At 41.7% G+C, this 72,089-nt stretch overlaps 1 long non-coding RNA gene across 1 annotated transcript; it reads right to left on the reverse strand.

The window, feature by feature from the left end:
• Positions 1-35,898: 35,898 nt before the first annotated feature.
• LOC144378422 (uncharacterized) lies at positions 35,899-59,988 on the reverse strand. Its single transcript, XR_013440074.1, has 3 exons — positions 59,813-59,988; positions 40,799-40,880; positions 35,899-39,188 (listed from the first exon to the last, which is right to left on the reverse strand). It is a non-coding gene; the product is annotated as an uncharacterized LOC144378422 (long non-coding RNA).
• Positions 59,989-72,089: the final 12,101 nt, after the last annotated feature.

The following is a 72,089-nucleotide window of genomic DNA, read 5'->3' on the forward strand; positions in this document are numbered from 1 at the left end:
GTCCATTACTAATGTGTGAACTTGAGAAAGCCCTTGATTTCTTCTTCAATAAAACCCTTCCTCATAACACCCCCTGCCCCATCCGGCCTCTTTGCCAAAGGCTTTTACTGATTCTCGTGCCTTGCAGGCTGTGGTGGTCAGCAGCTGAGCTCAGAATTGAGGGCAGGATAAGGAGCTGCCTGCCTGCACTTAGAGACCCTGGAGCTCAGGAGCACAGTATGGGATTCAGCCAGGAGGACCGGAGCCCCTGGACCCAGAACTTGCAATGCAAAGTGCAGCATGATTCCAAATTGCATCCATTGCTGGTGATGGAAAATGTTTAAATCAAGGTAACATTTACTATTTGTTGGACAAGACTTTGAGAAAAAAAGTAAGACCATATATTGCAAGGGTGAGAAAAGTTGAGAGAAAAAAAATCACATTGTCAGTGACAGCGTATACTGGAATAACTTTTGTGGGGTAGACTGGAAATACATATCAAATCCTTAAAACTGTGCTCTTGCTTTGATCCAGCTATTTTACTTCTAGTTACCTAGCCTAAAAAAAATAATTATGGATATGCACAAATATTTGCTCATAAATTTCCTACAGAGAATGAGCCAAAGAAATAATGCTTGTATGATGGAACACAGCACAGTTATGAAAAGGGATGCCCTAGAATAGCAGATAATAATACAAAAAGATGTTCACATTGTAACAAGCAAAAAATGTCCAACGTAAAACAGTGTAGAGGATGTACTCCCATTTGTGGGTGTACAATAAATATTTCATGAACTGTTTTGGTTGTACATGCAAATGTGCTATTTTTAGGTCAGAAAAAGAATATTTAAATACTATAAGAAATATTTATAGTCTATTAAGAGAAAAGAGAAAGAAAATATATGAAATGGTACATACAATATAGTACAAATGTTGAAAACATGTATTTACATATATGAAGAATATATATCAGAAATATGTACATGACCAAAAAAAGAAGGCATTTAAGCTAAGAAAAAAAATTTGATTGTCCTCATCTTGTTATAAAGTGCTATCTTGGCTATTTGAATTTTGATTCCTGCCCACTACAAATAGGTTTGACTGATACACAGCCCTGGAGGTTCATCAATTCCTCCCAAATAATCTGTGAACCATCTTGCTTCCTGACCACTCTTAAAATTGTATATAAATCCTCAAGATCTTGTGGATCTTTATTTTGATCATGTTTTTCTGTCTAATTATAATCTCAAAACAATTTACCAAAAAAAAAAAAAAAAAACCTGTTAGTCTCTCCTCACCAATCCTGTAGTTCACCATCATCAACTGCAGTCAACCAAAAGAAGGGGGCATTTATAACAAACACACAGGGGAGAAAAGAGATGTATGGATAGCAATAGGAAGAAGGTTTGGGTCTTGATCTTGATCTGTTTAGCTCACTGCTGAATCTCCTTGGTTAATCAGTTTTCTTTGATAATTCTCCAAAGAGCAGCCTGGCTCTTCATCATCTCCCAGGACTCAGACTGTTCCAAGCTTAATCTTGACAAATACACCCAGATGGGGGAAAGAGACATGATGGTCCTTCATCATTCCTGATGCAAGTTTCAGGCTTCACTTCTGCTCATACTTCATTGACCAAAGCAAGTCACACAACCTCTTCTGACTTCAAGGGGAGAAGTACACCTCACGCTCATGCCTGCAGGAGATGTGAAATGTCCATGAACGGCCCTAATCCATTCTATGCATTGCCTTGGTTTAATGGGTTCATTTTCCTTTTTAGTTCATTGTGAGCTCATACGAAACAGGAATAAACTCCTTCTACCTAATTAAATCTTTTTCCATCACCTAACCCCATACCTGGTACATAGCAAGTACTTGATATTTATTGAATGAATAAACAATTCGTCTCACATAATGAGGTGGTAACCCCAGGAGTTTCAGAGGTTTGGGGTTGTGTGGTGTTGTCTACTGTCGGCTGGCACCACCGCCCACTTCTAGATCTCCCTTGACTAGACTCCCCTCCCCACCTGGTTGGGCTCCAGCTCAGTTAGTTTTCCAAAAAGAGGAACTTGCCTGAGCTTTGAAAGAGAAAGTGAGGAGAAGCAATTTTCTTCCGGAAGTCACAATAGACACCCATTCCCAGTGGATTCCGGGGCTCTTGGCAAACACCAGGATTGGTGGAGATTTTCCAGGGTTTCCTAAGAATTGCAACAGTTTGCTGCTAAACATTAGAGAACCATCCAGATGTTCCATCTGACCTTCTAGCTATTTCCATATCCTTTCAGCTATTTTTCACTCCTCTAGACCTTGTCATCCAGGTGAGCCCTAATACCTATAACAAACTTCTTTGTCCCCTAATAGAGTGGTTTAAATTGAGGGCCTTCCTTTATTTTTTTTCCCCAGGGGTTAAATGGGATTTTTCCTTTTGATCATCCTCCAAAAAATCTCACTATACTGAATCTGTAGAAATCCATCTACATGAGATTTATTATTTTTTTTCTCAAGTTTTGCCTGGATCAGAGGCCCAAAGATTGTCTCAGAGCTCTGAGGGCACCTGCTAGCATCTCACCTCATCTCTCCAGTTAGCCACAGTCTGTCTCCTGGGCAAAGGTGCCAGTCTTAGTTTCGACAAGTAAATTAGGAACAGGTGTAGCCAGAGGCAGTCAATCTTTCAGGATTTGCAAGAAGATTGGCAAAGAGGCCAGAGACCTCTGGATCTTGATCTGCAATTGCAACATCTTCCTGCTGAATTCTCAGCCCCCAGCTTGCCCCTGCAAGCAACGCTTGGTATTTTCTTCTTTTTGAAAGGAATCTTAGTGAAACTGCTACTGCACATCGAATATTGATGCCTGGTTGAATCGAGGTTTCTGGGGCATGGACTGCACTTGTCAGGAATGCATAAACCTTTTTACTCCTTTTGAAATGGAAAATGGCTGGCCATTTCAATGCTATAACTCAAAAAGCTGATGGAGAAAATCCTCCTACTTCTTTAACGTTGTCAGTAGATTAAGTGATTACTGGAAGTGAATATTAAAAAAAAAATACCAAGACTCAGCAGGATTTCCAGTGTTTATGCAGAATTGCTCAGGTCGCTTCATTTGTCTGAATGGAGCCCCACCCCCAGCATCTCTGAGTCGACATCATTACAGCCCCTGGGCTTATCTTCCTAATCAACAGATATTTACTGGAGGCCACTTTCTGCTCATCATTCTCCTGGGTCCTATGGGTGTTTCCTTGTGGATGTTCCTCCTCCTTCTTCTTCACGGTTTCTTCTTCATCTGTTCCCTGCTAAATAAATATAGCCTCAATATGATCCACCAATGCTGAGCTCTGCCATGTGGCTGATTTCTTTCATTTGGCCCAGCATGCAAGTTTCCTAACTTCCACCAGAGGGCAGTACCTCTACACAACAACATGCTTACAATGCAATTTACTGTTCACACTGACGGGTCACAGCTCTGGTCTGGGCGGACAGCAAAGCAAATCCGCACCATTGTAAGTCTGCGAATTAGCGTGTCTTAATTTCATGCCTGTGCCTATGAGCCTATCTATGTATGCAGACAGGTGGAGCTCACATCTTAAAGTCGTTGCAAATTATTGTCACTATTGCAATGTTTACTGAACACATACCATATAACAGAAATTGTGCTACTTGCCTTAGTTTTTTTTCTCTTAATAAGGAATTATTCATAAGGAGCACTTTATGGGAAGAAGCACCAATGAAAGGCATTAAGATGCATATGTCTTAACACTTTAAAATAAGCATTTTGCTCTGATCCTGTTGACCACCATCTAATTGACTTACAAAACCTCTTTCCTGTTAATAATAACATTTAAAAGTTAAGTACATTTAGACAAAACTCTGTTTTAATGAGCTGGAAATCAGAGAGGAATATAAGGGAGAATATTAGAATTATTTCCTTGAAGTTAAAGCATTCCAGAATCTACCTACAAATTTAAAAAGCATTCCCTTCTCATCCACCTGTTAAATTGTCCACATCCACCCAGAGTTCTGTGCAGATTCCTCTTGCAAACAGGAAGACAGTATTTGCAAATAGAAGGTATTATGTCCAGAGGTACCTCTGACCCCCATTCCCAGGACACAAACAAGGACTTGCAAGAATGCAGGCTGCATTGTTCTGGGCTGAGAAGTGGTCACGCAAGGCCCGGGATGGGAATGGATTGCCCAGGGAAGGACTGCAGGGGGCAGTCACTAGCTCTTTTTGATGGACAAAGACCAATGCCAGACCTGATTGTTCTGACAAATGAGGAAATTAGTAGAGGTCAACCAGAGGTCTGATAAATTTTAAAAGCTAAGGAGAGAAAAAGGGAATGGAAAGTCGTAGCCACATCTTGGAAGAGTAGCTTCAGTGTAGGTGATTGATGGACTCCTTCACTCCCAACAGCAGCAATGAGGCTGATACCATGGTGATTTTCCCCATCTGGGGGAAGGAAGCTAATTCACAGAAAGGTTGTGTGACTTGACCACAGTCATACAATTAGAGGTAGAGCCTGATTGGAATCCAGGCAGACAGCTTCTGCATCTCTCCGCTTATTAACATTTATATTACACCGCTTCTCTAGGCATGAGAACCATAAGTAAAACCAGCCTGCTAGTCAGTGGATCATAAGTCAGTTACAAATTTATGAAAACAATCATGAGACAAATACTTCAAAATGTTCCCTTCTGTTAATTCTAGGTGGTAAAAGTCACAGGTATAGGGTATGACATTCTGAATTTTTTGAAATGCTTTAAAGATTAAAATTTTAACTGCTTATGAGAGCTGAATAAAGCTTACATTTTAATTTTTTAAAACCATACATATTGAAAAATATTGTGCTAAGTGAAATAAGCAGACATATATTGTATGATGCCACTTTTATACAGATAATATATTTCTGAGGGATCTAGAGTAGTCAAATTCATAGAGCTGAAAAGTAGAATCGTTGAGTGGGGGTGGGGGGGGCGCGGCTGGCGGAGAGGGAAGGAGAATTATCATTTGCTACAGTTTGGGTAAGGAATGTCCCTCAAAGGCCCATGTGCTGAAGACTTGATCCCAGTTTGCTATCATGGGAGGAGGTAGAAACTTTAAGGGGCGGGGCCCACTAGGCAGTCTCCAGGTGAGTAGGGGTGTGCCCTTGAAGGGGATTAGGGGACCCCAGTCTCTTTTTCTTTCTGATTCCCTGGCCATGATATGAACAGTTTTGCTTTGACACACGCTCCCACCGTGCTGTGCCACTACAGCCCCAAAGCCAACCAATCATGGACTAAAACCCTGAAAACTGTAATCCAAAATAAACCTTTCCTCCTTATAAGTGGATCATTTCAGGCATTTGCTATAGTGACAGCAAGTTGACTAACACGCTGTTTAATGAGTACAGAGTTTGGGGGTGATGGAAATAGTAATTGTATGTTATACATATTTTAGCATATTTTTTAAAGTACACCGAAATTTTTCTTAGTAATTATTTGCTATTTTAAATATATTTTCATTTTATCCAACTAAATTTGGCAATTTCTGAAGTATCCAGGGATGCCTTGGGACTGGTTGGGTTTCCCTAGCCGCAGAGCCAAGGAGACTCAGGGAGCCTGGGGCCCTTGGGAAGGAAGGAGCAGGTACCCAGGTGTCTGCCAACCTGATCAGGAGGCTCCTCCATGGGCACTAAAGGCCTGAATTGCTAGCGCCTCCCTTTACATTCTGCATCTCAGACTCTGCCATTTTGTGCCCAAGACAGAAACACAAAGGAAAGGAGGCTTCATAATACAAGACATCTGAGAACTCTGGCTCCACAGGAACCAGTCCCCATGACACAGAGACTTAAAAGAGGGAGAAGTTAGTCATGAGGTCAGGGGACAACAAGCCAGCCAGGGAAAGGGGGGACCATCCATCCACACACCTGCAGCACCTCACCCATGGTCACATGACTGTCCTTCTCGGTCTGCATCAGCCAACTGCAGTGCCACAGGAAGCTTGCCCAGGAAGAAGAAAGGGCAGGTCACTTTATTATTCATTGGCAGAACTTCCTGATCATCTAGTCAATTTACACCCTTCTCAGGACCGTAGATAACAGCAAACTAGTCCAAATCCTCACCTCTCTGTGTCCCCTGGTCCTAGACCATTATGTGCCAAATTTCCAGTTCTGATCCAGCTCAGCCAAAGCTCACTTGAATCAGGACACTCACCCACCACTTTGTTATCTCCTTCCCAAGATCCTCAATCTCAGAATCTCTCACTAGGACTATAACACACTTGGCTTTGCCTCAACACCAGTCTGTTTGGGTGGTGTTTGGGGGAACCCCAGAGATACTGGGTTGCTGTGCACAGACAGACTCTCAGTAAAAGGGCCACCCCAGGGTTGGGGGAGAGTGATCCCCAAACTCCTAACTCTTGGAATGTATGATGGTATAGGGGAGGAAAAGTAATTCCATTTCCTCACCCACCACAGGGATCATGGCTGACACCCCTATGACAAAAGACCAGTTCATAAGAGAAAAGAATCACAAATGTATTTAACCAAAGTTTTCAGTGACACAAGGAAATAAGCCCCAAAGTTTCAGGGACAACTGTGCATTTTTACGCCTAGGCTCCATGAAGAATGGACAGTTGCATAGAAGTACAATCGGACATCTACAAGAGGGGATCTGAGGGTGATAAACTGGGCCAGGGGGCCTCGACAAGGCCTGTCTGTTCAAAACCTCCTTAGCATCCAGCCATGGGGCAGGAGACCCACCACATGAGAATTTAGGGATGGTAGGTCAGGGAATTTCTTTATCATTAGCCCTCACACAGAAAGGGGGGAGGCCAGGCTGCTCTGTCTCCGCAGTTTTCTCAACTTCTCCAGTGCCATGTTTTGGGGTATCATGTTCTGAGACCCAGTCACGATTAATGTGAAAGCAAAATATAATCATTTCTCCAGCCAAATTTTATTACAATTCCTGTTCCTTTATGAAACAAACAAACAAACAAGCCAGGAAATTTCTATTGTCTGAAGTCAATCTGATCAGATATCTAAAAACTGTTGGGCCCAGTCCCAGATCAGAGAGGTGTGATAGCATTTTCTGTTTGAAAGAAGTTTCTGAGCTGGGCATGGCGGCACATGCCTATAATCCCAGGGGCTCAGAAGGCTGAGGCAGGAGGATCACAAGTTCAAAGCCATCGTCAGCAAAAGCAAGGCACTAAGCAACTCAGTGAGACCCTCTCTCGAAATAAAATACAAAATAGGGCTGGGGATATGCCCTGAGTTCGATTCCTGGTAGTCCTCCCCCACCCCCCAAAAAAGAAAGGCGTTTCTGTGGCTGTGATTTCCCCTCCCCTTTCTTGCAATGGGCTCAAATCTACCTAGGAAGAGCAAAGGGGACTTTCATTTAGAACAACCCCAACCCCCAGGGGACAAGAAACTTTCAGTGCAGCAAAGCCCAGGCCCTGTGCTAGGAAATGTCCCTCTCCACAGGCCACAGGTCCGACAGTCTCAAAGTCTGATTTGCCTCAGGAAGACAGCTTCTCCCAGACCTGGAGGGAGACACCAATGGGCCTGGTGGGTGACTGAATTAACTCCAAGAGGGACACTGTCACCCTCACTCCAGGCACTCCCTCATCTGGTTTTCAACACAGGCTGGAAGCATCACACTCACGTAGAGTTTGTGAGATGGAATTGTAAGCCAGAGGTAAGGCAAGTCGAGGGACTGGTCTACATAACACATAATAGATAAAATGAATTCAGGTTGGAAAGACATCACAGAAGAGAAAAGGGTCTAGCACAACCTGCAAAAATATCATCCATCCTGTTTCACTTTCCTCATTCCTAAGATGGGAGGAATTGATTTCTAAGACTTTTTCCCACTGTAAAATTCTAACCAGTTGATGTATCTCCAGGCACCAATTTCACCTCTGAGGGGGAAAAAAACATAGAAGGGATGTCCACACTCCACACTTGGATACAAAGAATTGAGATAGCCTTTGTTTAAGTCAGCTTTCCGTGCTGTGATTAATACCTGAGACAAGTCACCTCAAAAGGAGGAAAAGTTTGTTTTGCTTCCTGGTTTCAGAGGTTTTGGGCTTGTTTGCTTGGCCCTATTGCTTTGGGCCTGGGGTAGCACAGAACTTCATGGCAGGAGTGTATGGCAGAGGAGGTTGTTCACCTCATGGCAGTTAGGAAACCAAGGAAAAGAGGAAAGGGCGGAGTCCCAATAGCCTCCTCATGGACACACCCCCTAATGACCTAACTTCCTCCCACTAGGCCCCACCTCCTAAAGGTCCCACCACCTCCTAGTACTGCCTCAGGATCCTGACCAAGCCTTCAGCATATGGGTCTTTCATAACATCACAGTCTCCTTCCCTAAGGGCTGACTGGGCTGTGAGATTGTGGGAAAGGAACAAGTAGAATATCTGGAACAACTAGAAGTTCAGAGCTCTGGTATCAGGCAGGGCTTTCTACATGGTATAGTAATAATGATAGGAAGACATTGTTAATTATTATTGCTAGTCTGTATACACATTAATACTTCCCAGGAACTGCACTGTTTTATACCCATCTTATTTATCCTCAGCATTTTACTCACAAGAAAATAGAGACACAGAAATTCATGAAAGTTGTCCAGATCTCAGAGTTACTCTGGGCTGGGGTGGTGTGCTGACAGAGTTCTCTCGGATTTGGAAATCTTTGCTCTTTCCACTCTCCTAGCTCTACTCCTCAGTAGTTGTGTGACATTGAGCAAATGACAAAACCTTCTGTGCCTCAATTTCTTCATCAATGAGGCCCCAAACCCCTACTTTGTTTTCAATCATTGGATTTAGTGACCTGTGATGCCATTATTTTTAAGATATTATCATCATTATCATAGACCCTGCCCGAGCTGAAAGAGTGTTCAGGAAGGTGAGAACGGGAGTCTCCTTACATGGCACTGGATAGCTATTATAGCCACCGTCCTGTGGGATGACCTCAGGGGTTCTGGGAAATCCTGCAGGCCAAGGATGAAAGCAGGGGCTCCCAGCAGTCCCTGGACACACGACTCACCTTTCCCACCTCTTGCCTCCCAGCCTGTTGGCATTCCCTGGGGAGCCACTCTCAGGACCAGCACTAGGACGGTGCCTGGGCAGAGGCAGGAGGCGCCAGGAAGTCCCCAGCTGCTGGGCCTGGCAGATCCTAGAATGAGCTAAGCGCCACAGGGATCCCAGTGGCATCCGCCTTCAATCTCTCCCTAGACCTGGTCAGGAAGAATCCCTCCCACTTCTTCCATCCTGTAGCATTTCCCTCTCTGAATCAGCAGGATCGGACCACAAAACAGAAACTGGGTATTGAAATCGGGGCACTTTAATATAGGAAATTGATCGTACAGGCGATGGAAGAGTCCAGAAGGCAAGCAGGTAACTGGGATAAACCAGAGGTTAGCTTTTCACGGAGCTATCTCTACCCGTAGAGTGGAAAGACAGACAGCCTGGGTCCAAGGTCATCAAATGGGACCAGAGTTCCATAGGAGAGGCACCACTAGCAAATGCCCCTTTTCCTTGTCCTGCCCTCCAGCCTCCCCCAGGTGACTTCAGTCTGAGTCAGTCCCTTGCCCTACCACACCAGGCTCCTAGTGCTGAGCTTCTGGTGTGTGCTGGACACTCACTCACGCATTCACGACATCTCACTAAATCCCCCACAATCACCCAGGGTGCCTTGTTCTCATGGTCCTGATGGGGAGACAGAGATACACCTTACCCCATCTCCCAAGTAAGAGAATGAGATAAACCCAGAAAAATTCAGATCATAACACAAGTTGGCTGTGTTCCCTGGAGAGTCCAATAGATTCTCATTCTATTCCCAGACCCAGAACCACAAGGGGAAAAAAAAAAATTGAACAAATCAAATTCTGAGTCATTTAGTGTTGAGAGTGAAAGATTTGGTCTATTCCCATCTAGATACCATCCAAGAAGTAGAACACTAAGATGCTGCTATCACAAAATGCCTTTGAGCAATTTATAAACAACAAGAAGTTATCAGTCACTGTTCTGGAGGCTGAAAGTCCAGGCTCAAGATGCCAGCAGATTCAGGGTCTGGTGAGGGCTGTTCTCTGCTCCATAGATGGTGTTGTTTCTGTGTCCCCACATGGCAGATGGGGCCAGGGTAGCCTCTCCTATAAGGGTACTAACCCTGAGCCCTTCCTACAAGGTCGTCATGTCATAGGCAAATGGAGGGCCAAAGCTCCAAACCTCGCTTCTTGTGTTCCAGTGAAAGAAAATTTAAAGTCAAATACAAAAAGCCAAGCAAAAGGATTGTTTTGTAACTGAAAGTAAGGTTCAGGCAAAGAGAGAGAGAGAGAAAAAGAAGAGAGAGGAGAGAATGACAAAGGAAATGTAATGTTACTTCCAAATTTATTACTGTTCTATGTTTGCCCTGAGAACTGGGGCACCTTCTGGGATCCAATATTTAACTCCTGCTCCACATTGGGCAGGAAAGCTTTTGACCCTAGTGGATCCTCTCCAGAACCATCCCATTCAGGGGTCTTCATCCACAAGTCAGTCCTGTGTTCATGCAGGTGTGGAGTCAATGACTGGGCAGACTTCATCTTAGTGCACTTGCACTAATCATGAAATTTTCCCTTCTGAATTACATGGAGAAACGTATGGCTTCATGTCCTAGCTTTACAGTGGCCCAGTAGACCCTGTCAGGAGTTAGCCCCATTGAGCTTTCCTTCTCGACTCCTTTCTTAATTGGTTCCCTTTGTTAACACCTGTTTGTTCTCGGGATTAGTACACTTGTTTTTCTGCAAGTTACTTGAGTGTCCATTAAAGGCCATTCAGAGAAACCCCACAACCCTGCTATGTGATTGGTTCACATCCCACTGCTCATTCATTGCTGCTGCCTAACACTGTCTTAATAACTCACAATGGGACGCGGTTTCACCATGAATTTGGAGGGACACACTGAGACGCTGTTCCCCATGGTAGGGAACCATCTAATTACAAAGCAGCTTGCAGGGCTCACTCCAGGCATGTGTGACAAGTTCCCCAAATAATGGTTAGGACTCCTGGAGTTTGATATCACTAAGGAAGAAAAACTTTTATGGAAAAGGAGGCTTAAAGACAAACTTCTTGCCTCGCTCTGGGGAGGAAAGGTGACAGCAGGAGTGGTGACTCATCCAGGGACCAAGAGCAAGACTCTGAGGAACCAGAAGTGCTAGAAATGCAAATACCCAACAAGCACCAAATCCACCAGGTCCTGGGAACATGGCAGCCAGCAAGACAGCGTGGCCGTCCCTTGGGACATTTGCTGTCTCATCCTCACTGCTCTTCCTTCTTCTGAGAGCTGCATGGAGTGCAAAGTAACTTTGGGGGACTTGGTGGGATAGCTGGAGGAAAAGGCGGGGAGGTGGGGTGGGATGTGACCTGCAAGTCAGCTACCTGGCCCCACAAGAGAAGAGACCTGCGTGTGTGTGTGCGTGCATGTGCGTGTGCAGAACAGCTCTACACATGTGTGGCTCTTTGCTATCCTAAAGAGAGTGCATGTGGAAATCAAGCAAGCCCATTATGCAAATTGTTTAAGTTGATACTTGTGTGTTGCTTATACTGGTTAATTAACAAAATGACTCACTGTGATAGACTTTTAGACAATGCTCCATAACTAATAACTGAAGTGTCAGATACTCAGCCATGGAGCCAAACCCTGCAGCCCCTGGGCTGTGAGGACAGCACAACCCCCGGAAACTCAGCAGTCACTCTCAAGCCACCGTGTGCATCCTGTGTGCCGCAGGGTCCTGCTGCCACAGGAAATGACAGGTGCCTGAAAGATGTCTTCCTCTTGCTACATCTGGCCCCAATGTTCCATCTGGAACAAAATTACTGGCCTCCCCATCCTCTGAAATGCAAATAAAATTACCCCTTGCTAGGCGCTGGGTTTTTCCCTCTTCTCAGTGTCTGTTGGGCTTGCATTCATCCCCTGACCAGGATTCTCCACCTACACCTGCCATTTTGACCCTCTGGCCTGTGGCAAAGCTTGCAGCGCCTCCCCATGTTTCAGTCTTTGCACTGTCAGTCCTTGCTAGAAGCAGTGAGTCAGCTGCCTCTGCCAAAGGAAGAGCGAGGGGCCTGGAGGGGGTTGCAACCCCAGGAAATTCCAGACACTGACCCCTGTCTGCATTCCAGGTGTGGCTGCAGAGGTCCCCACTCCACACCTATCCAAACTGCCATCACACTCTGGACTGCATGTGTATGGACATTCTTTCTTTTCTTAAATGCAAGAAAACAAGCTCCATCAGAGTCTGTCCTACCGGGGTTCAAATCCCACTGCAGTGTCTGGGGTCTGGCTCCCTCCCCTCAACACTGGGTCTGGAAACTGCTGACATGGAAAATTATGACTGTGGTTCACTCCGTTGCTATTGACTCAGAAGCAGAAGCAAGGGGTGGATTTGATCCTGATCCTCAGTTTAGGTACAAAACGGAGTCACCTGAAGAGGATGTTAAAGCCCCTATGCCTAGCTCTCCCCCAGCCCCAAAGACCAGTTGAATCAGAACCTGGGGGTGAGGCCTGGGCCTGCAGCTAAACACAGCTCCATCCATTCTAACATGCAGACAGACTTGGGGTGCCTGGATTGGGGCATCTCCAAGGCCTCACATCTCTGATTGCCATTCTATTCCAGGCCTCTGGGTGAGGGTGAGGGTGAGGTGGGCCCTCCTTCACCTCACGCCTCTTCTCTTTAATAAAGGGACCCAGGAAAGCAGATGCATTTACAATAAATGGAACCAAACATGTGGAAATGCTGCAGCCCTTGAGAATGCTCTGCACCTGCACAGCACTTTGCCCATGTGATTCCTTAACCACCAGGGTGGTCAACTGCACCCCTACGACAGCTTTCAGGGAAAGGAAGGAAACCAGCAAGGGCCAGGCTTTTATCACCATGCCATCTCCCAGTCCTTGGGCTCAACCCCTTCCTTCTTCACACCCACCAACCAGGGCAGCACCTGCCCCTTGCCACGCACCATGACAGATGCCAGGGAGTCACTGGCTTTTCTGGGGGAGATGAAAATAAAAACATGGGAAATGGTAGCAAACTGTGATGGGCACCCAGATGGAAGCCCCCAGGGGGCTTTGCTGAGAATAATGGTAGGAAGTCCCCAGGGAGGTGACACTTCAGTGGAGAGCCATATGCAAAAAAGAAAGCACCCTACAGAGCCTAGAGGCTCTCAAATGGACAACAGGGCTTGTGCATTCCCCTGAGACCATCTAGAGGTCAGATGACATGTGTGGGAGTGACAGAAGAAAGGCTTACCCTCCACCACGGGGCAGGACATCTGGCTTAGGATAGGAAGCCCTTCCCAGTGGGCAGGGACTTGCCTTAGGAAATGGAAGAGCAAACCCCCCTAGCCAGTTGAGGGCTCACATACCCCAGGGTCTCAGAAACCGGGGTTCTGTGAACACCCTGCTCCATCCCCAGGCTCCAGCCAGACCTGCCACTACTGTAGCTGGCTGTCACAACAGTGCAGAAGCTGCCAGGCTCCCTCTGCAGGCTGACTGCTCTTCACAGGGTTGGGTGTTCTTTTCTCTGGAGACAACCACATGGAGACCCTCCCTGATGCACCAAGGAGAGCCTTTTCCTTCCCTCAAAAGAGCCTCTGATTGCTCACCTCCTGCTGCATGCAGTCACATAGAGAGTCCAGGATCTTGGCCAGTATGCCGCGTGAAGCTGCTGCAGAGCCCTGGTGCTCACAGGAGGGGCTGGGCAGGAATTCCAACCAACCTACTAATTTCAGAACCATAACTGCAGTGGCAGCTTCAAATTTCCCCACTAGATGGGGTCCTTGATTGCTACAGCTCATCGCTCTAAATCATTTAATTTGGCTGGGAAGGCTGCTCAGAAATTGTATTCAAAGCAGAGGGAAATCTTTTACAGGAAGTGGCCATGGGCTGCAATCAGAAAACCCCTTGGAAATCTGTTTTTTTATATCCTCCTTAATTAGCAAATGTGATAAAGGGTGAGATGTTTGCCCAGGAAACCTAGTGAGTCTGAAACACGGATACAAATGAGGTCAGCTAGAAAGTGATGGCTGTGAAGAGCCATTTTGAAAAACGCTGTAATTGTTTCTCCTTTTTGAGGCAGACTAGAGACATTAACCCCGGACAATCAGGCTGAAAAAGTCCTTTGGCCTTGGTCTTGGTCACCATTTTGCCTGACCAACAGGGACCTGTTTCTCATTGATTCATCTCAGTCCCTAGATATTAAAATCGAGCAGACAGGGAAGATGAGACTGGCAAAGTTAAGCCACCAGAACAAGGTAAGACAGTTTTTCAGATGCAAATTTATTTGGCCGAGTTACTGTAAATAATTATATCCTTTGAAGTAATGCACCATGGATACTTAACTGCATTATCAGTTATACACCTCTCTTATTCCTACATCAGTATGGAAACCCCTCTTGACATTTTTAGGCATAGCAAGAACAAAGACACTAACTCTGTCTTGTGACACTGCATTTTAGCCCAAGAAACACAACTCCTTCCAGAAAACAGTGCAAAAACATATTTTTAAAATATTTTTTAGTTGTAGATGGACACAATATCTTTATTTATTTTTATGTGGTGCTGAGGATCGAACCCAGTGCCTCATACGTGTAAGGCAGGCACTCTACCACTGAGCTACAGCCCCAGCCCGCAAAGACATTTGTGACATCACTTTAGAACTTTGCAGGTATGGATGGAATCCTTGATGAGCAAACTCATCACTGAAGTTTGAATGCCATAACAGAATTCCACAAGATGGGGCGTGAGCATATTTTGAGGATGATTTTAAAGCAACACCCCTTGATAAACTTGTATTGTTCACATTTCCTTTAATGTGGAAGTTGTTGGCAGGGTCCCCCTCCTCCTTTTCCCTAGGATTAGAGATATTTTGATATTCTTGGGCATTGGGTCATCAAGCAAACAAACACCATTAGGCCCTTGGTCATTGGATTTGACAATTTTAACTTAAATTTTTGGCCACAGAGCATCTCCCCCTGGAAAAGTTAGGGTGGGTGGGGAGGAGATTCTGGGTTTTGTTTTCATCGAATGCTGGGAACAGGTACAAGACAATCCTCTAGGAGAGCAAAATTAGATCTTTAGTCATTTGGGAAGGTGGCCTTGCAGAAATCTGCTTCCCATAACACACTTCTCTGTCCTGGTCACTGATGCAACCTAGAAATTATATGCACTTCCAGCAGAGTTAGGGACATCTTCTTAGACTGTCCGTATGAAAGAGCCTCCTTCTTCCCCTGGAGCTGCTTTGGCCATCCTACCATACTTGAGTCCAACCCAGAGGAGCCTATCAATTGCCCAAAGATGACTCCCATGTCACCAGAAAGAGACATCTAATAAGCCCAACAGTTGAGAACTGTGTTTCCTTCGTAGGTTCTTGGCTCAGAATAGAAACCAAAACCAGAGCTCAGCTATTGCTTGCTGGGGTGAACCAAGTCCTTTGGTTTTACATAGACCAGCCGAGGAGTATATGCCTAGAATCATGGGGCTGCCCAGGTCTTCTGAGATATCAGGAGCCAAACAGAATCTGGTCTGAATGAGGAATGCCAGAAATACTATCAATTGACCAGGAACTGCAGAGCACAAAATCCCTTAACTCTTGGAGTTCCTCTGCCCTGAGCTGTGTCCATAGGACCAACCAGAGCCATAAATTCACTCTAGACACTACTCAAACATTGTCATAGAATAGTGACACACACCCCCTAAAAATGACCACATGCTAATCTCCACAACCTGTGAATTATCTTACAGTACAAAAGGGAATTAATGTTCCTAAGCAATTAGATAGGGTCAGTATACTGTGTTGGCTACCTTAGAATAGAAGAGGGCAACAGGGGAGGACATCAGAAGGTCGTGGAAGGATGTGGAGTAAGAACCCAGCATACCGCTGCTGGCTTGGAGGATAGAGGAAGAGGCCACTTACCAACAAATGCAGGCAGCCTAGCAGCTGGTAAACAAGACCAACCTTCTCCCCTAGAGCTCTCAGATGCAATGTATCCCTGTTGAGCTCTTGGTTTCAGCCCAGTGAGACCCAAGCTGGACAGTCCAAACTACAGAAAGGTAAGATAATAAATCTGTGTTTGTTTTGAAAAACTGATGTGACTCCATTTTTGAGAAACCAGCCTCTACCTCAGAGCAAAGCCTGTCCAAGGAAGGGGGCATGACTCTTGTCCTTGGAAAACCCCACAAAGCACTCCTAGGCACATACCCACCCTGCTGAGTTGTTTGTCTGCAAATAACAGGAGAGATCTGTGGCACCAGTGTCCCTGACTCAGTCAGGCCAGGTGAGGACCCATAGCAACCCCTTAGCAACCACCAATCAGCATGAGACAGGGAAAATATCTGGGATGCCAGATGACCCCCAGTAGTTTATGGGGGTTGATAATATGTTGGGAAACCATGTAGTTCAGCACGTACACCCCTCGTGGCTTAAACCAATCAGTTCAAAGGAATCCCCCTCTTGCACTAACCAATCACCCCCACCCAACTTGTACCAGCCAGTGAATGTGCTAATCAATGTTAAGAGTTGTTGTTTGATTTTCCCGCAGTATGAAATGATTTGCTGTGTGATGTTGTGACACCTAGAGTGTCCCGCAAAACCTATAAAATCTCACTGAACAAAGGACCGGGACTCACTCCTCAGCACCCCTGTGTCAGGAATGGTTGTGAGTCCAGGCTGAAGCTTGCAATAAAGACTCTTGTGTGATTGCATCGGATTCAGCTCTTGGAAATCTATTGGGGTCCCACGAATCTGGCATTACAGTTTAAGCCACTGAGGTTGTGGTCCTTTGTTCCAGGTAACACAAACCCCCTCTGTGACCAAGCCAGCCGGTGGGGACTCAATAGTGCCCAGGATTCCAGGAAGGTACACACAGAGCAGTCCACAGGGAGGAAGAAGTGCACATGTGTGGTTAACGCAGAAGGTTCTACGTGGAAGTCCTGCACCATGCCTACACTAGAGGTGCTGTCCTCTGCCTCAAGGCTTCCTGGAGGAGGGAAGACATTTCTGCTGAACCTGGAAGGCCCATAGCAGGGTTGTTCAGAACAGCCATGGGTTCATGTGTTCCCAGAACCTTTCATTTAGCTTTTTTTTTTTTTTTTTTTTTTTTTGGTTGGGGGTCATATGTGTCGAAATGGAAAGCATTTCTTTATTGTCCAGGCTGGTCTAGACCTTGATTCTCCAAGGGTGGTCCATAGTCCAGGGGCAGGGCATCCCAGAGAATGCAAAATCCCAGCCCTGCACCCCAGCCCTGCCAAGTCAGCATCTGCATTCTAAGGTCTCCATGGGGTTTATGCCTGCATTCTAATATGCGAATCTCTGCCCTTACCCTCAGTGTGGAGAGAACAGAGCCGGGGTTCCAGAAGATGCTCACTAATGTAAACCTGATGGAGCAGATGTTCCTCAAACCACCCGCCACCCATTGCTGGGGAGCAATGCCCAGGAGGGTGCTCCCCCTCCATGAGCTTCTCAGCGTTTGCAAAGAATCACACACAATCCAGTTATTCACGTCCTACGGGAACATCAGGCAGGCTTTATTTCATAAAAACGTGGTCACAAACATCATCCATTTCTTTCTTTCTTAGAAAATATGACTTCGCCTCTAGCAATTCTAACAGAGAAATTTTTTTCTAGTCTGATGACCTCAATCCCATAATCATTTATCCTAACAGCTCGATCTTTAAATCACTAAGTTTCAATTTATTGCTCCTGCTGTCAGTAAAACCAGTCAGGGGGGCTCTGGCAAAGGCGACTGCCTCCCTGATCCCTGCAGCCTTTTTGCTGGGCTGGAGCTCTACCTCTGGTTGGCTCTTAGGCTACACACACTCAGAGCTGCCTCACACATGGCTGGAAAACCTGAGACACTGTCGCCCCAGGGGTGGACGTTCAGTTCGGGCTCTGCAGCACACCAAGGACTGGCTTCTAGGGTGTTTACTCAGTGCACAGACTGGAGACCCGCACTCAGAAGCGGTGGAGGTATAATGCTCTGCAGTTTCAATCTTAAGACTCTTGATGATTTTATCTTTGACTTGGCGTTTTCTCCATGCAGTTCTATGGTACAATGGAACATGTGCTGGGGACTTGGAAGCTCTGTTCCCTCTGAACTACCTCCCATCTTTTCCCCACAGAGACTGTCTACCACTCCTCTCTCCTCTCTGGTCTATGGTCACTGTACCCATCTCCGCTCTTCTCCGAGTCACATCCCCACGGGGTCTGGGCTGTGATCTGTTAAGGATCAGGGTTAAGCACCAAACCCCTACGAGGATGCCTCACTCGCCACCTGCATTTGTGAGCGTCTGAACTCAGGCCACTGCGGACCTTTGTGCCCAAGGGAACCGGATATGAAATAACAAGTAAGAGAACATGACAAGTGTTGAAAGTAAGAAAAGAAGAAGGAAAAAAGAAGTAGAGGAAGGTTTTCTCTTGCTTTTCTTTTTTTAATTGTAGTAAAATTCGCACAACATAAAATTACCCTCTTAACCATTTTAAGTGCTCAGTTCAGTGGTGTGTAGAAATTTCATTTTGCCGTGCAAACAAGGTTTCCTCTTAGCAAAGGAAAACTCTGTGCCTGTTGAATATGAAATCCCAGTTTCCCAACCCTCCCTTCTTCCCCTGGTAACCAGGATTCTGCTTTCTGTTTCTATCAATCTGAGCACTCTGGGTACCTCACATAAGTGCAGTCAAACAGGTTTTGGTCTTTTTGTGACTGGTTGATTTCACTTAGCACAGTGTCCTGGACATCCATTCATAATGCAGCAGGTGTCCCACCTCCTACCTCTTTTAGCCTGAATAATACGTGCAAATGTACAAATCACATTTTGTATGCCCATTCGTCCACCGAGGGACACTTGGCTAAGCAGCATGGGTGTATGGAGATTTCTTTGAGACCGGTCTGCTTTCAATTCTTTCGGGTCCGCACCCAGAAATGGAATTGCTGGATCAAATGAACTTCTGCTTTTTGAACAAACATTTTCATTTTGAACTGGGCAAGTGTGAATTACGCAGTTGGCAGCCCTGCCACTCCAGCGCAGGGGTGTCGGAATCATCAGCATCAGAGAACTGCTCTGGGTCAGCTGGTGAAAGTGCAGACTGGGAAAAGAAAAGAAAAATGCACGACTTGCAAGTGTCACCACCACTGTGGAACAAATGAGAAAAGTGAGGCACTGAGTAAGAGTGTCAACACCCATCAGGAGCACCTACAGTTAGAAAACATTCTGGAACTGGTTTATCCATGCGTGCAAGTACTCATTCAATACATATGTCTTTAAAAAAGAATATTTTTGGTTACACATGGACATAATACCTTTATTTTGTTTGTTTAGTTTTTTGTGTGATGCTGGGGATCGAACCCAGGGCCTCACCCATGCTAGGCAGGTGCTCTACCACTGAGCCACAACCCTAGCCCAATACATATGTCTTAAACACTGACCAGACTTGAGCCTTTGAGGGCACTGAGGGTACAGCAGAGAGCAAGGCAGACAGGGTCTTACAGCAACTAATGGCACATTTGATGGTTTGTCATGACAGATCCTATAAAGGAGAAATAAATGTTGGAACTTGGCTGGGCATGGGTCACTGTACCCATCTGCAGGAGGTTGTCAAGCTGGGGCAGGAGTTCCAACGTGGTATGTGAGATGATAGCTTTGATTTTTAATAAATGTATATTCACTTTAATACACACAGACACACACACATAGACACACACACAGAGACACACACATTTAACCCTCAATTCTTAATTATTGAGAATAATAATGGGGCTCAGTTAAAATAAAAAGACACTTCAACATAAATAAGCTAAATGTATAGAAAATATTAAAAATAAAAATGATTAGAGGCTGGGGACGTAGCTCTGTGGTAGAGTGTTTGCCTAGCATGTGCAAGGCCTCCGGTTCAATCACGAGTACTGCAAAAATAAAGAAAGAAAGAATTAAAAGATAAAAATAAATCAAGCAGAAACTGCACAGATAAGACAAAAACAATATAGAGTTTGCGAATCAACCGACTGCATTTTAGAAACTGCTTGTAGATTTTACAGGCAAATATGTTTTTAAATATGAGCAACTTAAAATTCAGAAGGACAAGGGCTAAGATACAGCTAAGGACAGCATCAGTGTACAAGAGGGGCTCCCAACTCACTTTAGGATTCAGGAAGGGCTTCCCTGAGTCGCGCGAACCTGGAGTGAATTTTATTCTTCCCATGACTCTGTCCAGCTGCATTTGTTTCGACTCTTCAAATCCTAGCAGTGCAGACCCACGGGAACCAGCTGAAGCAAGTGGAGTAATTTCCAGACACAGATGGGCAGAGTCCTTCTCATGATGGCCCTGGACACCAGGTGACGGGCTCTGGCCGTCTGTGCCCCTTGTCCCTGCTCGGATCTGAGCATCTGCTTTCCCACCTCCCTCTCTGCACACTTCCCTTCTGGGTGTCTTTCCGAGTAGACAGTGGGGAAGTCTGGCCACACCTGGGGTCTCTGGCGTTCTAAGGACCAGGGAGCTAGACCCAGGTTGACATGTCTCACTTCCAAAGTCCTGATTTCTGCCGAAAAAATTCAGCATAGGTCAGCACAGATGAGCCCAGAAGGGGATCCCCGTTTACACAAGGACTGTCCTCACTGTGTGGAACAGGGAAGAAGCCACTCCCAGAATCGGGGTGGGAACCTGGGAAACCCTCATTCCCGCAGCTTCCAGATGACTCCTTTGTGTCCAGAATAATGTAGGAATCGAAAAATGATAACTTCTCCTTGGAGGTCACTCTGAGGAGAAGACTGCTGTTTCAGAGAGTGGAGGTGACAAGGGACCTCTACCTGGACTGGGACCCAGGAATCCCCCAGGAGAAGCAAGACCGTGAGCTTGCCAGATCTGAGGACTTTGGGATGTTTTCACTTGTGGGAAGGAGATGGAGAGCAAATGCAGTTGAGCCAGGTAATCTTTTTTTTATGGATTTCTTAAAAATATAGCACAGGATGCATTACAATTCATATTACACCTATAGAGCAGATTTTTTCATATCTCTGGTTGTGAATAAGGTATATTCACACCAATTCCTGTCTTCATACCTGTACTTTGGATAATGATGTCCATCACATTCCACCATCATTTCTAACCCCCTGCCCCCTCCCTTCCAACCCCTCTGCCCTATCTAGAGTTCCTCTAATCCTCCCATGCTCCCTCTCCCTATCCCACTATGAATCAGCTTCCTTATATCAGAGAAAACATTCAGCATTTGGTTTTTTGGGATTGGCTAACTTCAGTTAGCATTATCTTCTCCAACTCCATCCATTTACCTGCAAATGCCATGATTTTATACTCTTTTATTTCTGAGTAATATCCCACTGTGTATATATGCCACATTTTTTTTTTTATCCATTCATCTACTGAAGGGCATCTAGTTTGGCTCCACAGTTTAGCTATTGTGAATTGTGCTGCTATAAACATTGATGTTAGCCAGGTAATTTTTTTAAAGTGAATTATAAAAAATATAAAGTTATCTCAGAAAATCACAGAATTCAGCCCATCCACTTTTGAGAGCTTTTGTCATTCATCAGAGTACTTGCTCCTATATTTATAGTTCTTATCAATCTCCCCAACCAAGTATGCACTTTGTGCTAATATTTAATTCACAATGCCTCTATGATGTATAGTTACCATTATCTTCATTTCTAAAGATGAGAAAATGAAGGCACAGAAAGGTCAAGGAACCCACCCAAGGTTGCACAGTGTTATGGTTTGGATATGAGATGTCCCCCAAAACTCCTGTGTTGGTACAGGAGGTGTGATGTTTAGATTATGAGAGCTGTAGCCTAATTGGTAGATTAATATAGTTGATGAATTAATAATTTGAAAGGACCAACTTGTGGCATGGGTGGGACATGACTGGAGAAGATGGGGTCACAGAGGGCACACCTTTGGGGTTTACAGGGTGCCTCGCTTGCTCTCTCTGCTTCCTGGCTGCCGTGAGCTGAGCAGTGCTGCCCCACTCCACTCTTCCTGCAGGATGGTCGCCTCACCTTGGACCCAAAGCGATGGAGTTAGCCGACTATGGACTGAACCTCTGAAAATGTGAGCCCCAAATAAACTTGTCTTCCTCTAAATTGTTCTTGACAGGCATCTTCGTCGCAGTGATAAGAAGCTGACTAGCAGAGAAATGAGGAGCTGGGACTCAAACCCAGGCCATCTCTATCCTGAGCCTGTGTCCCTGACAAGGCCTATAGGCCAGAGTTAAAAATCTCGCTGTCCACTCACTTATTATAAAGTCTCTTGGATCTATTGATCCAGTGATAAAGTGAAACAAAAAGACACCTCGTTTATAAAATCATTGTGGAGACTAAAGGGGAAAAGTCTCTACCCATGAAGCACTTAGGACAAATGGGCACTTGACTGAACGTAGCTATTACTGTTCAGGAAGTGCTAATGAGTCGGAATGACATTCAGCTCCCATGTACATCTGGTGATGATGGGTGTGTCCCCAATTTCCACAATGGAATTGCCTGCCTAGGCCGACTCTCATTTAGGCTGCTCCACTGCTCCGCAAGGGAATGATTGATGTAATTGTTACCCAGTGCCAGCGTGGGTGAGTGCATGACAATCAACTGTGTTACGTACCTACATGTCGTGCTGGGAGTGATTTTCGTTATCTAAGTTTTCAGTTCTCCTTCATGGAGGGAGCACGTACACAGTGAGGGTGTTGTATGTCTAGGTCTCATATGCACATATTTTCAGGTCACGGTCTAGAACCCTTCCCATGCCCAGTGCCCAGTGCCCAAAGGCTCCCTTTGCCCCTTCCCCATTGATTCCCACGCCCAGAGGTAGCCACTGAGCTGACTCTTACTGCCTTGGATTAGTTTTGCCTGTTCTTAATCTTCACAGAATGAGATCTTGGCATTTTAGTGGGTACCCCTGGCCTTCCACCCAGGAAAGTGAGAAAGCTGTATGTGGCCAGGGAGACTTTGCTGAGAACCCCTTGAAAGAGTAAAGTTTCTAAGCTGGAAAGCTTGAATGTAAAAGATTAGGTATTATTGAGTTCCTCTGTTACACCCAGATTCCTGAGATAGTTAAGACAATGCCCTACTGGCCATTTAGCCTAGGGCCCTGTGCAGTTTGTCACAGGGCCCGAACCAATCAGTTTGAATGTGTAACCCACTTAGGAATGACCAATCACCCCCGCCCGACCTGTTCCTGCCAATGAATGTGCTAATCACGTCTCAGAGTTGTTGTTCAATTTTCCCACGCCTCATGATGATTTGTTCTGATGTATGCAAAGCCTCCCGCCCTCCCCAAAAAGTGTACTTAAGCTCTACTTGACCTCTGCTCTGGGCTCCGGGCTGCTCTCCCTTCTTGAGTGAGCACGGAGCCCCAGCGCGCTGGAATGGATCCCCAATAAATCCCCTTTGCCAATTGCATGGAGCCAGTCTCTTGTGTGGTCTCTTTCTCTGACGCTCCGCCAGACCCTTACACCCTCTCTCCTACTGGAGACTATCATGCTGAATTAAATAAGCCAATACCCCAACCAAAGGCTGAATGTTCTCTCTAATATGAGGATGCTAACACACAATAAAGAGGAGCGATAGACATTCATTGGACTGGACAAAGGGAATGAAGAGAAGGGAGTGGGTAGGGGAATAGGAAAGGCAGGAGAATGAATCACACATAACTTTCCCATGTTCTTGTATGAATACACGACCCTTGAAACTCCACATCGTGCACAACCACAGAATAGGAAGTTAGACTCCATGTATGTATGATATCTCAAAATGCATTCTACTGTTGTGTATGCAACTAAAGAGAACAAATTAAAAAATATTTAAAAAAGAAAACCCGTCCTTCCTCACTACCGCCCCCCACACACACACACACCTCTGTGCAGGAAAACACATGCCAACATGAAGAGGCAACCAACTGGCATTTTAAAAATGTCAAAATAAAAAGGTCAGTAGCAGCTTCAGGGTGTCATGAACTAAAAAATGTTTACCAAAATTTAGATATCGGCAAGGAAATATCAACCCCCATGTTATGGCTCTCCCAAAGACCCCACAGAGGATTTATGAGATGTGAGGGTGAGAAAAGAGGAAGCCGTGTAGCCATCATTTGAATTTAAGGCAACCTCAAATCACTAAGCTTTGTGATATTACTAAGAATAATGGCCTTTAAAAAATCAGGCTTTTCCACATTTACAATGTCTCAGGCCTTGGACCGTGAACTTTGTGCACCTTGTTTCAATGAGTAGGTGTGAGGCTCATTTTGCAGATGGGGAAATCTGAAACTCATATAGCAGTTAATTTTCTGAAGGTACCAGAATAAATGAAGGTACCAGGATTCGGATCCCGTCTGAGGGATTCTGGAACCTATCTCCTCAGCCACTCCACTGTGCACAGGGGAGGGCGAGAGGGTATCCCAAGGAGGACTTTGGCTTTGGTCATGAACAGGGGTTCTGCCTCTCCATGGCTCAAGAGTGAATGGCTGCCCTTCAATCCTGAAGCAAGACCAGAGCAGGGAGGGATGATAGTCCTTATCTTGCTGGTTATTAAAAGGTCAGTCCTAAATTGTGTGAAGAGCTCCTCTCCTGAAGGCCCTCAGGCAAGGGTGGCTCTCAGGACTAGCGCCCCCTGGAGGCCAGAGCCTGGCCCCAGCAGGAGCAGCAGGAGCAGCAGGAGCAGCAGGAGCAGCAGGAGCAGCAGGAGCAGCAGGGCTGTCAAGCGGGAGCCTGCATTTTTCTGTCACCTCGTACGGTGTGGACCTCACAGCTGGGGCCTTCTTTGGCCTGAAGGTCCCCCATGACACTCCACGGACGTGGCAGCAACTGAACACACAAGTCAACCAATAGATCTGAACGACGTGCAGTCACCCATCAATTCAGGGAAACAACTGTTATTGATTTCTGGGGTCTCTTTTTCCCTCCTCACTGGTTGTTTAACAGGATTGATGGGTGCTCTGTGGAACTGATTACACCAGCCAGTTCTTTTAGTGTGATCAAGACAAAATGATAGTGTGTGCCCCAGGGGGAAAAAAAAATGAATGAATCTGCTCGTGACAGAGAACATTCTGGCAAATCATTTTTTTCCCCCTATGACAGTGGTTTTCCTTCTTCACTTTGTCAGCCTAGGGAATTGGAAAGCGTTTAAGAGGGCTTTCATTGCTTGTCAATATGCTGATAAACTGGCTCCCTTTCCCTTTTCTCATAGTTCTCAGGGACGGACGGATTCCATGCCAAAATGAACCCACCCATTTCTCTCCCCTCCACTCCTGGACTTTTGCCAGTTAGGAGTCATTGAAACCCTCGGGTTCTGTAGGGTGCCTGCCGCCACCACCAATCATGTGCATCAAAGCCGATTTTCAACATTAAAGGAAAATGCAGACACTCAGGCAAGCCAAAAAAAAAATCTTGGGGGTGATGATTTACACACCTATGATTGATATTTTCTTCCCCAGAGGTGGCTTTTCATGGATTTCAGACAGTATCACACTTGTTTTCACTGACAGTGATTTAAAAACCAGATGTCGGGATAAGGCTGGGACTTGGGGGAGAGAACTGCAAGAAGAGAAGATCTGACTTGAGTGAATTCTGAAGTCCCTCTTTGAGCCCTTATACCTTCCTCAGCCACAGGGAGAGACAGACTTACTGACCCCCTTTTAGGAATTGAATTCCAGTTGAATTTTTATTAACTTTCAATAAAAGCACTCTCTCTCTGAGTCTTTGTGATTCCACCATTGTGCTGAGATTTCAGGGTTATGGAAATTAGCTTGCCACGGAGATTCTCACATACAATAAAGGAGGGAAGGATCTTAAGGACAGGGAGATTCACTCCCCATCAAGCTCCGTAAGTCAGTTGACTCGGAATGTACCATGTAGCTTTCATATTTTTATGCACTTTATACAGCATGAAATGTCAAATTCCTGCCAACTCATGTAATGCAGTGTGACATTGAGGCTGGGTCGACATAATGCCAATTTTTAAAACTTTTCTTTGCTTCTCCATATTGACATACTTTATGGTGCCTAAAAGGTAAGTGAGGACACAAGCCTCCTTCATTGAAAACTGATGAGGAATTGCAAATTTGACCACGAGGTACTAGAAAGTGGATCATTTCTCAATGGTGTCAGAAAAACACTCCTCCAAGTGGCAGGTATAAAATGAGTTGGGAACACCCATAAATTATTAAAATCTCTCAGCAAACCAGAAATAGAAAGGAAATTCTTTAACCTATTTTTTTTTTTTAAGTATCTGTTAAGATCCCGCGGCAAGCGTTATTCCTAATGGCAATGAGTGAAAATATTCTCTCTGAAATAAGGAAGAGGACAAGAAACCAGCACACAGTATGGGAGATGCTATCAGCATAGTAAGAAAAAGAAACAAAACCTACAAGGATTAGAAATGGGGAAAAATAAACTGTTGTTTTTCACAGTTGATAGGACTGTCCACAAAGAAAACTCGAGGTATGTAAAAATAAGCAGGATTGACCACAGAGTTCCACACTGCTGTTCAATAGAAAAATCAGTCATCCAAGATCAATTGTCTTCCTATAGCCAATTCCTTGAACCAACAGATGTTTAAGTAGCACTTACTGTGTGCCACTGTTCCAGGTACTTGGGGGGACATTGATGAACAAAGTAGGCAAAGAGCGTGCCCCTGTTGGTCTTGGCAGCCAGAATCACTTTTAGAATGTCATGAAATGAGTGGAATCAGGAAGACCAGATGATCGATGGAGGTGAGGAGGCTCGTGAATGTTAGGGTTTGGATTCTAGCTGTCTTGCAGTTTGCTATTGCTCATCAACATGTATACCTGCTCTTGAACCGTCAAAGTCTAAGTAGGTAGAAAGAAATAAGACCAGCACACTAAGAGCCAAATTTTTTAAAATTTTGATTTGTTATATATGACAACAGAATGCATTACAATTCATATTACACATGTAGAACACAATTTTTCATAACTCTGATTGTACACAAAGTAGAGTTACATCCTTTTGTCTTCTTACATGTATTTAGGGTAACCATGACCATCGCATTCCTCCATCTTTCCTACCCTATGCCACCTCCCTTCCCTTTTCCCCTTTGCCCTATCTAGAGGTCATATAATCCTCCCATCCCTGCCCCCCACAGGATATTATGGATCAGCATCCTTAAATCAGAGAAGTCATTTGGCATTTGGTTTTTGGGGACTGGCTAATTTCACTTAGCATTATATTCTCCAGCTTCATCCATTTACCTGCAAAAGCCATGATTTTATTCTTTTTTAATGCTGAATAACATTCCATTATGTATATATATCACATTTTCTTTATCCATTCATCTACTGAAGGGCATCTAGGCTAGCTCCACAGTTTAGCTATTGTGAATTGTGCTGCGATAAACATTGATGTGGCTGTTTCCCTATAGTACGCTGTTTTTAAGTCCTTTGGGTATAGACGGAGGAGTGGGATAGCTGGGTCAAATGGTGGTTCCATTCCCAGCATTTCAAGGATTCTCCACACTGAAGAGCCACATTTGAGCTTTGTTTTGTGGGCTGTTGACACAATGTTGCCTTTTTGTTTTTTAATCACACCTCCCAAATTTCATATTGATTGAACAATAATAACTATTAAGCAATCCACGTTCAAATATCCCTTATTGTCTTAATAAAAGATCTTTATAACTGACTTAAAAACCTAGGATCTAAAGAATGCTCACACTTATATTCATCAGATTGCCTTAGGTCCCCTTTAACCTAGAACATGGTGGGTGTTTGTTTTTTTTTTTTAAGTTTACATAGTTCTATATTTTTTAAAAATTATCTCTCTGCTTGGACAGAAGTCTTTCACTCCCTGTTGCTTTACTCATGGCCCCATATTCACAGTAATGTTAGAACAGAAGCTGTCTTATCCTGTGCATTCAGAACCAGTTAGAGATTAGTTAATGCAAATACAAAGAAATTCTCTCTCTCTCTCTCTCTCTCTCTCTCTCTCTCTATATATATATATATATATATATATATACACACACACAGACACACACACACACATATATATATATACATATATACATATATATATGTAAACATATATGTATATACATATGTTGGAAGCCATGTATAAATTATGGGTTTGTTTGAGCCAAAATAAAGCAGGGAAGCTGCTTTTCTGGGAAATCCTGGGTGAAATTTCCCTGTTCGAGAAAGCCCAGATCAAGCTGGTGCCCTGCCTTAGCTCACAGCCTTAGGATCAAATACAGCCACCCAGAGATGGGTGTAACCTGTCAAGCACCAAATATCTTGTTTTTTTCTGAAGAAGCATCCTACCAATCCCTTTTGGTCTGTACCACTATAATAAAGCAAGTGTGGGTTTTTCTCTTTGTTAGGGTCAGACCCATCAGTATGCTCAACCCATTATTGCCCTCACTTTTGAATTCTTGCCTTTTTGTCTTTATTTCTTAATATACTACTTTCAAAGCTTTTATTTCACAAACAGCCCACACCTCTGACAGTTACCCACCCCCACCCCACACAGGACATGAGAAAGATATATATTTAATATATATGTTATTATATGTTTTCATACACATGTGTGTGTATATATATATATACATGTGTGTATATGTGTGTGTGTGTGTGTGTGTATATATATATATATATAAAATATTTTAACTTAAAAATGTGTTTGCCAGATTTTTTTTAATTTAAGGCCAACAACTTCTTTGACATCATTTTTGCACAGATGAGACCCATGCATATCATTTTTAATTTCTAGTTTATTTGCAATGGATTCATAATTTTAAAAATGATTGTGAAACAGTGTGAAACAATATCCTTCTAATTCTTCAGGTTTTTTTTCTTTTTTAATTACTTAACCCACATGTATTTAAAACATTTTTTTCTCATCTAGTCTTTCCCACTTAGTTTTCAAAGAATTAGCTTTCTTTTCATACCCATAGGTTGCTGGTTTATTTAACATTTCACTGAATCATAATTTTATTATTAAATGTAAATTCTACTAAGTATACCATTCAAGTGATAGAAGAAGAAATTCATGGATGTCCAAATCTCATTTATTACTTATATCAAACACATCTTCGTGATTGGATGTTTTGACATACGGGAACTTACCAATCCTTGGGAAACTGCTGGTCAATTCCTAGAGGTAGCACTGTGAACTCCTTAACTAACAAACCTAGAGCATTCTCCTCCTATCTCTTCTAATAGACTCTTACACTCCAGGCCTAATGACCTAGGACAGGTAACAGACACTCAGTTACAGTCCCTGTACCCCAGAGCCTGCTGAAACTCAAACCAGCCAATCCTAGGCCAGCTGATACTGCCTCACCCATTTCTTCCCCTGGAGATTAAAATAAAGCCTCTTGTTATGTTTCCTCCTGCTCCTTTCACCCCCTTCCCTGATAGCCCTGCTATAGGGGGATATGGCGTACCACTTCCTTCTGGGAACTATGGGTGACAAGCCATCTTTTCAGTGGCAGTCATTGCCTAATCTATTGGCCTCATCATACCTGACTGATAGAAAACAAAACCTATATTTAAGATGTTGCTGATGCTGCCGGTGCATGGATAATACTTTAAATAACACTGTTTTAACTACTAATCCTCTCTTTAGCTTGTCCAAAGTTGTTTCACCTTTATCTTTTGAGTCCTTGATATCAATTGCTTTCCACTTCTAAAATTTTCCATTTGATTAAATTCCAGTTCTCTGATGAATTTCTCCATCTCATCATAAGCTTTCTTGAATTTACCAACCTATTTAATTTGAAATGTGTGCCTGAGAGTTTCAGTGTCAGAAAACTAGGTTATCTTTTTTTCCCTTGGTTCTGTTTGTTAGTATGTCTAGTCATTCTTGTCAAATGCTGCACATTGTGTCTGGAAAATTATAGAGACTAGGTGAGAGAATTTACCTTGTCCTTTATAAAGTGACAGAAAGAGAGCTCATCTATATCTAATCAGGCTGTGAGCGATCTCAGGCTGGACACATTCTTTGAATATCTTAATCTATTACTAGTTTGCATCTGTTCTTGAAATGTGGAACTTGGAACTTTACCAACTTTAAAGCTTGAAGTGTTTCCCACAGTTCCTCTTCTGGCGGGTCCCAAACTCCGATCTTTTGTTTCAAACCATGCCCAATTTCTTAGTCCTTGTCCCTGAACATCTTGATTAACTAATATATTCAGGGGAAAACAAACCACGTCAGGGTTACTCTATACACTTCTTCAATCTCTGAAATCTTGACCTCCAAGTCCTGGCTGCCTTAATCAGCCCCAAACTCCAATTTATGACTCCCATGTTCCATGAGATTGATGAACACTGCTGGCTTCACTGTCCCTCTCCCCCTGCTAGCAATCAGCAGTTGCACCCTGAGGTCAGCAGCATGAAGACTTCAATGAACTTCTCTGCTGTCTAGCATCTTGCCCCTCACACAAAGGCAGCCTCCGTTGTCCACTTACACCTTCAAACATTTTCTTTTCTATTTTATCCTGCTTTCCTAGTTTTTCTCAGCAGAGGCATTGGTCCACCGCAAAATATTCCATCATAACCGGAAGATAAGGTCCCACTAGGGAAAAACAGAAGGCTAGCTCTTAAGTATTGAAGGCAAGACTAAGAGGCAATACCACAACTTCTTAGAGAAACAGAGTGATAAGGATTAGAGAATGAGAAAGCAACCAAAAAATTATAGAAGATATAAATCATAGGTTGTCTAGGAAAGGGATGAAGGCAGGCGAAGACTTAAAGGGAAACAGAGGCTAAAAAGTCAGGAGCCAATGATCATGACCTTTTCTCTAACTTTCCCTGTGTCCAGTTGTTCATCTACCAAATCTCCATGGGCAGCATATGACTAGCATTCAACTCAATGGAGTGTTCCAAAACTTCAAAATTCAGGTAATGTCTATTAATATGAAGTGTGGCTAGAAAGTATCTTGGAAATGTGACCATGACATGCTCCCCCCCCCCCACTCAACTGTAAGCTCCACTAAGGGGCAGACTTTGTATTCTCGCTCATCCTGTGTCATCCAGCACCTGGCTCAGTGCTTGCCACCAGGAGCCATGTGAAAACTCTACTGTTCCCTTCATATAGACATCATCAGTAAAAGGTGAAAGGTTTCTATGATCTAAGAAAAACCAGAATATTTAAAATCTACTGAAAATGACTAGATGAATGCTTCATTAGAAGTAAAATTGTGAAAATCATGAAACTATGTACATTCTAAATATACACTGAAAGTAGAGCCAGTAAAATTTCATGCTGTGGAATGTGAGAGAAAGAGAGAGATCAAGGATGACATTAGCCTGAGCAATTGAAAGGATGGATTTGACATCAACTGAGATGAAGAAAGATGTGGGTGGTGCAGGTGTAAAGAAGGACCAGCTGAGTTTTGTTTTATACATGGTTGCTTAGAAACACCCATTAGACATCCAAGCTGAGCTGTCAAGTTGGTTTTTAGAAGGACCTATAGTCTTTAGCACATAGATGGTATTTAAAGTCTTGGAACTGGCGTTCACCTACATGGTACCCTTGCTATCTTCCCTGTGCCCCTCTATTTCCACTTGCCATCCTTCTCCATTCTGCTTTGTCCCACCAGGAGACTGGCTCATTTGGACTTTATGGATGATATTTCTAACTTCCTTTGGGGCTCAACCAGTGGGTTAAACAAGAGGTCAACAAGTGCAAAGAGAGAATGTGGGACTGTTGATCTCCCCAGGTCCCTCTTTGCTGAGCTATGTGCTCATTCTATCCTGCTACAGCTCCCACCAATCAGCCCACTCATCCCATTACCCTTTCTGTGTTTCATTAACCATTTCTGCCTCAAGCTCCTTCAGGTTTCTAACTGTTTTCTAACAGGTTTCACTGTTTCTAATTCCAGAATACAGGTGGCCTTGTTGTAGGATGGTTTATGTATTTATTTTTAGCTTTACAATGATGCAAAAGCAACACATTAGTAGAAATCATAATTCCAATTTTGAGTTTTTGATCTTCTGCTGACCTGGCTATACACAAGATAGTCCTTTCTTATACTGGAGAGAGAACAGCATCAAGCCACAGCTCCCAGTCAGTCAGATGATCACTAGGGAAACACCAACACTCTACAGTGTGCTGTGCTGATAAGCTAGGATGTTCTGTAGATTAGGTGGATTAAAGGTATTTTCAACTAATGATGGGTTCACTGTGATGCACCATCTGTACTGAGTTTCAGTTATTAATGTTTCTAGATTTTTCTTACATTTTATAAAAAGTCTCATTATTAAACTCTGTTCAAATTATCTAGATATTTCCTATCAGGGCCCAAACAGACACAGGGAGAAAATAAAGGTACAGCTCCAAGGACTGGGACCTGGGACAGTCAATTTAAGAAGTTGGGAAGAAGCAAGGCATGGTGGCTCATACCTATAATCCCAGCAACTCAGGAGGCTGAGGCAGGAAGATAGCAAGTTCAAGGTCAACTGTTGAACCCTGATGCAAACAAAAGATGACTGGCTCCAATTTTAAATCAAATTAAAGCAACCTTGTATTTGTGTACACAAAGAGAACTGATCAGCAGCTGTCTCTCCTAATGTAGGCTAGAGACCAGCACCCCAGCTTTCTAGGAACAAGGTTTTATAGCACAAAAAGTTGCAAAGGGGAGTGTCTTTTTTTTTTTTTAAAGAGAGAGTGGGAGAGGAGAGAGAGAGAGAGAGAATTTTTAATATTTATTTTTTATTTCTCAGCAGACACAACATCTTTGTTGGTATGTGGTGCTGAGGATCGAACCCGGGCCGCACGCATGCCAGGCGAGTGCGCTACCGCTTGAGCCACATCCCCAGCCCAAGGGGAGTGTCTTAAGAACTTACAGCTAATAGGATTTTGACAAGCATAATACAAAAGCAGGTAGTAGATTAAGGATTCACATGGCATGATATTTCAAGGTAAATTACATGACTAAATAAATTGACTAAATTCACATCCCAACATCATGATTTATGAGGTGCCGCTGAGGCTTCAGAAAGGATTGTTATCTGGTCAGGGGGAGCCAGGCATGGGTGAGTTCAAGGCACGAGCAGGAATTCCAAACAAGTTTAGAAATCACAGTAATTTATGGTAAAACAGAAATTAACTTTTCATGACTTTGTGACGAGATGGCTCCCAATCTTAAGATGGAATTAGGATGGGTTCATCACAACCTCAGCTACTTTGTGAGACCTTCAGCAATCTAATGAGATCCTATCTCAAAATAAGAAGTAAAAAGGATTGGGAATGTAGATCATAGGTAATGTGAACCTGGGTTCAATTTGTAGTATCAAAAGAAGAAGGAGGAGGAGGAGGGGAAGAGAAAGGAGGAGAAGAAGTTGAAAAGAACAGGAATAAATGAAGGAAACTAAAATAACCAGTGAGGTAAGAGAAAATTCAAGATAGTGTGGGCAACCTAGACACCAAGTGAGGAAAGAATTTTAGAAGAGATGACCAACTGCATTAAACTCTGCTGAAATTATCTAGGTGAAGAACATGTGAGACAAAGACCAACTGAGAATGTGCCATTGGATTAACAACATGGCGGTCGTTGATCACCTTAATAAGATTTGGTGAAATGCTGATGGAATGCTTTCCTGTGCGGATGTCTCTTCCCAGTGGCAATAAATACTCATAATTCCTGGGAAAAATAGATATAAAACTATATTCACGCTATATTTTAAATCAGCACAGCACTATAATGATGGCCAATATTAAACAAACACCAAAATTCAGGGTCAGGGCCAAGTGCTTTGCAAATATATCTTATTTAATCTTCATAACAATTCCATGAGACAGAATAACTGTTCCCGATGATTACTGAATACCTTTTATGGGCTAAATATCATTCTAATTTCAGGAACTATATCAGTAATTAAAAGAGGAAATCATGCCTGTTTCACAGAACTTATGTTCTGGAAGTAGGGCTCAAATGAGAGACTATAACACAGAGAAGTTACATTATTTTTCCAAATTCAGAAAACTAGAAAGCAGAGAAGCTGGAATTTGAGTAAAATGCTGCTCTATCCAACATACTTTTTGGCTTTGAAATCGTGTGCAAACATTTTTACGGTTTAAAAGCTGGTATTAAAAAAAATCCAGCATGACTTTAACATTTCTATAGGCTAAATATGATTGCCGCAGCCAGTCTCAATTTCAGATTCAAATATGAAACATAGGATTGCCCAGTATTTATCAAGGACTAAGATAAAAAGCCCAAAGCTTTCTGCCCCCAGAAACCCACCAGCAGTTTGCTGCATTTGGACTTCAAAGGAAGCACAGACACACACACAACCCACTCAAATACAGGTGCTCTCTCTTACATGCACACGCATACTTTCAAATACAGCTTTCTAGTGACCTTGGCTTTGTGTGTCTTTAGGCAAGTCCAAAGGACGAGGGGATTTCTAGAAGAAAGTTACACAAAAGGACCTTCTGAAGTGGAAAAGCCCTGTTTAGATTTTGTCCAAGGGCAATGCTTACAAACCCCCTGACTCTAGGCATCCCCAATCCCTTCCTGAGTGAGAACAGAAGGAGCTAGCCACTGGAGACCAGACCTCCTTTCCCAGCAGCGGCAGGGGGCCTGTGTCCAGGAGGGAGAGTAGGCTTACCCATGAGGACTGGGAGTGTCTTCATGAAGCACATGGGACATGACAAATGGCCTTTAAATCTATTTTCATGGTTAGAAAAGCCTCGGTGCTTCATTTTTTAATTTTTAATCTTCTGGGTGGATGTCTTTTATATGGGCAAATTCCTGATTGGATCCCAGCTAATGGGGTTTTCTGATTCCACCCAAGTATGTTAGAAGATAACACACGTTTCTCACTCAGTTACCAGGCTGTGGCTGAGCTGCCAATCCTGCTGCCTTATGGCTTTTATTTTTAATCTCTGTGAGCTCTGTATGCTCAGAGAAAAGAAGCCTTCAGCATCATTTATCTTAAGCTCTCCAGAGGCTGCCTGCCAGGGTGTGTGTCCACACAGAAGATGAAATTCCCACCAGTGAGTCTGGGCTCCAAGCTCTCTGCTAGCTATGCACGCAGCTTTCCGACAGAATTTCCAGTTTCATGCTTTCTAGAAGCGGGAGAAGAAAGCCAAACTTCCTTGTGGATCACGTACCAGATGCTCTGATGGACACTTTATAAACATTGGTTCCCATTCACAGGCTAGAAAACATGCCTGAGAGAGGCCCAGTTTGCAAAAGGCAGAACCAAAGTTGGAGCCTAGTTTAGACAGTCGGTTGTTCACATTGAATAAACAGTTTACCATTGTCTGGTGAAGTCTTCCATGCCAGAGATTGCCAGCTTTCCCCCAGCAACCATCTTCTCTTTTCTTTCAATTTTAAATGAATGGATAGTTCCCCAAAATAAGGGCAACATTTCCCAGTCTTCCTTATGGCATGGTTCAGTCACATAACAAAGTACTAGCAAATGGAAAGTAGGCAGAGGTAGAATGAGCTTCTTCTAGTTTTATATATATATATATATATATATATATATATATATGCTTTCTCCTCCTGCCCACTTTCAGGGAAGGTAAAAATGGTGACAAATTATTTTGGATTCTGGATGAAGTCAGCCCCAAGAGCAAGGAAACGCAGAATTGGTCACTGTCACCAATGCCATGAAGCCACCCTACCCATCTTATGACATAAAAGAGAAAAAAAAAATTCCGTTGGTTTAGTTTGCAGGTATTTTGGATCTCTTCCACCGTGACCAAACCTAGAACCTGACCAAAATACCATTTTTTAGAAGGTTACATTTTTCTTCTCATCTCTCTTCTGAGAGCAAGGTGTTTTCCTCTAAAGGAATTTAGGTAAATACAAGAACAGAAGTTGTGGTGGGAATCCTCTGTGGATCACAGAACACCTTCAAAAAAAAAAAACAAATAATTTAGCATACAGAGAAACATATGAAGTAAGATGATTTTGCAAAATGAGAAGTCTTGGCAACATCCAAGGACCCATGGGGGTAGGTGCTATTATATCTAACACAATGAAAAGGTGATTAGTAAAACAGGTGCTGCATGCATTTATTTTTTATTTTTTAGCTTTTGGGTGAATATTCCTTTTTATGGGGATATCCTGAGACTAGAGATGTGAAAACAGTAGCTGGAAGCACTGCCTCTGGAATCAAAGAAAATCAAGGCTGGGTGCCAATTCAGCCACTCAATAGCCCGGGTGAAGTCCTTCGCTTTTCTAAGCTTTGACAACCCCTCGGCTGTTAGTAACTAAGACCACATTCAACAGGAAAGGGGGTAAAAGCAGTGACCAGCAAATTCACAAACAAGTAAATATAAATGACCAATAAACATGTACAAAAAAGTCAACTCAGTAGTTACCAGAAAACAGTAGAAACGTGGACACTGAGAGGTACACAAGACAGGAGTCAGAAGCCACAAGTTCTAGTCCAGTCTCTACTGACTTCATCAAATTTTGATCAGTCTCAGTTTCCCCAAATAAGAGGACTCCAAGAGATGACTCAGTGTTTATGGCTGCTACAGTTTGAATGTGTTCCAGAAAATTCATGTGTTAGAAACTCCATCCTTAAATTCATGTCCATCATATTTGGAGGTGGGGCTTTTAGGAAGTAATTAGGACTAGTCAGGTCATATAGCATGAGTGGCTTAATAAGTAAAGGAGGAGAGACTGGAGCTAACACATTTGTTCTGTCATAGCATGTGATGCCCTCCACCATGCTGAGACACAGCAAGGAGGCCCTTACCAGATGCTGACAGATGCTGGCACCTGACTCTTGGATTTCCCAGCCTCCAGAACTGTGAGATAAACAAACTTTATATTCTTAATACATTATCAGGTCTCAGTTATTTTGTTAGAGCAACAGATAATATACTTAGTCAATAGCACTACGCGTTTGTGTATTTTAAATTAATGGTCAAATAATCCAACTAGTTAGCAAGCAATGAGTCAAACCTGGAAAAAATGAAGGGAGGATATGTAGCCAATAGTCAACTGTGACTCAATGATTGGAGCAGTAAGAGTGGGAAGGGAGGTCACAAGAAGAAGTGACTTGTGATGTTACAAAACCAAGACACTTTCCACCTTCGCACTGTCTCGATTAGACCAAATCTATGTGTCATTATTCCAGGCTACAGCTCCCCACACACCACCAATACCAACACACACACACACTCTCTCTCTCTCTCTCTCTCTCTCTCTCTCTCTCTCTCTCTCTCTCTCTTTCTACAAATCTTTAACCATCTTTGTCTCCTGCACAATATTTCAAAAGTAGCTTCATTCCAGTGTCTATCTCACACACATTTAGTTCACAGACAGCTGCTTGCTCCAAACTAGAGAGGCTAGACTGGGTGTCTTAAATCTCCCCAATGCTGCAGTCTGGCTGGACACAAAATCAGGAGCCACTCACATCTTGTAGATTCAAACAGCAACTCTTTATTCCCAAACTGTCACTGGCACTCTAAACACACGTTCTGGGGAAATCCCACCTCCACAGGGCTCTGCATCCCAAAATACTCTCTGAATCCTTTGAGAACTCAAGGGGAACTCAAGGAGCGGGTGCGCCTGAGGCAGCAGGATACGCCCTATACCCAGCAGGGTCCACCTTAAACCTGGAACGGCCCTAAACCCAAGGAGCGGGATACTCCCTAATCCCAGCAGGATACACCCTAAACCTGGATCCACCCTGGTCCTTGAGCAAGGTCACCTTTCATGCAATGTCACTGTAAATGACCTGGGTCATGCCATGCCTCATTCTTACTTAGCTATGGCTCTCAGCAACCCAACATGGGTCTGTGATCTTCGTTATTTATCCTACTTACCAAGATGTCCAGAGGTCTCTTTCCCTACTCAGATGCTCCTATCACAAATAGCAACCAAAAAGCACATCAGGTCAAACACTCCAAACCTCTCCATGACACCATCACTGGCCCCCACCTCTCAGATGCTCCTATCTTGAATGTTGACCACAGTCTGCTCTTTGCACCCTCGAAATTCTAGAACCACCACAAAATCACACTCACTTGACTCCTCAATTGACTTCCAAGTGACAAGCTGAGGAACAGTGATCTCTGGTCCACTGCTTGTCCCCTGCTGAACAGTAAGTAGTGAAAGGGGTGTCACAGCAGCCACAGGGCATGAGCTCTGTGGGTGCTTACTGAAAAAGAGGTATGAAATGTCTTCCTCTCACAGAGTCCCCTCGGCTCACAGAGGTCTATCTTACCCTCTCTTTGTCCTGAGACTACTTCTACTTCCTTTTTATGAAAATTTATTTTTTTCTTTTTAACACATAACATTGTGTAATATTTAGGGAGTACAAAGTGATATTTCAATATTGTACACAGTGTGCATCAAGTCAGGGTAATTATCGTGTATTTATATTTGAAGGCTTTATCTAGTTCTTCCTAAACTATATAATAGGCTATTGTGAACTATAGTCACCCCCCTGTGCTGTAGAACACTGGAGATAATTCCTCCTTGGTTCCTGTTATCCAGCCTCCCTCTCCTCTTACCCCATCCTTCCTAGATTCTTGTAATTGCTATTTTACTCTCTTCTACTTTGAGATCAGTTTTTTTAGCTTCCACATATGAAAGAGAACGTGCAGTATTTTTTTTTTCTGTGTCTAGCTTATTTCATTTAACATAATGTCCTCCAGTTCCATTTTGTCACAAATAACAGGATTTCACTCTTTCTTATTACTGAATAATATGTCACATTTTCTTCATCCATTCATCTGTCAATGGGCACGTAGGTGAAATTCCACATCTTGGCTATTATGAATATGCTGCAATACAACCATGGAGTGTAGGTGTCTCTTTGATAGGATGACTTCATGTGCTTTGGATAAATACCTAGAAGTGGGATAACTGCATGTGGTAGATCTATACTTCTACTTTTAATCACTTTTCCATTGTATAATCCTAGGTAGAATTGGGTACCTTTGAAGGAGAAATCAGGCTTTCAACATAGCAGTCGATTGACCTAGTGTCCATATCTGATTAAGCAGTTTGCAGACCATAAATCCAATACAGATTCTGCCCCAAAGTTTCATTAAAATGCAATAGACTCATGTCAGGAATACAAAATGTGCACCGACATCCTGAAACCACACAGCTCCATGCTGTTCTTAAGGTGAGCTGCCTTCTCCGTGACTCCTCCAAATGCTCCTTTCACACGCTGTGAAATTCAACTCCTAAAATTGACTTCCCAGGTCTTGAATGATGCTGGCTTTCAAAATTCCTTGCACTCCTCTGCCTCCACCAGGCCAGCCATCTGTCTTGGCTGATGAATTCTGCATTAGCAAGAGATACATTAAGCTCAAAAGCATTCCATTTCCAAGGACATATGCCACATTCTTTTTTCTTCCTCAATAAAGTTGAGCTTAAGTCCTAGATCTATCCAGAAAAGCAGAAAAACTCTGTCCTTACCAAACATATTTCTTCACTCGCAAGTCTGCCCTTGCCCCAGAAGTCACTGTTGCTTGATGAGAAAAGGAAAGGACTTGGAGAATGTAGCTTGGAATTGAATCCAGTTTTACAGATTAGTAACTATGTGACCCTGGGCAAATTATTAATCTTTTGTGAGCCTTTGTCTCACCATCTGCAAAATGGGGATGATGGTACACTTGCTTTGCGAAATTAGTGACAGTGCATGTATAATACCTGGTACCTGATATTAATTCAGTTGATGGAGGCTAGTATTTAACGTTTAGTCAGAATACAGAAGTGATTAAAATTTTAGCTTTTTCTCCCAGACAGACCTGGTTTATCATCCACATCAGTCATATGATTTTGGAATTTTTGTTTAACCTCTCGATCTTGTTTCTATCGCTCTGAAGTATTAGTGACAATTGAAGTGCTTTGTGTTGAAAAGATTGGGAGTGATATTTTGAAGCTGTCAGCATGTGGCATATAATAAATGGTAGCTGTTATTATCATCCTTGGTGTTGCTATTATTATTATTGGCCATCTTCCCAAATGCTAGCTCAATGTTTTCTGTTTTGGCAAAATCACCTACTACTTCTGTTTAAGAGGAAACTCATGCCTTGGAGCCCAATTTTTTTCATTTTCTCCACCTTGCAGCTGAATCTTGGGTACAGGGTTGAGAGAGGGTTTTCACTTCTTGATTTTTTAATTCATCAAGAATCTTGGTGGTAGCCGGGCTTGGTGGTGCACGCCTGTAATCCCAGCAGCTATGGAGGCTGAAGCAGGAGGATCATGGTTCAAAGCCAGCCTCAGCCAAAGCAAGGCACTAAGCAACCCAATGAGACCCTGTCTCTAAATAAAATACAAAATAGGGCTGGGGATGTGGCTCAGTGATCGACTGTCCCCAAGTTCAATCCCCAGAACCAAAAAAAAAAAAAAAAAAATTCCTGGTGGCCTCCCTAAGAAATGTTTCTCTTACCACATCCAATCTTCAGAGTAGTTAGGAAAGGTATCACTTTTAATCACTTTTCCATTATATAATCCTAGGTAGAATTGGGTACCTTTGAAGGAGAAATCAGGCTTCCAACATAGCAGTCGATTGACCTAGTGTCCATACCTGATTAAGCAGGATGCAGACCATAAATCCAATACATGGGGAAGATTTCCTCTTCATAAGTGGGAGAGAGGCTTGGGGAAGTATGAGGCCACATTTATGGAGACACAACAGGACTGTAAGCCAGAATATTTCAATGCTATACGTTTTAAAGGGAACCAATAATGGCTGTTATTGTTGTATAGGCAGTGAGCTCTGCCACACAGTGTCTGTTTCCTTAACTGCCTCTCAAAATTTCTCTTTATAATCTTCATTTTTAAGGCCCAAATAATATTCAGATTGTTATGCAAAACTCTAAATTCTCCTCTAGAAAAAAGATTGAGCTGAACCATCTACCTAAGTTTTTGCTCCCAAGTCACTCACCTTCTTACTCCAAGGTAGTGCTCCATCACCTCCTCCGACATGCTCCATGAAAGAAGAGGTGCCTGACTTTGATGCTCAAGATCTAAGCAGGACAGAGAAGTGAGAGTTACCTGTGAAAATACATCCCACCAACTGACCCTGACTCACTACAGGAGATTCTGAAAGGGGCCTTTCATGAACAAGTTTGGGAAAGTGTTACTCTCAGTGCAACTCCTTGAACTCTCACAACAAAAGCCACCCCTATGTCCAGCTGAACTGGGGATAAATAAGGAGACTGTCCTGAAAGCGGTGAAAATTAAATTACTTTGTGGAAAGCTTGCACCTCCTATTGAAGTGGAATTTTATGACTGCCATATTTGCTCATGAGTCACTAAAATTTTACATGATATTTGTGATCATGTCTCAGAATCACCTTAAATGTTCCCACAACAGGGAACAACACAAGAAAGAGACAAAGGTAAAAGCAGCTAAGCAGGTGGCTCCCCAGCTTGACTTTCTCCACAGTCATAAGGGTGGGAACGTTGCTAAAGGGTATGCAGAGCCCAAGTATTCATGCCTCAGGGGTGATCACGAATGTGAAAACTGGTTCATAATATCTACACTCAAGCATGGAGATTTTGTAAGGCAGAATAATAATTACATTTTATATATGCACATATATTGTCATGCACTGACATTGCTGGGAAAACTAATTAATAATCAGTATTTTTCAGGGTATGACTATTATTCAGTGACGGATGTTTCTGTTTCACTCTCTAAAATTTCAAGTAAAATAACCAAAAAAAAATATATTTGGAAGGTCAACAGTGGGAGCATTTGTTATTGATTTTGAAATTGATACATAATTGAATATATATATATATATATATATATATATATATATATATATATACACATACACATACATACATACAAACACACACATACAGATGTATACATATGTAAATCTTTCAAATTATTTTGGTTGGGTGATTGTTGTTCTCTGCTTGCTTTAACAGTCAGAGACTGAGATTTTTATCTAGCAACTGCTCCTTCAACATCCTATTCTCACCCATTCCCTTCCCACTCCCAGCAACCAAAACAAATCTACTCTGGCACCAGTTTCCAGTATTCTCAACTAAGCTGCATGGCAAAAAATAAATAAATAAATCTGATCAAATAATCCTGTGATGGCAGTTGCTAAAGATGCTTATAGCAACAAATTAACAGGAGATTTTTGAGAAACAAATTACTGCTCCAAATATCTCTAAAGAGTGCACACAAAACATGCCTGCGAATTACTCATATCATAGGCCACAAAGAAAATCACAACAAATTCCATAAGTTCTGGTGGTAGTGGAACCAAGCTTCCCACGGGGTTGGCCAAAAACGTATGTACCCTTCATTGAATTTTTCCTATTTTTTTTTGACCAAGGCCTCTCTCCCACTCCCTGGATCCCATGCCAAATAACCATCTGTCACAAGTCCTTGTTTCAGGCTTTGTTTTCCTGGGAAACCAAACTTAGGCTCTGCTCTTTCTTTTGCCCTTATTGTCTCCATCTTTCCCAATTTAAATTTTATACCCAGCAGTTTACCTTCTTTACAGGGGGAGCTGTAAGTTGTTAGTTGTAACAGTTTATGGAGGTACAATTCACTCAACCACCAGAACAATAATTACATTTTATATATGCACATATATTGTCAAATACAATAATGAGGCCAGGGCATATTGGAGGTTGCAAAGGGATACACAAGTTTTTCTGGTCTCAGATCTGCCAGCTGCGCTTTGCTATAAGAACTGTTAACCACTTTGAGGGTTTTAGCTCTTGATCTACCTGTAAAGTAGAAACAACACTAGAGATCAGGAACCACGTTACAAGAATTAGTCACCCAAAGAAGGTTTATTGGGGGGCGATCCAGGGCCAGGTTCACCAGTCCACGAAAGGGTGAGGACTGGGGAAGTCGTGGGTGAGAGAGGCAAGAACAATGCTCATAAGGGAAGCTGGAGGTAGGAGGGCCTAGGCCATCTAAATTGCAGCTATGGACAGCAGGTTGTCTGAGCTGTCTGTCAGGTCGGTCAGGGCTGATGTGAGTTGACAGGGCGATTGCTTCAACCAGTGGGAACCATGGTGGTTGGAATCTCATTGCCATGTCAGCTTCTGATTGGCCATTTCGAGTCTCCTTAGCCAGGTGGAAAGTCCCCACCCACAGCCACCATGAAAGGGGAGGGGGAAGGGAAGCCTGCCACAACCTAACACTATCAAAGACCCCTGCAGTGTCCCAACATTTTCACCTATTTAGTTGCTCCTATTAAGCAAATTTGTTTACTGTACATAATTCATGCCAACCCACTTATATACAAGGTATTCATGTGAATACCTCCTCCCTTGACTTTTTTTTTTTTTTTTTTGTACATTTTCCTGTTTATTTGGCTTTGTTCTCCTAGGGACATCCCTTTGCACTCCACTCCATTCCGGTCTGTTCCATTCCATTCCATAGCCACACAATGTGGAAAAGGATGTTTTTAGTAAGTGATCTACAAAATGAGTGCTAGAGAAAAATGGTGGTCATCTTCTCACAACACATTCTAAAAGAAGTTGTAGACAATTTGAGATAAGTGTTAAAATGTGAACACAAAGCAGTAAACATGTGCCTTGAAAATTTTTTTTTTAAAAATTGTTCTTTTCTAAGCTTAAAACCATAAAGTACAAAGAAAAAAAATGATGGACATATCTATATAAAATTTCAAAAACTTGGTATAAAAGAATGAAAATCAAGTTAATGATGAACAGCAAGAAAGAAGCGTACTGGTAGTTAATATGGTAGGCAAAGGATTAATATTTTTAATATATAAGTGCTAAGAAAAAAGCGTCATGTATGATACCAAGGGCTAGATAGAAAAATGAGCATAAGGCATGAACATAATTTGAAGTAAAAGAAATAAAAATGACTAAAACCCACATGAGCAATTTTCAAGCTTTCCTGCAAGCAAGAAAGTGCAAATTAAAACAACACTATACAATCTTTTTCTCTGAATTGCTAAGTTTAAAACTCAGAAATTGGCTTTTTCTAGCAAGTATCCTGCAGAACTGGCATTTTTAAACTTTTGTGTTTAATTTTGTGGGTGCCGAGGATCAAACCCAGGGCCTCATGCATGCTAGGCAAGCACCGTACCACTGAGCCACGTCCTCAAGAACTGGCATTTTTAAGGGCTTCTGTTGAGAATTAAATTGGTACAACTTTTCTAAAGAGCAATTTTACAATATGTAACACAGGGTTAAAAAATATTAATGTCCTTTGAGCAAATAATTCTACTTTGAAGAATCTGGAGAAAAAAGAAGACAAATATCTGTAACATGAATGTCCATAGAATGTCATTTATACTAACAACAAATTGGAATGATCTAAATATCCAAAAGGAATATTTGCAGTCGCTAAGATGTGTTATCTGAAGAATAATTTTATATATATGTATGTATATGTATATATATATGTACATATATATATAAAGCAAATATACTTACATCATTAAAATACTCAAAATATTAGGGTCGTATGGTTTTGATTTCTTCCTTACACCTTTTTTTCTATTTTTAAAATTCCCTAATAGGAGCAAAGGCTACTTTAGTCATAAAAATGTAAATTAAATAATCATAACATTGCTTAGCAAAATGTATCATCAGAGCAAAAATAGGTAGTACATGAAACTACTTCATATTTGCAAATTGTTGGTAATTTCAATGCAGCCTTCTTCTTTCCAGGGATGAACCAGCTCCACGGAAAAGATTTATCTACTCATTCTGGCATCCTCCACCCTGGGAACCTACTGGACCATATTTATTTTCCAATTCACCTTTTTCTAAACTCTTTGGAAACTACTACCCTTCTCTTGGCTCTCATTAGTTTACCCTTGTGTATTTAAATCTATTTTCAAAGTTTAGTTAATGGCATCACCAGCTACTCAGACCTATCTTTAACGTCGTCCTGAATCCAGTTCCCATTCCCTGACACGTAGGATCTTGGGATGCTGACCTAGATATAATATCATCTTATTTTTTTTTAATCTGTTGCTTTAGAATTCTACCTCTCCTGGTTATGTGTAAAAAAGTATGTTCTGCAACAGGAGTAATTATGTGTTCAAGGTAGTTTGGGGGAAGATCTTTATAGTTCAAATGTTTGAAGACCTCCCCATTGAAGGAAGGAATATCATTGATCTAAAACGGTCCTACAGCTTATGAATAGAAGAGACAGGGAGGGAAAAAAATTGTTTCGAAAAGAAATTTCTGGGCTAGGACCATAACTCATTAGTAGAGCACACATTTGCCTAGCAAACATGAGGCCCTGGATCCAGCACCACAAAGACAAAAACATAAACAAGAAACAACAAAATTTTCTGTCCATCAAAGTCTGAGAAAATGTGGAAAATTGCGTCACCATGGAAATTACCAGGTTCTTGTCACTGAAGTTCAGTCATATGTGGGATGGGCACTAGGAGATGATCAAATACAAGTAGGAAAGCTTGGTAAAATAAAATCTTTAGGTGCTTTGAATCTGAGGGCCTTTGAATTCTTATTTTTCTGCATAATATAAGGATCCTCTGGGACTCAGAATTTAGAAATAATGCCATTCATTGTTGATTCGTACTTAAGTTCCTCACTCTGAAAATAGTGAGCCAAGAGAAAAAAAATATTATTCCGTGTGTGTGTGTGTGTGTGTGTGTGTGTGTGTGTGTCTAATGCTACCAAAACTCTACCTTTGTACTATTTGATAGAAAAAAAAATTACACATGAAGACTTCAGGTCCTGGCTAAAAACTTCTGTGTCATTTCTCAGGCCCTGGCAGAAAAGTCCAGGGGCACGTCTGTATTGCAGTCTCTGAAGGAAGCTGCCCTCAAGTCCTCAGGCCCCTCTGCCAGAGGTGTCACACTGAGGTGCATCTGTAGCCCCGGCACCTCCTGTGGGAGGTTTCCTCATCAGGAAACCTTGAAGAGACTTTCCCTACACTACTCGGTACCCAGGCTTTTTCTACTTTGAGCCTTTTCCTTCCTCTCCCTCCTTCCAATTCCCAGATTACATATGAGTCTGATCATTTTTATAGATGCTTTATTAAATGGCAGAGCATTTGGTTCAAGACTCACTCGACAGTGAGATGACCTACTTGATAGCATGCTATTCCATGGGGGGAAAAAATGGAATAGGGGAGAGTCAATACTTTCTCCAGTTTAAGCCTCTTGCATTCACTATCACAGCAAGTGATCAAAAATATCCCTGTTATTTTAGTTTTGATTTTTTTGCTCCAATGGGTTATTCTGACACCTGATGGCTCAGCTCTTTCCAGTTCAGCTGAGCTCCTGACAAAATATACACTTATAATCAATCTTTAAAGAGAATTGGGGTTAATTTTAGATTAAGGATCACATGTCATTATAAACTCTTCTTGCATCTAATAGTAAATGTTTTCACTGGATTTTCTGTTATAGGTCAGTACAGCCTTGAGAGCTAGTTTGAAGTCTGCTATCCATGAATATGAACCTTATTGTGCTTATACACATGAACGTGTCCATTTGAGATCCCTTTATTGCTCTTGTAAGTTTCCCATTAAACTTGTTAGACCCCCTTATAGAAACTTCTCTTCCTGTCCTCATCCTCTTTATATTCAGGGTGGTCAATGAGAGGATGCTGCTGACCACACTGTAGCCCCAGTGGTAGGCATCTGATTCAAGGTGGCCAGTGAGAGGGCTCCTGCTCTGTGGTCTTGGAGATGGTGGTGGAAGCCACGCTGAACCTTCCCAAGGACTTTTCTGCCAGGGTCTTGGGGAAGGATACTTTTGCTTCTTCTAATATTTCAAGTTCTAACTAACGTCTGTAAGTTCAAATGCTTTGAAACACCTTACTTAATTGGAAAAAAAAAAAGCTTTTGTCTGGAAAAAGAAACAAAGGAAACAGAAGATAAAGAGATTGAAAAATTGAGTCTTTAGGTCCAGCAGTACCCAAAGTGTACCTAAATATGGTTACATGAATCAGTAAGTTCCTTTTTCTTTTGCTTAAATCACTGTACATTGAGTTTGTCACTTGCAACCAAAAGAATTCTGATTAATATATATAGTACATCACAGTTATGTGTGTGCCTAACATAAAGTTTTCCTGGATAATTGTTAAGGAGAGAAGACCTAAAACATCAAGGTGCATTTGACTAACTCAATCACATATTCATTTGTTGAGTTGTTGTTATGGAGGATGAGATTTGGTTGGGGCATTCGAAATCAGTTATAACAGAAAGCTCTGATATCTGGATCACGAAATTCTAATCTCTATAAAGTAAATATAATACCACTCTTTCGGCTTGGGAAGTAAGTGGCTCATGCCTAATTTTGAATTATGTACCCAAATCAGTACTTCCACAAATAGAAAATATTAATTCTCATTAGAACCCATTTGAATTCTAACAATAGCCATGATTTGTATTGGTATCTAATTATACGCTACCAAAGGAGGCAAAATTAGGTGCAGCAAAGATGGGATCCTGTTGAATTCTGAAGAGGTCAGAGAGTCTACAACAATGAGAGTTGAGCCTGGTAAAGCTAGAAGGCTGTGGGTACCTGAAAAGCACCAGATTTTCACCTCCTAAATATATTACAAGGTGCACACAAGGGCTGTCAGCATTTCTGGCTTCCTAGTGAAAGTGATGAGGCTTCTCTGACTAAACACACACACACACACACACACACACACACACACCACTATTCATAGCTTCTTACATACCAGGAAGTTATTGGCCACATTTATTTATCCAAATAAATAAAAGTATGATTCATGAAGTTACCAAAGCGTTAATGTGCCTCCAGATTCACTCAATCCATCTATCCTCTTCCACTCACTTGAGGACCTCAAAATCTTTAAAAAAGACATGTTTTTATTAAAAACGTACTATCCCCAAGCCAGGCACAGTGGCACACACCTGTAATCCCAGGGGCTTGGGAGGCTAAGATAGGAGGATCACTAGTTCAAAGCCAGCCTCAGCAACAGTGAGGCACTGAGCAACTCAGTGAGACCTTGTCTCTAAATAAAATACAAAATAGGGCTGGGGATGTGGCTCAGTGGTTGAGTGCCCCTGAGTTCAATCCCTGGTACCTTCCCCCCAAAATACTATCCCCTATCCTAAATTTCTGATGGCTATCTTACATATTGTATTCAAATATCTGAAATATTTTCTACCACATGCTGCTGGGGGTGGGGAAGGAAACGTTTGAAGAAGCTTCAGTGATGTCCTGATTCCTCTGGTTCTTGCATTAATGAATCCACATCAAGGTTTTCAGTGGATCTTGGTTCTGAAATCCTGCAGGGCCACCCAGGGAGCTCCATTGTGAGTCCAGGTATGGAAATCCTTGTGACTCAAAGTGTGTCCTGAGGACAAGCAGACGTGGCATCTGCTGAGAGATTTTAGAAATGGCCAACAGAACTGGTCTCCCTTTTCTCCATTTCTATTAACCAATTCACTGGCTTCTATTTAATTAGAACATGATGTGGTACACTTAAATTTGATTTATTCTTCATCTGTAACTTACATCAGATTTAAAATCCTGCCCTAGACCTCCAGCAAAAAAAAAAAAAAAAGTGACTTCAGACATTCTTTAGATTCAGTTTTATATATTTAAAGTGTTTAATTGACATAGTTATTGTACATATTCATGGGAGTACAATGTGATATTTGGGTACTAGGAGGCAACATGCAATGATCAAACACTTAGCATTTTATTTGTGGTGAACACATTCCAAATCCTCTCTTCTAGCTATTTTGAGATATGCAGTGGACTATTGTGAACCACAGTCACACAGCTTCAAAACTTTTTAAAGGTCCCCTTGGATGTCACATCTGCTTTATTTTCCGAAAAGCCTTCCCCCCAGGCCTCACCCTGGAGCGTCCTGAGCACTGTCTCTCCTCCTGTATGTCCTGCCCTTTGCCTCCTCCCCAGGTTGTACTTCCAAAGCTGTTTGATCTTAGCTGTGACACTGCCATTCATCTCCTGCCACCTCACTTTTTAAAAACCCTTCCTTTGACCGACTTTCTGGGTTCTTTTCCGCCTTTCATCTCCTTTTCTGGTCAGCTTTAACTTTGGGTTCCATGGGGCCCCCTTCTCTGTGGGCGCTCAGGCCAGCCGCAGTGATCTAGTCCAACTCCAAAATTTCCATTCATGGGAGGCACCTGCCAGAATCCACTTTCCTGGCTGTTCCTACCCGACTTCAAAATGTCTGACTAAAAGGGGAAATTCATCCACCGTCTGCACATTTTATCTTCCCACTGCTGATGCCTGGCGGCACTCACACCACCTTTTCAAAGACCTTCGATTTTTCACTTTCCATCTGCATATTTTAAAGTTACATAGATGTGGCAGGTTGAAAACGCAAAGGCAGTGGTCCGCTTGTTATCATGATGGCGGTCATGAGCAAGCAATGCAATGACAGAAAGTGTGAAGGAATTTTGCTTCATTCCTCCATTTCCTCAGTTCCTAAAACATCACTGCCATTCCCTTTCAGTCACTTCTCCCATGATCAGCCCCTGGACCAGGACATCATCAGGAATTGTTCACCTCCAACATCCTGAGTGTCCATATTCTACTCTCCAATCAAAAATCTTTTACCTGTCAGTCTCATATCCCCTCATTCATGCCTGTTGACCTTGCTTCAGACTGAACCAACCAGAACAAAACTCAGCCTTTCAGCAGTTCTCACAGGAAATGAAATTACCTGGGAGTACCATCATTTCTGAGGTCATTACTGAAGATTTGTAGAATCACAGAGAAAGGTCACATCAAACATGTAAGTGTTTCTGCTTTCTACAGTTGAGACCTCCCCAAAGAGGTTTTCTCTCCATAATCCTCACACATGGAGCTTCTCCCTCAGATTCCACTCTCAAAACACCCCTGCTGTTCCCATCCCTTATGCAAACCTTCTCCCATCAAAACTGATGTTAATATCTAATATGCTGGAAGATTTCAGGGACACAAGATAAGAAAACATGTGAGTGAGAGATAAGACCAAACCGAAAAGAATACAGAACAATGGAAGATCCAAAGGAAGAGAGTTTGAGAATGAATCCACTTGAAATCCAGGTGCATAAGCACTGTGTATACCTTGACACCAAAGCTTTCTGGGGATGTATATGAAAGAGAATCATAAGCAAATCTTTCTAATAAACACAGATTAAAAAAATCCTAATCAAATACTATTCAATAGAATTCAGAGATACATATAAAGCGTAAGATATCATAGGTAAATAAGGCCTACTGCAAGAATTTTAGGCACCACACAAGTAGCAGAAAGGCAAACAAACAAACGAAAACACTATATCTGAAGACATCTGGGGGAAAGTTTTCCTCAAATTTTTACGTTATTAAAAAACTTTCAGTAGACTGGGAATTGAAGACAATGTCTCTAATTTAATAAAAAGTCTCTTTGAACATCAAAACTAACATTGAGACACCAAAAGTTCAGGCTTTGAAACAAAGAACAAGAATACCACCCAGTACCACTGTGATTCAAAAATTTTACTGGAGGTTCCAGCAAGTACAGAAGTCAAAACAAGAAAAGAATTATAAATTAAGGACTCAAGGGGAAGATTAAACTACCATTATTTGAGAATAATTTGTGTAGAAATGGGTAGAATGATTGTGTGTAGAAAGCCCCAAATAATCTACAGATTATTAGAACTAATAATAAGTAAGTTTAACATGAAAAAAGCTATGTGCAAAAATCAATTGCACTTCACAAAAGTAGAAAAAAAAAGTCCTAAAATTTATTTGGAAGAATTAAAGACCCAGAATAACCAAAGCAATCCTGAGCAAGAAGAGCAAGGCTGGAGGCAACACAACACCTCACCTCAAACTATACTACATAGTAGTCATAACAAAACAGCATGGTATTGGCATTGAAATATTCATGAAAAAAATGGAAAGATGTAGAGACAAATGCACATAGATAATCCATCGGATAGCCAACAAAGATGACAAAAATATATGTTGAAGAAAAGATACACTTTTTAACAAAAACTCGCTATTCAAATGTAGAAAAATGAAGCTATCTTTTACCCTGTACAAAAGCCAACTCAAAGGGGATCAAAGATCTTGGAATTAGACCAGAAACTTTGCAATTGCTAGAAGAAAATATAGGCCCAACATTCCAGCATATTGGTGCAGGCACCAAGTTCCTCAACAAGACCCCTAAAGCTCAAGAAATACAACCAAGGGTCAATAAGTAGAACAACATCAAATTAAGAAGCTTTTGCACAGCAAAAAATAATCAATTGAGAATGTAAAGAGAGACTACAAACTGCAAGAAAATCTTCACCAGCTACTCCTCTGACAGAGTATTAATATCCAGAATAAAGAACTCATAAAACTTAACACCATGATAATAACCCAGTCCACAAATGGGCAAAATAACTAAATAGATGTTTCTCAAAAAAAGAAATACCAATGACCAACAAATATATGAAAAAATATTCATCATTTCTTGTGATCACATAAATGCAAATTTAAAAACTACATTAAGATTTCATCTCATTCCACTTAGAATAGCATTCATCAAGAATACAAATAAAAATACCTGAAGGACTGCAAAGGTGTTCTTATGGGGCTCCTGGAGAAGGTTTTGAGAAGGAATGGGCACGGGATCATAGCCTCAAAGATGAGTGTGATATAGCTGAGAAGAAAGCCAAGGTAACTGCAGTAATGAATGCTGTGGAAGAGAACCAGGGATCCAGGGAGGATGATATAAAAGAGCAAACACAGGCAGCAAAGTATCATTTTGATAAAGAGCTACATAAACAAATACTGGAAGAAAAAGATTACTTTAATAAGAGATAGAGGTTCTTAAAAAAAACAGAAATACTTGAAATAAAGAAAACAATAAACCAAATTAAAAACTCAATAGAAAGCATCACCAATAGAAAAGATCACTTGGAAGACAGGACCTCAGACAATGAGGATAAAATACATAACCTTGAAAATAAAGTTGACCACATAGTGAAGATGGTAAGAAATTATGAGCAGAACATTCAAGAATTACGGGATAACATAAAAAGATCAAAATTAAGAATTATTGTGATAGAGGAAAGCATAGAGTTACAAACCAAAGAAATGAACAATCTATTCAATGAAATAATAAAATCAGAAAATTTTCCAAACATAAAGAATGAATTGAAAAATCAGATCCACACCAAAACACAATATAATGAAAATGCCTAGCATACAGAAAAAGGAGAGAATTTTAAAAGTCACAAGAGGAAGGAATCACATTATATACAGGGAGAGACCAATTCAGATCTCAGCAGATTTTTTTCAACCCAGACCCTGAAAGCTAGAAGATTGTAGAACAACATAAACCAACCTCTAAAAGAAAATGGATGCCAACCAAGAATCTTATGTCCAGCAAAAAGCTGGGTAAAAACCTTCCACGATAAACAAAAGTTAAAAGACTTTACAGCTAGAAAGCCTGAACTACAGAACATTCTCAGCACAATATTTCATGAGGAGGAAATGAAAAACAATGAAAATTAGCAAAGGGAGGTATTACACTAAAGGAAAAATCAATCAAAGGAAAAGCCAAGTCATGTTAAATACAAAAAATAAAAAAAAAATGACCAGGAATACAATTTAAGTCTCAATGATAACCCTGAATGTTAATGGCCTAACCTCACCAATCAAAAGACATAGACTGGCAGAATGCATTTTTAAAAAAGAGCTAACAATATGTTGTCTTCAAGAGACTCATCTTATAGAAAAAGACATCCACAGACTAAAGGTGAAAGGTTGGGAGAAAACATACCACTCACATGGACTGTGGAAACAAGCAGGGAGGAGTTTCCATCCTCATATCAAATAAAGTAAACTTCAAGTCACAGTTAATCAAAAGGGATAAAGAAAAATATTACATACTGCTTAAGGGAACATCAACAAGACATAACAATTATATATGCCCCAAACAATGGGCATCTACGTTTATCAAAGAAACTCTTCTCAAGTTCAAGAGTCAAATAGATCGAAACACATAATTCTGGGTGACTTTAACACACCTCTTTCACCAATGGATAGATCTTCCAAACAAAAGCTAAACAAAGAATCTCTAGAACTCAATAATACAATCAATAACTTAGACTTAACATACATATATAGAATATGTCATCCATCAATAAGTGAATACACTTTCTTCTCAGGAGCACATGGATCCTTATCTAAAATAGACTATATGTTATGCCACAAAGCAACTCTTAGCAAATACCAAAAAGTAGAGATGCTACCCTGTGTTCTATCAGATCATGATGGAATGAAATTAGAAATCAATGATAAAATAAAAAATAAAAGCTACTCCAACACCTGGAGACTAAATAATATGCTATTGAATAAACAATGAATTGCAGAATACATCAAAGAGGAGATTTAAAATTCTTAGGTGTAAATGAGAACACTGATAAAACATATCAAAATCTCTGGGACACTATGAAGGCAGTACTAAGAGGAAAGTTCATTCCTTAAAAGAAGAAAAAGTCAACAAATAAATGACTTGACATTACATCTCAAAGCCCTAGAAAAAGAAGAACAAATCAACACCAAAAGCAGTAGAAGATAGGAATTAAAACAGAGTAGAAATCAACAAAATTGAAACAAAAGAAACAATTTTAAAAATTGAGAAAACAAAAAGTTGGTTCTTTGAAATAATAAACAAAATTGATAAATGCTTGGTCATGCTAATGAAGAGAAGGAGAAAACTCAAATTACTAACACCCGTGATGAAAAATGAAATATCATGATGGACACTACAGAAATACAGAAGATAATTAGAAATTATTTTAAAAATTTGTACTCCAATAAAATAGAAAATATTGAAGGCATCAACAAATTTCTAGAGTCAAATGATTTGCCCAAACTGAATCAGGATGATATACACAAGTTAAATAGATCAATTTCAAGCAATGAAATAGAAGACACCATCAGAAACCTACCAACCAAGAAAAGACCAGGACCAGATGAATACATAGATGAGTTCTACAAGATCTTCAAAGAAGAACTAATACAACTTCAAATTGTTCCATGAAATAGAAAAAAGAGGGAACACTTCCAAATTCATTCTATGAGGCTAATATCACCCTGATTCCAAAACCAGGCAAAGACACATCAAAGAAAGAAAACTTCAGACCAATATCTCTAATGAATATGGATGCAAAACTTCTCAATAAAATTCTGGCAAATCAAAAACAAACAAAAAACATTAAACAGATAGTGCACCACGATCAAGTAGGGTTCATTCCAGGGATGCAAGTTGGTTCAACATACGGAAATCAATAAATATAATTCATCACATCAATAGACACATCAAAAGATAAGAATCATATGATGCAGAAAAAGCATTTGACAAAATACAGCACCTCTTCACGTTCAAAATACTAGAAAAACTAGGGATAATAGAAACATGTCTCAACATTGTAAAAGCTCTCTATGCTAACCCAAGACCAACGTCATTCTAAATGGAGAAAAAATTGAAAGCATTCCCTCTAAAAACTGAAACAAGATAGGGATGCCCTCTTTCACCCCTTCTACTTAACATAGTTCTTGAAATCTAGCCAGAGCAATTAAACAGACAAAAAAATTAAAGGGATACGGATAGGAAAAGAAGAACTCAAACTATCACTAATTTCCGACAACATAATTCTATACCTAGAAGATTCAAAAAATTCCACAAGAAAACTTCTAGAACTAATAAATGAATTCAGCAAAGTAGCAGGATATAAAATCAACATCCATAAATCAATGGTATTTCTGCACATCAGTGACAAACCTTCTGAAAGAGAAACTGGAAATTCTACCCTGTGTACAATAGCCTCCAAAAAAATAAATAAATAAAATACTTGGGAATCAACTTAACAAAAGAGGCGAAAGACCTCTACAATGAAAACTACAGAATGCTAAAGAAAGAAATTAAAGATGATCTTAGAAGATGGAAAGATCTCCCTTGTTCTTGGACAAGCAGAATTAATATTGTCAAAATGACCATACTACCAAAAGCACTATACAGATTTAATGCAATTCCAATCAAAATCACAATGACATTCCTCATAGATATAGAAAAAATAATCATGAAATTCATCTGGAAAAGTAAGAGACCCAGAATAGCCAACCTTGGCAAGAAAAGTGAAGCTGGTGGCATCACCATATCAGTCCTTAAACTATATTACAGAGTAACAAAAACAGCATGGTATTGGCACCAAAATGGACTTGTAGACCAATGGTACAGAATAGAGGACACAGAGACAAACCCACATAAATACAGTTACCTCATACTAGACAAAGGCACCAAAAACATATATTGAGGAAAAGATAGTCTCTTCAACAAATGTTCTAAGAAAACTGGGAATCCATATGCAGCAAAATGAAATTAAGCCCCTATCTCTCACCATGCACAAAACTCAACTCAAAATGAATCAAGGACCTAGGAATTAGACCAGAGACCCTGTGCCTAACAGAAGAAAAAGTAGGCCCTAATCTTCATCATGTGGGATTAGGCCCCAACTTCCTTAATAAGTCTCGTATAGCACAAGAAATAAAATCAAGAATCAATAAATGGGATGGATTCAAGCTGATAAGTTTCTTCTCAGCAAAAGAAGGTGAGGTGAAGAGAGAGCCTACAGAATGGGAGCAAATTTTTACCACCCGAACATCAGATAGAGCACTAATCTCCAGGATACATAGAGAACTCAAAAAAACTAACACCAAAAAAAAAAAAAACCCCAAATAGCCCAATCAATAAATGGGCCAAGGAACTGAACAGATACTTCTCAGAAGATAATATACAATCAATCAACAAAATAGACCCAGCTATCCCACTCCTTGGTTTATATCCAAAGGACTTAAAAATAGCATATTACAGGGACACAGCCACATCAGGTGACCATCAACAGATGGATGAATAAAGAAAACATGATATACCCACACAATTGAGTTTTTTTTTCCAACAATTGAATTTTATTCCGACATAAAGAGGGATGAAATTATGGTATTTGCTGGTAAATGGATGGAACTAGAGAATATCATAAGTTTAATAAGCCAAACTCAGAAAGCCAAGGGTCAAATGTTTTCTCTTGTGTCCAGAAGAGCAAAATAAGGAGGAAAGCGGGGTGGGGTGGGGGGTGTCTCATGATAATAGAAGATCAGAGAAGGAGAGGAAGGGGATCGAGGGGGAGGGAGGGGGATGGAAAAAATGAGGAACTAGAGAATAAAATTGATTGAATTATGCTATGGACATATATGAATATACTACACACCTTTATGTATATCTATAAATCACCAATTAAAACAATAAATAAATAGAAGGAAAACCGGTAGAGTATAGGAAAGGGAAAGCAGGAGGCAGGAAAGGAAGAAAAGAGGAAGTACTAGGAACTGAAAGGGAGCAAATAATATTCCAAGCATATAAGATTATGTCAAAAGAACCCCACTGTTGTATACAACTATAATGTACTAATAAAAACCTTCTAAAAAATCAGTGGCATTTGATCCTCTTGCTGTGTCAAAAAAACAAAGAAGCACTTAGTGACCAATGGGGTAAATCAGAGGGACACAGGAGGCAGCTGACCAACATTTAAGACAATACGAACCTTGATAAAAATAATAACAATAATTAAATGAAAAGTATTTAGTAAAAGTCTGTGAGTACAATGTGTGTGCGAAGGAAAGACAGACACACGTATGCACACGCACGTGTACACACACAGAAAGAGAGGAGAGATTTAATAATGAAACCGCCTGCAAGGCTCACCCAGAAGCTGGCAGGGGACAGGGTGAACCGGGGAACTTACTGGGAAACCCCTCCGTAGATGCTGCTAAGCCCGTTGAGAAACTGCCCTCAAGGCTGCTACTGCAACTGCCTGGGTAGAAAACCACTGCACACCACTGGGGCGGGATGAAAAGAAAACACTGGAAGTCCTGCTTGCAGCAATGAAGGTTTAGAGTGCAACCTCCCAGGGGCAATGAGAGTAAATGGGCCAACCCAAGAGGATAATACAAATGACTTCGATGGTAGAAGCCAACCAGTATGTTGATCATGATTTATTAGGAAACTACTTTCCAACGCAGAGGACTAACTTGTGAATCCCTCTATGCACTTATTTACTTAAAATGGATGTAATTGATCATGTTGCCTTCTGAACGTACCTGGAGCTATTAATTAAAACCCTGGTAAAATGTCCTCATTAAAAATAACCAGGGAAGCTGGGCACGGTGGTGCATGCCTATATTCCCAGCAGCTCTGGAGGCTGAGGCAGGAGGACTGCAAGTTCAAAACCAGCCTCAGAAACTTAGCAAGGCCCTCAGCAACTCAGTGAGACCCTGTCTCTAAATAAAATGCAAAAAAAAAAAAAAAAGTGGGGAGGGCGGGCGATGGCTGGGGATGTGGCTCAGTGGTAAGTACTCCTGAGTTCAATCCTTGGTACCAAAAAAAGGGGGGGGGAATATTTTTAAGAGAGAAGGGTAGACGTTATCAGAACGTCTTATGTGGTGAAAAGCGCGTGTCCCATGCTTCTCCAAAGGACAGTGACCAGAGGACAGGGCAGGCAGAGGGGGCTTGCTGCTGAGGCTCCCAGGCAGATGCAGCTTCTTTCGCATCCCTGGGCCTCCCTTTTCCTCCATAAGGTGGTAGGAATCACCAGATTACATTAAAGTCATTTTTATGCTACATTATTGCAATTCATCCTTGATTGTGATCTATATTTTTAAATGTCCCAGCTCCCTGGGAGAAGCGATTTGGTTTTTCCTAGAATTGGTTCCTAGGGGGAATTTGCCATCATTTTCTTTCTTTCTTTCTTTCTTTTTAATATTTTTTATTTGTAGATGGACACAATACCTTTTATTTTATTTATTTATTTTTATGTGGTGCTGAGGATGGCAAGTGCTCTACCACTGAGCTATGGCTCCAGCCTAATTTATAGGAAGAACATCAAGAAACTCAACTGACGATGCACTTCCTGCAGTTTTGCAAAGAAAACAGAAATGTGCATTACAAAGCTTTCTTTGTATTTTTCCTCGGTAAAACTTGAGGACAAAAAACTAAGGTAAGCTCAGTACTTCCTCAAAGTTCGTGACAGTAGTATTAAAAGATGCAACTTGAAAAATTTTTGTCCTTTGTGATCTAAGCACAAAGTACAAAACAATTGAGAAAATAGTGAACAGAGTTCTAGAAGCTTCTCTGAAGGATGAAATCCTCAAGGGAGGTTTGGGGAAGAACTATCCTCCTGCTCCAAAGGGACTTTTGGTTTCTCCACTCTAGAGGGGTAGGGCAGGGAGGGGCAAGCATCCTGGCATCAAAAATGGAGAAAAATTTGCAATGCTTATTAAGACATAATAAAGATAGGTGCTAAAAGCTTTTTGTTTGTTTGTTTTTGGTACCAGGGATTGAACTTGGGGGGCAGTAGAGCCACATCCCCAGCCTATTTTATATTTTATTTAGAGACAGGGTCTCACTGAGTTGCTTAGTGCCTCGCCATTGCTGAGGTTGGTTTTGAACTGATGATCCTCCTGCCTCAGCCTCCTGAACTGCTGGGATTACAAGTGTGTGCTACTATGCTCAGCTGAGACTTTCTTAAACCCAGGTTTTCTCAAAATTTTTTGTTTGCATCAAACCAATCCATACCTAATATAATTAGTGTTCTGAAGAACTCACTTTACAAAATGCTAATGCTCCATTTCTCTTTGGAGTTTTTTTTTCAAGAGTTTTGACTGTAAATGTTGCCTCTACCTCCTTATCCTCTTGCTCCAATGGGACTTTTGGTTTCTCCACTCTAGTGAAACAATGCTTATCAGCATCTCCCTTCATGGTCTCCACCTGGTGGACTCCTGTCTGGGCCCATCCTCCCCCCGCCAATGAGCTGAATGCAGCCAGGGCTGCACCTGCATTCTGAAAGCAAGTGCTTCTCAGAGCATTCATATCACTCTTCTAGATTCTGTCTTCTACCACTCTCTTCCTTTGCATTCTTTTCTCCTTTTGCCTCCCTTAGACTTCTAAACAGAATTCTTCCTCTGTGCACTAGTTTTCATCCCCTCCTCCACTTTTTTCCTTTCACACAGTGTCAAAGGACATCTTTGTACTGATGGCTGCACAATTTTATCTCCAGCCCTGCCCTCTGTATCATATCTTGCTCCTCTTCTCTCTATTCCCTGGAATACACATCATGCTTTCCCACTTGCTTTAGACTTGCTGCCTCGTGCTCCTAGGACAATCCTCCCACTTTCTTATTTTTGCTTTATTTGACATCTTAAATGTCACTTCTTCAGAAAGGCCGTCCCTGATCCTCCCATCTAACACATGCATCCTGCCAATCATTCTCAATCATATACAGTATTGATTTCCTATAAGCACCTGTTACAAGCTGTCAGTATTTTGTTTATTTATTTGTTACTTTGTTGGTTAGTTGTCTTGCAAGCACCAAGCATGCAGAACCACTTCTGTCTGCTTTCCAATCCCCTGCACAGTGCCAGGTTCACAGCAGGTGCCTGATAAACTTGTTGAATGAGTGAATGGATGTTGTTGTTCTTTATTTCTTAAGCTAATAGAGTTCTCTTGCACTGTTTTGTTGTGGTTGTCTTTGTGATCTAAGCACAAAGTACAAAACAATTGAGAAAATAGTGAACAGAGCTCTAGAAGCTTCTCTGAAGGATGAAATCGTCAAGGGAGGTTTGGGGAAGAACTAGATGGAAGTCAATTCCCAGCATTCTTTGAAAGAGTTCCCTACATATCAACTCTGGCATCATTCCAAAGATGATCACAAAAAATATTTTCCATTCTACATAACTCTTTTTACAACATCCTTCTTGATTCTGGGCAAGCTTATAACTCTAGCAGAAGTGATACTGTGTCTTACAAATTGTCTTGAGCAAAAAATCAAACAAAGAAACAAGGTTGCATCATAAAAGGAAACACTACTTCCCTTCCACTTGATGCTCTGGGGCCGCCTATTTCTGCAGAGCAGCTACAGATGTTTAGATGTTCTCACCAAAAGTCTCAGTTGTGTTCCAGACAAGGCCAGTACCAACACCAGGTATAGGCATGAGGAAGTTTCTAGATGAATACAGTCCTTCTGTTGTCAAGTGGACTCCAGCCTCTGAGTGTCCTAAATGTCTCAGAGATAAGCTATCCACAGATCTCTTCTGTCATAAATTTTTAACCCAGAAAATCTGTAAACATAAAAAAAAACAAACTTATTTTTTGAGGTCAATGTTTGGGGCTTCATTGGAAGTAAGTAAAACACCACTACTCTTTATTGCTATTTATAAAAGATTTTTAAGCTCTCAGTAGCAACTAGACAAGGGACAATATTGACACAATTAAAAATTTCCAGCAAGAGCCATGTTTGGAGATGTGCCGCAGTACCCTTGCGCCAGCCCACACAGGCTGGCGAGTCTCACTTGTGGGCATCTTTTCCCATCTGACCACAGTGGGAACATTTGCACGATGGAAATTGGCAAATACGACAAACCATGGTCTTCCTGACCTGCTCTCCAGAGACTGGCTTACCAGCATGCCACTCGACACGTGTGGCTTCCACACTTGATAATATTTTTGCCTTATTACAAAAAAGGTAGGGATTCAGAGCTTGGCCTTATCAGCAGCTGCTCCACCCAGATGGCTTTAACTCTAGCAGAAGTGATACTGTGTCTTACAAATTGCCTTGAGCAAATAACAAACAAGTAAACAAGAAACAAGGTTGCATCATATAAGGTTCTGCCCTATTAGAAATGTTAGTTGTTCTAAGAGCTACTAACAAGCCTGAGACTTTTTATTTGATTCCTCCACTCTTTGTATTCTCGGCAGGGACTTGCGCATGACTGTCCCCACCCTGCAGTGTCCCTGACACAAGGTTATAGGCAGAAGTGGAGCAAGCCCAGATGTTCTACAGGAAGGCCAAATGTCCCCATAATTCCTCAGGAAAGAGGGATTTTTTTTTTTTTCCTTTCTTCACTTAATGTGTGTCCATAAAAAGCTCCCCTGCTGGCTACAGCTGGGCCACCAAAAGCGTGGCCAGCAGGCTGAGCCCTGCTGTGGTTTCAGATGGTGAGGCACAGCAGGTGCCCCCTACTCCTCTCTGCAGTGGCTGAGGGCCACAAGTGAGACAGAGACATGCACAAAAGGAAGAATCAGGCCTGTGAATTGAGCCTTTCATAAAGCCTTGTGGAATCGAATCATTAAGTCAATCTCCTAGCGCGTAAGTGGCACTTTCTGCTGCCACTTTAATAAATGACATCTCCAGTGTATTATTTGCATAGCTATTAAATATCTTTGTTATTAGGACAGGAAATTGGGCGGCAAGGGAAGAAGAATCAAGCTCTGTGTTCGTCTAACACAGAGGGAATGGGTTTTTATTCATTTAAACTAGAGTTTGGGGAAGAAACATTTTAAACTCATTAGCAAAGCTGCTTCCAACAATTTATCATACAAATGAACAAATTAGCATAGACTTATCATCGTAAGGATGTTCATCAAAGTATTGATTGAGTACATCAACAGGTTACTGGTTTAAAATGTGGCAATCAATGGAATGAAATGTTCAAAAGAAAGATTTTTTTGAAAAGAGGCAGAATACATTTTAAATATTCTCACCACACACACACACAAAAATGTATTTGAGGTGAGAGAGATGTCAAGTAGCTTGATTTAATCATACCACATTGTGTGTATGTGTGTATGTGTGTATAGTATTGTTACATTGTATTCCATGAATACAGTTATAATTTGTCAATATATAATAAAATTTGAAAGCAAAGCAGATCATATGCATTCATATAGGAACAACTCTAAAAATATATTAAGTGAAAAGATCAAGACAAAGCCCAGATATATTGTAAATAAGTGAACATAATATACTTATATATGTGAATATATGTAAGAAAAATATCTAGAAGAATGCAGAAAAAACTTCTGGAGGGAGTAAGGCAAGTGGAACAAGAAGTTCAGAGTGGAAAAGAGCCCTACTTTGTGTTATATAAGGTTCTGCACTATTTGAAATGCTCTTTCATATGCATGTATTTTAAGCTGAACAAATCACATTACGAACTCATAATGACATAGTGTAATAAAAAAGACTTAATTTGTGTTAAAAGGTTGAAATGCTTTTAAACAATTGGGTCCTCTTCACTTCTGTTGTCCTTGAGAAATCCTGGTTATCCCATCTTGCTACCTGATTCACCCCTACCCTAAGTAGCTCACAGAGACATTTTTCCAAATAAAGATTAAGTCTATTTTGTTTGTCTCTGTGCCTCTAGCAAAGAGGACGAGATGGTTCAAAAGTTTGTACCCCCTCTCCCCCCGGAGCAAAATAGGGGCAAATGAACAACTGTGTCTAGCCACCCTCTAGTTCTATGGCAAAAAAATAAATAAATAAAGTGGGGAGGGAGGGCAAAGTGTAAGCTTTAAAAAGCAGTAAGGGAAAGTTTTTTTGATAAGCTGATATTTGGGGAAAGAGCATATAGCAAAGCAAGGCCTGAAGCTACCAGGTGGAGGAGATTTCCAGGCAGATGAGTATAGAGTACAAAGGCCCTGCAGAAAAGAGTGTTTGATACAACAGTATACTGGATTATTATTCAGATCATTCCTGAACTTGACACAAGGCTTCAATACAATAGATTTGATCTACTTCATCATTTCACTCACTGATAAGGTTAAAGACATTAACCAAAATAAAAATAAAAATAATGTTAGTATCTCAAATAAATGGGGATTACCATTCTAAGGGAACCGGATTGGGTTCCATTGAGTAGCCCAAAAGAATTGGGGTGACTGGCCCATGAAAGGGTGATTCCTCTGAGAATGGAAGTTGCCTCTTAATCAGAGGCAGATTTTGCTGATGACCCCAGGCAAAAAAGTCTTGATTGAGATGCCCACTCTACTCCTGCCTAATGGAGTCAGCTCTCAGGTTATACCCCATTCGCAGGTTCACATTGTTTAATTCTCAAGTCTGATTTGAGTCTGCAGCCCCCTAGATGGAAATCAAGAAGGCTGTCTACCACCTGATTCTCTGCATCTCTGACCATGGGACAGCTTCTGCAGTCACTGGGACACCAACTGTCCCACTTTCACAGCGAGGCTACTTTGTAGGTCTCATCCTACTTGACCTCTCTGCATAACATCTGAGCATCTCCTTTCCCCCAACTCTTGCCTGTCTGAGCTGTCTTGACATGGTTCTACTACTCTTGAGAGTACTTCTCTGGTACCCTTTTTCCTGTACTCCTCCCTTAAATGGTCATGTTCCCGGAGTCTGTTTTTACTCTCCTCTCTCCTCCTGGCACTGCCTCTCATTTAGATGCTTCTAACATTCTCCCAGTGTTAACTCATAGGAAGCAAGGCTATTTCCATCCCTACCCCAGGGCCACTGCCATTGTAACTTATAAATAATGTCACGTGCTGAGTGTTAAGCAGAAAACCAATAACACAGTAGATAATGTTAGCCATATATAGAAGGAAATGAAGAGATTGTGTATGAAAAACAAAATTGACACAATTTGTGTTTGCTCAAACTAGACTGACCAGATCTCACCAGAGTAACAATTGGAGTGGAATCTTTAACTAAGAAAACTGGAATCTGAGCATATTTTCCTCCTTCTGGAGAAAGACTTCAGTGGAAGATGTGGTCAGTAGGTAGCCTAGAGAAAGAGCCATGTGAAACCCTGTCCACATGTCCAAAGTACAGGCCAGAGGAGAGGGAAGCCCATGTAGACTAATCCAAGAGCTCACATCTGTCTATAGGTTGCCTGAAGTAAGTAGCCTGAAATCATGGTACTTAAAACAAGAGTCTCACTTTTGGTATGTGGGTAAGAAAGAAAAAAATTTAAAAATACCAACCTCCTAGTCCCCACCCAGATCCTGGGGTAGGACCCCTCCCTAGGTGCATGCATCTCTGTCCTCAAGCAGATGTGGTTTACTGCAGACATGTGCTATTGGCTTCTCCTGGACCCAAGGATCAGGAACTCACGACATACTCCCTTCCCGGAAGAGAAAAAAAAAAAAACAAAAAAAAAAGTGGTCAGCCCTGGAGACCAGGAACTAAGGGATCGGATCGCCTAAATTCAAATCCAGCTCAGCCACTTTCTTGCCTATGTGCTTTTGCAAGTTACCTGCCTTGCTATTTGTCAATTTCTGATCAGAGAATTGTGGGTAAAGCACCTAACTCAGAGGGTTTGAGGAGTCAAGGAGTTAATATAGTTAAAGGATGCAAAACAGCTTCTGAATCATAGTTAAATTCTCAAAATCATATCGGGAGAAGTTGGGGACAGGAGAAATAGCACAGATCTTAACAGTTCTCAGCTTCAAAATTTCACTGTGTTCCTTCCAATTTCTGCTCATCAGAGCACAGCTGACTTCTCACTGAGTTTCCCCATCCCACCCCCGCCCCCTCAGGAGTTGCAACAGGAGCCTGGTGTTTATTGCTCTTCGTTTTTATTTTTTTCTAATACCTAAGCAGAAGAGAGAAATCAGATGACTCTTTGCTAAAACTGTTCTATCTTCCTCAAGGCAAAACATTTAATAAACTAGCACATTCTTCCAGCTGGTTCCTGTTTAGAGTACAAAGTTACCATTTGAATTATGATATAGTTTGAGCTAACTATTTCCGTCTAAGTGTTAAACATTTCCAAAGCCTTGTGTTTTCCTTTTGCTATGTATTTGCTGTTTTGTTATCTTTTATAAAAGACAAAAATCATTTGTAGAAAAAAAATCCTCATAAAGTAGTCAAAACTGCTTCACTGTTTTTATACTAACTTCAAGATCAGATAAGTGCACAGAATTCCAAACCACAGTCACCACAAGATCTGGAACCATGTGCTGGAATGTTCCAGAACAAGGATTCAATAAAAATGATTCACTTTGTTTCCTTAGCTTGCACTCTATGCTCACCAAGAAGCCCTCTGGTTATAATTTGTCTTTAGGCAGAGAACATCTTAAGTGGTAAACTTAAGTCTTTGGGAAAATTCTCTAGCTGCATTTCTTACTATAAATTAATGATTTAGGACGTTGATTGTATATCAATCTTTTGTGGCTTGCAAGTATACAAATTAGCCCTTAAAAGACTAGCTACTTCTAGGGATTTTTGCAAGTTAGAACTTCCAGTTCTCTACAACCTCTTAAATGCTATGGCCCCACCCAGCTGTGCTAATGGGAGGCTTTTACTTCAGAACCCTCTATGTAGCATCTTCTTTTTGGTTCCTAATTACTATAGCAATTACCATATTTATATCTCTGTTACAGATTGTGTGCCTTCAAAATTCATGCTGAAATCTGAGTTGGTGATAGTATTAGCCCTCGCGAATAGGATTAGTGCCTTTATAAGGAGAGATCAGAGAACTATATTGTTTTCTTTCTGCCTCGTGGAGATACAGCAGAAAGTTGGCTGACTGCAATCTAGAAAGGGGTCCTCACCAGAACCCAACCATGCTGCCACCTTGATCTAGAAGTTTCAGCCTCCAAAACTGCAAGAGACAAATTTCTATTGTTTCTAAGTCATCTCATCGATGGTGTTTTATTATAGCAGCCCTAACGAAGACAATCTGCTGCTGTGAATTCTATCTGCAACTGCCAAGTAAGTGCTACTTGAATAATCTACATGTATTTCAAGTTCAGCATTTCTAAGACATAATTCATTGTCTTGCATGTGCATTCTTCCTGCTGTCCCTGGAGGGGTTGGGAGACCATAGAAAGACTAAGTAGAGCAGCAGCAAGATCTGATTGGCATTTCTCCACCTTTCATGGAAATAGGTTATTTGAGGGCAAGAGTGGATGTGAGGGTGCCATTTAGGAGGTTCCTGCAAGTCATCCAGGTCAGCAATGACACTGGCCTGGACTGAACGGATGGCATTGGAGATGGAGAGAAGGGGAAACCAAGTCATATTTATGAGGTACAATAGCTGGATAGGAAAGTTGAAGAAATGGGGATACCAAAGACGACTCCCTGGCTTCTGGTGGAAAGTGAGGTCATTTACTCAGAAAATGGGGCGGGGAAAGCAGGTTTGAGGAGGAAAATCATAGTTACTGTCTAAAACGTGATACAATTGGTACATCTCTGAGACACCCAAGCGAAAATGTTGTGTAGGCAATTGCACTTGGGATTGAAGTTCATCTGGGAGAAATAGCCGAAGATATAAACGTAGAAGTGATCAACATTTTTAATGGTACTTATATTCATGAGAATGTATAGAATTATGAAGAAAATAAGTGAAAAATGAGAAGGGCAGGAGACGGGGACGAGAACAGAGAGACTCCAAGACTAGAAGTCACATAAATCTATAACATCTAGCAAAGGAATCGGAGAGGTAGTCCGCAGACAAGCAGGTGTCATGAATGCCAAAGGAAGGGAGTGCCCTAGGGAGGAAGGCACGGTGCCAGTGTGGGCTGCTGAGAGGTCAAGTTGAAGTTTCCAGAATCCTTCTCTTAGGAAAACTTATATGATGGACTGGGAATATGTTTATTTAAAAAAAATCCTCTGGAAATGCAGTATAATTTTGAGTAATATTTAATGAGGAAATTCTGCAAAAATAATTTATATAGCACCAAAATGGAGAATTGAAGAAAAGCACATAATTGTTCATCCAGAAATGTGTCATTCCAATGCCAGACATTTGAATGTTTTCAAATATCTCAGTATTTGGCATCATGTAAACCAAACGGGCAGATGTTTAGCAGCTTTTCTTCCCCTATGAATCATCCTGATATTTAGCATCATGTACAAAACAACCTAAAACTTTCCATAGCTCACGAACACACATTCCCACCTTTGTAACTTAAAGCCAGGAGTTGCACCTTGATCTTTTTGGTTTCTGCACTGTTGGTATCTTAGATCACTTAGAACATCAGATGTCAGCGTTCCAAGATTCACAGATAAAACATCACATGTGTTCCCTCCCACCATGAATTCAAATCCAGATAAATATCGAGTCAGTACCATAAGCCCTCCCAGATCCACACATTGGGCTTTGCCTGTTTCCAAGGTGATGAAACCCTGCAGCTAGTTACTATTCCAAAGCACACAGCCAGATTCCCATCACTATGATATATTCCATTTTCTATTCAATTTCATCCCCAGGAGAAAACTCAGGGGTTATACAGAATCACACAGTTATACTTGCCCTTCTGTCAAACATTAATAGAATCATGGAATCATAATGCAGAAGAGACCTGAGGAACTCATGGAATCAGTCTGTTCCCCTTTAGCAGGAGGACATTTACCCTAACCCCAAGGAATTGAGGAATCCTTCTTTTTAAAAGACCACCCTTCTCCCCTCCAGAATAGAAGATTCTACAACCTCCAATAAACAATTCCTAGTGCTTTGTGACCTCTACCCTGTGAGTACCCTGGGGTGATCCAGCAACAACAACCATCACATTTGGAGATTTTCAATTGCAAATAGACTGGGAAGAAAGTGATCTAATTCACCTAGAGATGACTCAGATATAATACTTTGAATTCTGGAAAATAGTATGAAAAAGTAAAAGCATCAAAATACAGCCAGTTCACAATATAATGTTTTCCAGATTAGATTACTCATGCCTGGAAGAGTCCAGAGGTCACCCAGTGTCCACTTGGGTCAGTTCTTAAGGGATTGTGGGAATTAGCTCTTGTAACTCAGTGTACCCTTTCTTCATGTCTCTTCCAGTAAATCTCCCAGTGGGAAAAAGCAATGGTTTGAACGGAGTCTAATCTGCCATATACTCTGCCTTGCCTGTGATGAGCATTTCAATAAAATTGAAGTCTTTTTTTAAAAAAAAAAAAAAAGAATGAACATTTTTGAGAATTTTCCAACTTTCCTTCAAGGAATTAGAAGAGGCATCAGAATGTTTATAGCCCATGTGATCCGTTCATCTTTCAACAACACTTGCAAAGTGCCTACTGTGTGCTAGGCTGGGTATCGGGTGCTAGGCATGGAAGCATTTGTGGTGATAACATCCAACATTTGACAGGCACCATGTTAGATAATGAGAAGTTTCAGTGAAAAGTAGAACAGTCTGGTCTTTGTGCAGCTAACAGTTTAGAGGTGGAAGGAGGAAATGACCAAAGAATCACACAAACAAATATAAAAATGATGAATTTATTGAAGTCCTCAGAATGCTTAAAATAGGGGGTGCTTATTTAGTCAGGGAAAAAAATAATGACTGAAAGGTGATCGGATACCCAAGTAGGAGCAAACCAGGTGAAGATGGGCCAGGAAGTGTTTCTGGTAGAGTAACTGGCAAATGCAAAGGCCCTGGGCATGGAGTGGAGGCACACTTGGTCCTTTGGAAAACGAAAGAAGGCCACTGTAGTTGGAGAACAGAAAATATGGAAAGAATGAGGTAGTGTGACCAGAGGAGTGGGACACCCTGGCTGGACGTTGGATACATTCTGATCTCCATTCTGAAAGGGATTGCAATCCTTTCAGCTATGGAGGGGATGACATGGCCAGATCTGTCTTCCAGAAGAGCCTTTTCTCTAGCTATGGTATGATGAATGGAAAAAGGGGAAGAGTGGAATGGATGTGGGAAGCCATTTGGCTTCATACTAGAACAGATGATGGCAATAGTCACTGAGATAAGGAACAGGGAATCGTGACATGGGTGGGGTTGAAGGAGTAGGGGTGGTGATCATGAATTTGGTTTTCCATGACTTAAATTGAAAGGGCCCATAAGATGTGCAAGGAAAGAGGTAAGATGGTGAGACCACAGGTCTGAAGCAGAGAAGGCAGCATGGGAGACACAGCAGATGCCACCAGAGGAGTGGGACCAAAAACCCGCCTTTTTACCCTGGAATGAGGGGAAGATACCATCCCAAGATGGAGGGAGATGTCAATAATGTCAAAAAAAAAAAAACTTCACCTCACCTGTAATGAAAAGAAAATAGACATTATTTTTCCAGCTTAACATATTTTTACTGGTGCCTTATAGTTATATATAATAATAGAATTCTTTATGCCATATTCATTCTTCACATAATTGATCGGTCTCATTCCCCAGGACCTTTCCTTGGAAATAGAAATTATAAATACAGACAACATTTGCAGAAATTTTGCTGCATAGTAGTAGCTGGTGAAAGAGGATAAAATCTTAAAAACCTTAATTTTTCCTTTTGGACATAAAAAAAATTGAGTGCTTTTAAACCCTGATGGGAGAGATGCCATAGAATATTGATGATACACAGAGTAGAGGGGCACACAGTTGGGTAATGTTTCTGAGGAAGACAAAGGGCCCAGGAGCTTTAGGTGAACAGATTTTATTTTGAAGGTAGTTATTAGGGGGGTTGACAAGGTCAAGTTCTGAGATTATATTAAAAACAGCAGCCAAACAATTTCAAGGGCAAGCAGCATGGTTGCCAGCTCCAGAGAACCCCAAAGAAACTGTCAGTGGTCATTGCCACCCCAAGGACAACCATTTTAGCTAGGGCCCTGACTACTTACTGGTCAACCAGTGGAGGGCTGTTTGAGCCTAAGGCTTAGCTCAGTAGCCAGCCAGCCCACCCAGGGAGGCAGCCTCTTCATTCAATGGCCCATAAGACTTGTAGATCCACAACTCAGAAAAGGGCTCTGGATCCCCAGACAATTCTGGCAAAGGGCCCAGCAAACAAGGTGAGTAAATCAGTAAGTGATATGATAAATGTTATAGTTCAATGTCCACAGGTACAGGGTTAATAAAGACTCCCTCAGCTCAATTTAGGGCTTAAGAAAGATTATCACATCATTTTCAAACTGTCTACTTTTAAACTCTTGAAAAACAGCTAGTAATTCCTTGGGTGAAAGATGGTATCCTTTTTGGTGTCCCCAGTGCCTGGGACAGAGTAGTTGAGGGGCCAGAAGGTCAGGATCCATTTCGGGAATACAAGGAGGCTTGAGAGAAGAACCAGAAATGTCTTAAAGCTGTGCTGGAAAAGACACTTTAGTGTGACTTCACTCTGAGAAGCTTAAACAGAGGTCTTTATGAGGTCAAGGGACAGGTAAGCAGATAGAAATGAGAGTAGGAAAGACTGGAACTGGTGGCCGTGGTTTGTATCTCAGTTTCAAACTGCATAGCTTGAACAGGTGCAAACTGAAGACAAGAATTAAGGTGGACAGGAAGATCCTAAGGAAAAGATCAAGGTCTTCCTTGGGCCAGGCAGAGGAACCAGGACATCTTTAAGATCATTGTACCAGCAGTGCTAAGGGGTGACACTGGAGAAGGCTGGGCGGCTGAGCCTCAGAGAAGAAATCTGTGGGCCCTTCACCTCTTTGTCTCTTGGGTAACTCTGTTCGCTCATTAAAACTCAACTCACATGATCCATTTCCCCATCCCTTCATTCTTCCCACCCTCCTCAGGAGGTATTGCTCTCCTCCTCCATTGGCTCTCACAGGATCTCCTACATGTTTCTGAACTGAGTCAAAAACACTGCCGTCATAATGTTAATGACCCCATACTGAGGTTTGGGAGTAACTTGCCTGGATCGCCCATCAATGACAGTCAGGGCTCAAGATCATCTTACTTTACCAGATCCAGCAGGATACACAGGTCGGTATAATGTTGAGGAGTGATCTTATAAGTTCATGGCATTCATATGGACAGGGTTAGAGAGTACTGGACTCTCCGATGCAGAAGCTGATAGAGGTCATGGAGAAAGACTGAGATTTGAAAACTGACTGCAGAGCAAAATTACAACATCTAATACTTTCCGCATATTAGGCATAATCTCAGCTCTCTGCATGCAGTAACTGCTCAGTCCCCAAAAAGACCTTAGTATGCCTGCAATACGAACAAGGAAACCGAGTCTCTGATTCCAAGTCTAGTCAGAGAGAAGATTTGAACTTGGGTGGTCTGGCTGGAGTCAAAGCCCACAGTCCTACATGTAATGAGCTTTTGCCTCCTATGTGAGACAGCTGCAAAAGCTGTGCTGTAGACTGAATTGTGTTCCCCGCCCCAAAATCATATACAGAGGTCCTAACCCCCAGAATGGGACTATATCTTTAAAGAAGTGACTGAGTTAAAATGAGGGCACTGGAATAGCCCAAATCCTATCTGATGGTGTCTAGAAGAGGAAATCTGAACACACAGAGACACAGGGGTATGCATGCAGAGGAAAGGCCAGCAAGGACATGGGAGAAAATGACCATCCACAAGCCAAGGGGAAAGGCCTAAGAAGACACCACCTTTGATCTTGGATGTCCGACCTCCAGAACCGTGGGACAATAAATTGGTGTTGTTGAGGCCACTCAGTCTGCGGTGTTTGCTGTTGTAGGATTTGGACTGTTCCTTGTAAGATAAGACACAGGCAACTGAGCCTTGGAACCTCCATGGGTCCCTGCAGGGAAGGGTGAGCATGAGAAGGGATTGGGGCTGAAGCTTTCCTAGTCTAAGTCCTTAGCATCATGTTAAATAGGTGACTCAGGACAATCCCCAGAAGGCATGTCTATCCCCCCAGGGGCCAGAGGCCAGTGACTTGGTCCAGAGTTTCCTTCACATTCTTAAACTTCTACAGCACTTTTCCAGAAGTCTTTCACATTCCCCTCTCATTTTATGCCCACCAGGCTGCCAGTTGGGAGTCCCTGTGAGCGGATGGGTGGGTATCTGGCTTAACCTCAGATCTCACCCGAAAAAACTACAGGCTGAGGGCTTGGAGGGCTCTGAGGCAGGACCCCATTTCGGTTCTCCTCCATGGAAGTGAAGTCATATTTTAATGGGATTATTTTCCAACTCAACAGTTTATCTTTCATTTCATTTATCCGTTTGCCATCTGGTCCCCTTATGCTTGCATGTGGGGCTAGTGGCTTTCTTTGTCTACGGAGATTTGTCAATAGTTTATAATTTTTCTTGTCATGATCATAATATTTATTTTTCACATCTGACACTCTTCCGGAGACTTGGAAGAAAGTGATTTTTTTTTTCATGTCTCTAACCTGAAATTTTTGTTTCTGGGGAATCTTTAAAAATTAATTAATGAGTGAATGAACAAAATTTCCCAAACCAACATGTTTTCCTTTGCTACTGGATAAGTTACTTTAAAGAACTATGTCAGGGCAAGCTGGCCTTAAAGCCAAGGGCACTGAGTCACACTGTGGAAGGGACCCAGTGTCTCTCTATCTTGAAACTCAAATGCAGGCCAATCCCATTTCCTGGAAATTTTTATTTCTGTTTTCAGTCTCTTGATTTAGAGCTTTTATCTTAATGCCATTTATTTCCTGTGGTTTAGAACTTTGGCTCTCTCCCAAATACTTTATGCCTCCTTAGTTACAAATTTCTCTCTTTCATCAGCAAAGTTGATGCCCTTTACCATTTTGAACTGCTTTCTCCAG

The sequence above is a fragment of the Ictidomys tridecemlineatus genome, chromosome 6, assembly GCF_052094955.1.
Source record: "Ictidomys tridecemlineatus isolate mIctTri1 chromosome 6, mIctTri1.hap1, whole genome shotgun sequence".
NCBI lineage: Eukaryota > Metazoa > Chordata > Mammalia > Rodentia > Sciuridae > Ictidomys > Ictidomys tridecemlineatus.